This window comes from Hyaena hyaena, unplaced genomic scaffold, assembly GCF_003009895.1.
Source record: "Hyaena hyaena isolate Hyena2069 unplaced genomic scaffold, ASM300989v1 scaffold_96, whole genome shotgun sequence".
Lineage (NCBI taxonomy): Eukaryota > Metazoa > Chordata > Mammalia > Carnivora > Hyaenidae > Hyaena > Hyaena hyaena.
The window spans coordinates 2,025,304-2,088,060 of record NW_024080729.1 but is presented as its reverse complement, the minus strand read 5'-3'; the positions used below and the strand labels follow the sequence as shown (position 1 = coordinate 2,088,060).

The 62,757-nt window shown below is 44.4% G+C and overlaps 2 protein-coding genes across 5 annotated transcripts in view; both read left to right on the top strand.

Annotated features, from left to right (window-relative positions):
* Positions 1 to 12,761, top strand: part of TBC1D22B (TBC1 domain family member 22B) — a 78,170-nt gene extending 65,409 nt beyond the window's left edge. For both annotated transcript variants that reach the window (XM_039235324.1, XM_039235323.1), the window contains one exon: positions 10,793 to 12,761. In XM_039235324.1, coding sequence (XP_039091255.1) covers positions 10,793 to 10,921 — 129 coding nt within the window. In that variant the 3' untranslated portion in view covers positions 10,922 to 12,761. The remainder of the gene's footprint in view (positions 1 to 10,792) is intronic.
* Positions 12,762 to 25,917: 13,156 nt separating this feature from the next.
* RNF8 (ring finger protein 8) lies at positions 25,918 to 60,888 on the top strand. Of its 3 annotated transcripts, XM_039235295.1 has the most exons (9): positions 25,923 to 26,180; positions 33,752 to 33,880; positions 43,705 to 44,454; positions 47,094 to 47,156; positions 49,364 to 49,453; positions 51,301 to 51,408; positions 53,350 to 53,554; positions 54,858 to 55,009; positions 60,668 to 60,888. In XM_039235295.1, exons 1-9 carry the CDS (start codon positions 26,070 to 26,072, stop codon positions 60,788 to 60,790), a joined length of 1,731 nt encoding a protein of 576 aa, XP_039091226.1. In that variant the 5' UTR covers positions 25,923 to 26,069; the 3' UTR covers positions 60,791 to 60,888. The 3 variants fall into 3 exon arrangements, with proteins under 3 accessions (XP_039091227.1, XP_039091226.1, XP_039091228.1); XM_039235296.1 differs by lacking the exon at positions 47,094 to 47,156 and having other exon boundaries at positions 25,918 to 26,180; XM_039235297.1 differs by lacking the exon at positions 54,858 to 55,009 and having other exon boundaries at positions 25,930 to 26,180; positions 60,668 to 60,784.
* The last annotated feature ends 1,869 nt before the right edge of the window (positions 60,889 to 62,757 follow it).

Below are 62,757 nucleotides of genomic sequence, written 5' to 3'. Positions count from 1 at the left end.
GGTTCATGGGTTCGAGCCCCGCGTCGGGCTCTGTGCTGACTGCCAGCTCAGAGCCTGGAGCCTGTTTCAGGCTGTGACTCCCTCTCTCTCTGACCCTCCCCTGCTCACGCTGTCTCTCTCTCTCCTAGAAATAAATTTAAAAAAACATTTAAAAAAATTAAAAAAAAATAAAAGCTAAGGGGTGAGAAGATCTAAAAAAAAAAAAAAAAAAAAAAAAACCACGGCAACGCTGAAACCTCCATACTAAATAGACGGTGGACCATGTAAAAATCACCCAAAACAAAGTGGGTAAATGCGTCCTTTCTCATGTAGGAATCTTGGTATTGAGGGAGGATCTTGATGTTACTTGCATTGTGGGTGCTGGAAGGGCAAAGGGTGACTCAGGATTCACTGTAGGGGTAGTGGCCATGCTAGAGGCTGTGTGACCCGAGGACACTGGGGACGGGAGCAGTGACCTTGGCAAAGGGGAAGCTCCATGGTGATCAGAGAGAGCGAGCTCTGCCTTGGATGTGAGCACCCGAGTCAGAACCGGCGGGTCGGCAGGTCTCCCGTGTGGCTGTGCCCCTGCTGAGAGGGGGATGGGGCTTCTCTCCCCAGCTGTGAGCCTAGAGAGAGCTCTGTCTGCCCAAGGAGGCCACGTCTCTTGTGGCCACAGGCCCTTGAAGTAGGAGGTGAGCCAGGGGGACTCTCTGGGGACCTAGGCTGAGCAGGTGAGAGCTGGGAGGCCTGCTGTCCCACTGAGCCCTCCTCAGCGCCGCCCCCACCCCCCACCCCGGGCTGCACTTTGCTGGGGGCCACATCCCGGCTGTGAGGTAGGGAGAGGACATTGTTCTCGGCTGCATAAAGATCTGCCATGGAAGCCTTTTCCTGGCAGAGGAGCAGCCCTGCAGGGGTAAGAGGTTGAGGGGCCGGGGGAGGGAAGAGGCAGAGAGAAGGCAGTGTGGCTGGAGTGTCGCAGGGTGAGAGGACTGTGCCGCAAGACCTGATTGGGGAGAAATTGGGCTTGACCCTAAACCGGGGAGGAACTTTGACCCCCATTCCTTGTTGGACCAGCAGCCTCCGCCCTAAATGTCTGGGTCATCTGGGGCTTGACCTGCGCTGCTAGCTCTTTGGAGATGGAATGAGGAGGGATGCCTTGGTTCCATCCAGAAGCCTGGCAGAGTGAACTAGGGGGTCTCGGGTGTGCACGCCACTGTTACGTGACAGAAGCATAGCAGTGACGGTGGACTTTCCCGCCCTCTGGCCAAGGCTGGACCTGGAACACTAAGTGAGCCCAGAGAGGCGCAGAATGTGGTCGCTGGAACACGTGTTTATTCCTGACACCCAGTGGCAGATACGCGGTCAGGGCAGGCTGTGGGCGTCAGACTCCAGGGGAGACTTCCCAGAGCAGGCGCAGGTCACACCCAGAAGGACAGGAGACCGCTGAGTGAGTTCTGCGAGTGAGGGAACGTGTGGCCGGCCCCCTGTGGCAGGTGCACCACCACAGAATCACTGCCACAGCACAAGGAGTTGCTGCTGGGGCGAAGAAGGGGGACACCTCCAAAACCCAGAGCTGCAGTGTGCATTTGGAGGAATATGAGTTACGCTGACGTGTGGGTATTCAGGGAAGAAACATGCGCAGAACACTTGAGCAGGCCAGTGGTGGGGACAGCTCCGTGGAAAACTGGAGATGAGTAACGCGGTCTCTGAACACTCTGGGGACACCTGGTAACTATGGAGAGGACACGCAGGTTCCCAACAGCAGTGGTGTGCATGGGGCCTTTGATCCATCAGGGGTCTGGAGCAGCAGTGATACTGAAGAGCTGAATGCAGTAAAGCAAGTCCAGGTTCAGGTGAGGACCCTGAGGACACAGTGGCCGGGGGCCTTCACACCCACCCTCCATACTGCAGCACAGCCACCCTCACTGGCCTGCCCATCAAGGTCAAGCTTTTGTGATCTCTGTCCCCGCATTGCATTTCAAGGCGGGTCCTTTCAAGGCGGATCCATGCCTCAGGGCTTGCAGTGTACACACAAAAGGAACTGGGTGGCAGCTACCCGGCTACCCAGGACTTCTGGCCAGCTTCTGAGCCCAGCGGTGTGTGGCCTCCAGCCCCACCCAGGGCGAGCTCATGGCCTTGATTTCTCGAATCACTGATGATGAGAAATTTAACATTTTATATTTTGTAATAAACTTGTAATTTATATTTTAAAAAGACAAAATTTGTACCGAATAAAGTAACCCACAGGCAGCCTGGAAACTGTTCAACTCTAAATACTGTAACCAGGAAAAGTGCGTGCGCCTGAGTCAGAGAGAACAGGCTCCTGGGTGGATGAATGCCTGCCCACTCACCCCACAGCCCCAACAGGCATCTCAAGGAAAGCAGCATCTGTGAGAGCCCGAAGAGCATGGCACCCCACAAGATGTCAGGGCCGGCAAGGCCCCAGGTGGCTCAGAACTGATTTTGAGAAGCCTCATGCAGAGGACTCTGAGAACCAATAATCCAGATTCCTCTACATGAAATGGGGACCGGCAAGGGAGCCCGCGGGGCCAGCTGATGCATCTGCAGCATGGTGGGGGCTGATCTCAGAAGCCTGTGCCTCCACCCTACAGATGAACACCTCGGAGACATTCCTCTTCTGAAAGTGTCTCTCGTAGGAGGTAGGCCAGTGTCGTTCCGTTCAGTGCTAAGCCTATGAGACGTTCGCGGCCTAAAGAACAACTCAATGTGAATAAATCCGTTGAATCAGGTGGTGTCCACCCACCACGTCTGCAGGAACTCAGGGGTAGGGTTTTGGAGCACTGTCCTCTGAAGGCCCCATCTTTACAGACATCCAGGGAATTTTCGGTTTGAATCCTGCCCAGAAGAAGGGGTTCAGAGGGAGCCCTGGGAACTGGAGCTCTTTCACTCACAGCATGCTGGCGTGAGAATGGGCACGATCCCTAGACACGACACTGAAGACATTGAAAGACCCAACCCGGCCTTCTCTGATGGGAAACTTGCCAAACGCACTTTGGGAGAAAACCAGTGAATAAGCTTGACTCTCAGAAAGTTTATGTGCAAGGACATGTTTTTGAAAGTTTTTATTGTAACCAGGGGACTTGTTTTGCTACCTCACTGATTCTCAAAATGGGGGATTTGTTTTAAAGAACTGCTTATTTGACTAGGAAAATATTTTTACATGCCTGAATACACTTTACATTTGCAAAGGATGTTCCGATATTGCTAAATGATTCTACACAGTCTTATCTAATAGCGTATGTTTTATGGGGTCTTTAAGTTCTTTTGCTGTCGATTCCTACACGTCCTGTCTTTGGTTGTGCTTGACTCTTACCACTGAGTAAAATCAAGCAACTCTTCCACATTTCCTTCAAACAGCGTCTGCCATGACTTCCTTTCTTTTGCTTCCTTCTATCTTATGGCCCACTTCTCTTCTTACTCCAGGGCAAATGCTATAATGTATAGTGGTTATGAGCACAAGAACCTGATTGCCTGGGTTCAGATTCCAACCCAGTACCACTCTGTGACCCTGGGCAAATTCCTTAATCTCTGTGCCTCAATTTCCTCATCTGTAAAATGGAGGTAATACTATGTATCTCGTGGAGTTGGTGTGAAGATTAAATGACTTAGTACAGAGTACACGTAAAGCATGTAGAGCCCCATCTGGTATGTAGTAAGTGCTCAATAAATGATAGCTGTCACTGTAATTGCTATCCTTGGTGTTCTTCCTCTTCACTTCTTCCATCTATTGGACATCCTTGAAGGAGTTTCCCCTGTACCTTTTCCTTACAAGGTCTCTATGGCTATAACCTCTGTTCCTTCTCCTTTGACACCCGTGTCTAATTGTTGTTTCCCCCCTGCCCCCCATGGCACTAATTCCTTTTCTGCCATATTTCTTTTCCTTTAGGATCTATGGATTCTCAGCTGGCACCTAGGTCAGACTGTTTTCTGCTATTTTAGCCATTTCTAACTTTTCTTTGGCCCCTGCCCACTAATTTGGAATTCCTTGCTGCTGCTTGCCCTGTAAGCTGTCTTCCCGTAGCTAGTGTTTCATCTGACTGCATGTCATGCTTAGTGCTCCCATGGGCTGGCATTGTAACAAACGCCAGTTATTCCCTGCCCCAACTTTGTCTCTTCCCTGTTCTTAGATAAAAGCACCTGTGATTAACACCTTCTCCCCCAGCCATTTGGTTTCTACTTCTTTTCTACTATCCCAGATTTATCAATGCATTGGACAGGGTTTCCCACCCTTGCAGCACTGTGCGAAAGGATGCAGTTCCTAGACATGCCACTAGGTGGCAGAGTGCTCCCTCTCATCGATGCCTCACTGCCCAGCGGCATTCGGGGACATTGACTTGGCCAGTGTTAGAATTCCTTCAAGGCTTCTGGGAGGTTTCTAGCAAGGTTAGAGGAGTTGGAAATTATAGGTAGATTCTATCCCAGCAAAGAATAATACTCCCTTCTAGAGAGATTACTCTTTTGTTGTTTATCAATTGTGCCAGTGTTGTAATCATTATTTTAAGAAATTAGAAATACCGGTAAGAAAAAAGAATCAGGTACCTGAAATTGTGCCCCACAAAGGTGCTATATTTCCTTCCATACGTTTCCCCATGCAGATCTCCACAAATACCTACTGTGTGTATATAACCATTCATGCAACCATTTTGTAACTCGTTTTGTAGCCTTTTTATCACTTTACGAACTATGGTGGATATCCTATCATGTCAAAAACTGTAAATCTACATCATTCCCCCCCCCTTTTTGTATCTTTTACACGTTACATGAGTACATGCTTATACAAAAACTGAAAATATTCAAATGATGAATTGGCTACGGGGTATTTTATTTTATAGATTTATCTTAGTTTATTTAATGAAAGGTCTCTCTGTGTGTGACATCTAGCTGTTTCCTTCTTTAGGATCCCACTACGCAGCCTGCATCCCAAATATGCTTTTATTCCTGTAGAGCTTTTTGAGATCCCCCTAGGGGTAAGCCGCACCCGATTGCCCGCTGGAATCATTGGAGAAGTGCGGTTACCAGGTCCCATCCCAGGGTTTTAGAATAAAAAACTGCAGGGATGAGACTTGGGCTCAAGTTTTTCTAAGAGTCCCTACAGTCGATTCTGCTTTTGCAGCCTGGTTGGAATGGTCTGGCTGCGATGACAGGACGAACACTTGAAACGCCAAGGGTTTCATTGAGTCTCCACGTTCCCAGAGTCTTCTTGCTTATGTTCCGGATGAGGCTAAGCAAGTACCATTCCTTCAGCTCCCCTTCCATGGAAGGCAGGGGCTGGTTCTGAGGCCATGAGATGTGTCCTCAGGAAATCAGATTAACAATTTGACCTCACCCAGCAAGCTCACTGAAAATGGGACTGAAATTGTATAATGACAAAAGCAATTTGAACCCCCCCCCAAAAAAAAGAAGAAAGGAGAAGACAAGTTTTTCAATGATTAAATTAAGTTAAAATTTTAATCTTAATATTAATATGGATACTTGGGTATTAAACTTACCCTTGAAGGGAAGTATAATAAGAATTCTTGTTGGCTGTGGTGTGAATCAGGAGGAGGGCAAGCTACAAGAGCAAGCACTTTAACTTAGGGTCTAAGTTTAGAAGTCAGGGGATCCTGGGGTGCCTGGGTGTCTCAGTCAGTTAAGCATCTGACTCCTGATCTTGGCTCAGGTCACGATCTCACAGTTCACGAGTTCAAGCCCTAACATCATGCTCTGTGCTGGTGCTGTGGAGCCTGCTTGGGATTCTGTATCTCCTTCTTTCTGTCCCTCACCTATTTATGCGTGCACTCCTGCTTTCTCTCCATCTCGCAAAATAAATAAATAAAATTTAAATAAATAAGTATATAAACATAAAAGTAATATATATAAATATGTATACACACATGAATTTAAAGAAAAAGAAAAAATAAATTAGAGGATCCCTAGACATGAATGGAAAGACAATGTCAGTTGTATTTTCAGTAATCCCAAATTCAAATTTAGCATTTCCTACAGTAATGAATGTAGCCAGGAAAGCACAGTAATATTAGCAGTACACCTTCCTTTGTTACTAATTGCAGGTATTTTCATATCATACTAAGTTGTTACAGATATCTCAAAACATTATGTTTATTACTACTTTGAAATAGCGGTAGTTATTTAATCTGCCACTAGATCTTGTTACAGAATGTATTAATAAAGTACATATACAGCAGTATCATAAATTTGTTTACAAATATTTTGATAACTGTTTCAATTTAACTGGCCTCCTTTGTGATACTATGTAATTAATTTTATGTATGTAAAACCATCATTCTCAGAAGGGATCGGAAGGCTTCTCCAGGTAGTCAGAGTCTGAAGTATAGAAAAGGTGAGGACTTTTACAGTAGAGAATCTGCTGAAATTAGAATAAAAGTTGACTCCCCAAGGAGGATGCTGGCAAAAAGATGCAATACCTTTTCCAGTTTGAGAGTGGGTGGGGGCCCTTGGGGAAAGGAATAGGAAGCAGGAGACGAGAGTCAAAGGGGCCAGGGGTCAGGAGTTCGTGGGGGAGGGTATTTTATTCCAAGGGCAACATTTTTTTAAGTTTAAGTTAAAAAGGGGGGTGGGGCAGCACCTGCATGGCTCAGTCAGTTAAGCTCAGGTCATGATCCTGTGAATTTGAACCCCATGTCAGGCTCTGTGCTGGCAGCTTGGAGCCTGGAGCCTGCTTTGGATTCTGTCTCCCTCTCTGTCCCTCCCCTGTTTGTGCTCTCTTCCTCTCTCTCAAAAATAAACAAACGTTAACACACACACACACACACACACACACACACACACACACACACGGTAGACCTAGAAGAGAGGCCAAGACATCCCAGGGAAAATTATTAACCACGAGAACAGCCTACTCCAGAGACCCAGAGACATTTGGATCAGCTAACAGGGTTTTAAATTCAACATTAGCATCTGAGTCGGTTGAGTGAACATCATTTAACTGGTTGAGTTACCTGTCTGGTTGAATGAATTTCACTAACAAGGATGGGATGCTAAAGGGTGGTTCACCTACAGGGTTTGGGGAAGAGAGGAGGATGCCAGCAACCAGGATGGGGGTGGGAGAGGAGGATGGGCATATGCAGAGAAGCGTGTAGCCTGGTTCCTTTCTCATTGTGTTCTTCCTGGGGGGTCACCACCGTCTCGACTTAAGGCTTTGAGCTCTGTTCTCAGACTTGGAGATCTCAGGGAAAAGCGAACTTTGTTTAATAAGAGTACTCAGTGTTGGTGGAGATCCACAGAAATGAGCATTTTTCTGGAATGCATTCTCTGAATGAGCCTTAAGTACCTTTTAAATGTTCATGTTCCTTGACAGTAATTTCACTCCTACAAAGTCGACCCATGGAAATAATCTAAAATATGGCTCTATGCACAAGGCTATTCACCGTAATTTCATTATAGTGAAAAACCAGAAATAATTAAGTACTCAGAACAGGAAGATGTAGAATAAATTTGGTGCATCTGCACTGTGAGAAATTCTTTAGCCATGAAAATATTTACAAGGAGTTTTTAATATCAGAGGAAATGCTTATGACAAATGCTAAATAGACTCAAAATTATGCAGAGAAAATGTTTCAACTATGGAAATTGTGCACAAAAAGGAGTGGAAGGAAATATGCTAACATGCTTAAAAGTGGCTTCCTTTTGGGGCTCCTGGCTGGCTCATCCCGTGGACCATATGTCTCTTGATCCTGGGTGTTAGGAGTTCAAGCCCCAGAATGGGTGTAGAATTTACTTAAAAACTTTTTTAAGTGTATTTATTTCAAGAGAAAGAGAGAGCACAAGCAGAGGAGGGGCAAAGAGAGAGAGGGAGAGAGAGAGAATCCCAAGCAGGCTCCGCACTGTCAGTGCAGAGCCCAATGTGGGACTCGAACTCACAAACTGCGAGATCACGATCTGAGCCAAAACCAAGAGTCAGACACTTAACTGAGCCACCCAGACACCAATAGTTTAACCAAAAAAAGTGGCTTCCTCTTGGTTATGAAGTTATGGGTAATCTGTTTCCTGCTTTTTTAGTTTTTACTAAACAAAACTGCCACAGGATGCGTATTACTAAAGAGAAAAAGTTCTATCACACAAGTAATGCATAAACACTCTATGGTAAAAATCGAAAACACAGGGTCCAAAAGGCACAGAAGCGTAACAAGGAAAAAGTGGAAAAAGTCTCTCATCCCTGTTAACAGTTTACCACCTCACTTTCTAAATTTTCTATACGCCTACTGTATATATACAAATATATTGTTTTCTCATTTACCGAAGTGGGATCCTCCTGTATGTAGTTTCCTACAACTTACTTGTACTCCCAAAGCTGTCGTTCTCTTCCCCCGTGGTGCATGTAGCCCTACTTCATTTGTCCTGTGTGCTGCCATGTATTTCACCTTGTGGATGACCACGGTTTATCCAGCGCTTCCCCACTGTCCGAAGCAGCGGTGCATGCCGGGAAGATCCCCCTGCGGAACTGTGGATATTCCCCAGGACAGGATACAGGGGTGGAGTTGCTGGATCAAAGACCGTGTGCGTTTCTGATTTCGATGGCTGCAGCTTGTCTTTAAGATGATACAGACTTGTCCCCTGTAACCCAAGACCCTAGAATAGCAGTGGCTTAAAACGAGGTAGTTGTTTATTTCCCTGCAGTTCGCCATCTTCCAGTGCAAGAGTCCAGAGCCGACATCCCGGCTGTGGTGTGGCAGGGACTCAGATGTCTTCTTGCTCTGTCGTCTCCCACGCATGGCTGTAATCTTATGGTCTGAGATGCCTGCTTCCGCTCCTCCATTCACACCCACTTTCTGGGAAGTGGGGAGGAAGAGATTTAGGGCAGAACCCAGAACTTTCACTGTCCCAGAACGGGGATCTTAAGCAGTGATGTACCACAGGCAGCTTTGTGCACAGCCAAGTTTCTGTTTCTAAAGGAAGAAATTCTAAAAGTACTCCCCGCATGTGTGGGGGCTACGGGCACTCTGAACATTAGCTATTCATATTACTCACCTGTTTTTCTATTTGGTGGTTTTCTTTCTTACTAATTTGTAGGCACCCTTTTTGATTCTATATATTAACCTTTTGTCTTTTATAGGTGTTACACAGATTTTCTCATAATCAGTTTCTTATATTTTAGCTTGGGTTTTGACACCTTTTGACATTTTCAAGTTGTATGTAATCAAGTCTACCGGTCTCCTTGTGTCTTCTGGGTTTTGTCTTGCTGTTATCACTTTTATAATCAGAAAAATAAGATTACCCAGTTCACGGGGTGCCTAGGTAGCTCAGTTGATTAAATGTCCAACTCTTGATTTCAGCTCAGGTCATGATCTCACAGTTCATGAGATTGAGCCCCGCATCCGGCACTGCGCTGACAGCATGGAGCCTGCTTGGGATTCTCTCTCCCTATCTCTCTCTGCCCCTCCCGCTGTCTGTCTGTCTGTCCGTCCGTCTGTCTCTCTCTCTATCTCAAAATAAATAAAATTTAAAAAAGAAGAAGAATATCCAGTTCAGAAAGAGAAACAGGGGTGCCTGACTGGCTTGGTTGGAAGAGCATATGACTCTTGATCTCGGGGTTGTGGGTTCGAGCCCCACATTGGGTGTAGAGATTACTTAGAAATAAATAATAAACTTTAAAAAAGAGAAAGAAGAACAAAGAACATGAAGCAGCAGCAACCGCGTGGGTAAATAAATGACAGAGACAACCTCACATTCGCTTTTTATTCTGATATCCTCTTTAAACAGGATGGAACAGTTTGAGAGACCTGGGCTCTGAGAACTGAATAGGACTGAGATAGGCAGAGGGGAAAAGGGAAGGTGCTCCAAGTGAAAGGAACAACATGAATTAAACCACAGAGGTGCAGATAAATCTGGCTGAAATGGACCTAGCTGGAGGAGGCATGTATATTGGGAGAGCAGGAAATAAGCCAGACAGGTAGGTTGAGGACAGGGGTCAGATGGTCTTTGGAGAACAAGGAGAAGCTAAATACTGGATTAGGAGAAATATGTCAAGTGCAAAAAGATAGGCATTTGTGAATATGAGTAAAGGGTTTTTAATAATTTTTTTAAAAGAAGCAAATTAAGTATCTAACAAAAGATAAATGGGGTATAAATAGGGTATAGCCATATGATGGAACACTAACACTGAGGACAGTCATTTCTGAAGGCTGCTTGGAAAGACACTAAAATTCTAGTAAAAGAAGGTGATTAAAAAGCATAAAATCATAATTATGATTACAGCTATTAAAGAAATATGTGTGTGAGAAAAAGCTTGAAAAGGAGTACTTGGAAATGAAGAGAGGTATGTTTGGATGATGAGGGAGATTATTTTTCTCTTTTAAAATTTTTTTTTAATGTTTTATTTATTTCTAGGAGAGAGAGAGAGAGAGAGCGTGAGCAGGGGAGGGTCAGAGAGAGAGGGAGTCACAGACTGAAACAGGCTCCAGGCTCCGAGCTGGCAGTCAGCACAGAGCCCGACGCGGGGCTCGAACCCACGAACCGCAATATCATGACCTAAGCGAAAGTCGGACACTTAACCAACTAAGCCACCCAGGCGCCCCTATTTTTCTCTTTTAAATATCCTTACCTGTTGGTGTCGTTCCCTGTTTATAATGTTGTTAAAAGAGGCAGGTGTTAGTGGATATCGGAGAATCCACAGAGGCTTTTCAAGGCTTCCTGAAGGTGAACTGGGGGCTGGAGGAGGGAGCCCGACCCAGTGGGATGTGTGTGGTCCAGGAGGAAGGGACCCTGTCCCCAGGCCTGCCGGTCCCCTGGCCTGTAGTTGCCGGATGATAAAAACTTCTTTCTTGCATTCCAGGGTCTTCTGATGCTGCTACAAAACCTACCCACGATACACTGGGGCAATGAAGAGATCGGGCTGCTGCTGGCCGAGGCGTACAGACTAAAGTACATGTTTGCCGATGCCCCCAATCACTACCGCCGATAGGTGCTCTCTCCCCAGGGGGACCCAGACCGTCCCCACCTCTGATGGCAATCTGATCACTGTGGCCACCGTGCGAGCCGTGGACTCCGGCCAGGAACCACTCCTGCTGTAAAAAGCTCACATCAGCCGCCGCCTAGGTCTTAACTTTGCGGCGTGCCTGTCCTCCACGCCGTGTCTCTGGATGTTTCTTGGACCACTTTCAGTATTCCGTGACGCGTGGGTGGGCCCAGCTCTGGGAGAGGACAGGAAAGGAGGTACAGGGTTGTCTGCCCCTTCGAAAGAAACTGGACAAAAGAAGGGGAAGGCTCAGGGTCTCAACTCACATTGTCCCTACATGGACTGGCGGTCTCTTGCCTCCCGGCCCCGACTGATGCCGTTGCTTTTTGTGACATGGTTTGATTTGATCACAGGTCAAAAAAACGCCTTATGTTTTGAAAAGACTCCCGGCCCCTCCCTCCCTCCCCCTTTTCTAGCCCTCCCCCTTCCGCCCTCGCCCTCTTCTGAGCCAGTGAGGGGCAGCTTGAGACTGTTGCTCTCAGATGGAGGAAGCACTGATGCTTGTAACTCTGGGAAGAGGCCTACACCCAAGGGCTAGGAATTTTATTTTCCTTTTCTCACCAGATGTCTGTATGTGTCCCTCCGTTCGTGTGTGTACGTGGGCATACACACCCGTCAGTGTTTCGTTACATGTCCGAATTCATGTGTCCAGACCAGCCCCGCCACGACCAGCTGGAAGGGCCCCCGGTGACCAAGTGTACAAGCATCCCGCGAGAAGGATCAGGGCAGGGGGAGGGAGAAGGGGCTTTTTACCTCTCCAAACCCTTTTTCCATGATGACCCACTCCAAGATATTATGTGTAAATTGTGTTATTATGTATATGGGTAAAGATGTACAAATATATGTCCTCTTTGTAGCAGATATGGTTTTATATTTATAATGTGCATCAACACGTGAAAGCAATCGAGGTCACTAGCACAGATGACGTCGCCAGGCAGGCGGGTGCAGCCCTCCAGGTGGGTTTCGGGGTGCCTCCCGGGAGCGAGCGGACGGGAGCCACCAGAGCAGGCGGAGCTGGGCAGGGGGAGCTGCTCTGACAAGCGGGGGCAGCCGTCCAGGTGTCAGTGGCTCGGAGCCATTCTGTTTCCCCCACCCCGGGTCTTAGTGGAGCATCAGCCCCACTCCTTCCCCCTGTTGGGCAGACAGCACCCCCAACCCCCCTCACCCCAGCCACCTCCCAGAGAGCATGTTTTCAGCCCTTCCCTTTCCCCAGGATGCTGGGGGAGAGCTTTTGTGTTCTGTTTGAAGTCAGCATTGTGTTCAAGACAGAAGCTGTGACGGACTCATCAGTGCCAAGGAGAGGGGTTTTCTGTGTCCCCTGGGGTTTGGGGCTCTTCTTGGAGAGAAGTGTCCAGCGCCACCCTGCTGTCAGCATCGCACCCCACACCGCTCGAGATGCGTGAGGCATGTTTGATTTCCGGAGTTCCGTAGGGGAGAGGCGAGGAGGGGGGTGGCAAGTGGCTGTCGTTCTCCTGGGAAGCTGGTCAGTGTCCCCAGTGGGTGACGCCCTGAGTCTCTGCCGGTGACCACCCACCACTCTGGCCTGTTACGTTTCTCATCCGGAGCTGTTTCTCAGGCCTCCTTCCTACCCTTCTCCCGGTCCCCTTCAGTGTGCCTCAATAGTCTCCTTCACAGAAGGGAGGGCTGTGACCCTCCCTACACCGGACTAATAACAGAAAGACACTTGTGTTCCCAAGTGGTGGTTTTATTTTTTTAGTTTTTATGTTTGTATGGAAAATTGTGGATAAAGTGAAAGAATTGTAAATAAATAGTGTATTTCCTCCTCCACCGCTGATTTTTCTCCCGTGGATTTGCGTCACCTAGAACCTAAGGAGTGCCCTTTTCTCGGGTTTTTCTTGCTGGTATCAGTAAGGACGGGAAACACGTTTCCTGTGGGGCAGCAGGGGGTCAACAGAAAGTCAGAAGGCGGTCTCAGAGGATGGTGCGTCCACTCTGTGATGGATACTGTGGAAACTACAAAACTGAGTAATCCGGTGCCTAACCGCTGACATTTATAGACCACCTCGCCATATGCCAAGCACTGTGCTAAACACTCCGGTGGTTTCTTCACCCAGAACTGCTCCCTGGATTCATTTGAGAGAGTTGCTTGCTTTCAGTGATTCGGAGCTCTCTTCAGATTAAATGCAGCAACATGCTACAGAGACCAAAAAATAACGATGGCTTACACAACAAGGGAGTATACTTCTGCCTCACGTGAGAGTCCAAAAGTAGACCATCCAGGGCTAGGATGATGGCTCTGTTTCACAGAGTCTGTGAGAACCCGGACTCTTCCTCTGCGTCTTCACGGGGAAGATGGCGGCCGCCACTCCAGACACTGTATCCACTTCCCAAGCACCAGGATGGATAAGGGAGGGATGGAGAAAAAGGAATGAAAACAAGGTCTCAGCAGTATTTTAAGGAATGTTCCAGAAAGCTGCCCCATAATACCTTCTCTTGCAACTCACAGACCGGAATTTAGTCCCACAGTAGGTCACACCTAGTTGCAAGGGAGCTTGGAGGAATAGTCTGTTCCAGGCGGCCATTGCCTGGCTCAGAATCAACAACTTTTGCCCTCAATAGTTACACATATCTTAAAGAACATGAGAGGAGCCACTTAACCATTTATGTTCCTCCTTCATTCCTACACTTAATCTTAGCCAAAGGGCCAAGGATTCCTCCTTCATTCCTTAAGCTTCAACCTCCCCTCTGAAACTGATTTTGCTTCTGCCTCAGAAACTTTCTTGAGACGTTCTCTTAGTGATCCTTCATCTGAGAATGGTCTTTATTTTGTCTTCAGTCCTGACTATATTTTCTCTAGATACAATTACTCTGGCGCTTTAAAGATGTTGTTCTGCTGTCTCTTCCACAGTTTCTGATGAGCAATCCACGGTCACTGAGATCACTGGTCTATATTTAATTCCATTATTTTTCTCAGACTCTGTTTTTAAAAATTGTGGCAATACGTATAGAACATAAGTTGCCATCTTAATCATTTTTAAGTGTGCACTTCGGTAGGGATAAGTCCATTCACATTGCTGTGCGGCCATCACCACCATCTTCTCCAGGACTCATTTCATCTTAGAAAACTGGAACTCTGTCCATTAAACAACAGCTCCCCATTTCCTCCTCCTTACAGCTGCTGGCAACCACCACCCCACTTTCTCTGTCTCCAGAGAGACAGACTACTCCAGGTAACGTGTAAGTGGGACAATACAATATTTGGGGTTTCTTGATGGACTTATTTCACTTCGTGTAATGTCCTCAAGGTTCATCGATGTTGTAGCATGTATCAGAATATCCTTCCTTTTTTAAGGCTGAATAATATTCCAACGCGCGTGCGCGCGCGCACACACACACACACACACACACCATACTTTGTTTCCATCCATTTTTTGGCTTTTGAGAATGCTGCTGTGAACACAGGTGTGTAAAAATTAGAGATCTTGCCTTCAGTTCTTTGGGGATATAAACCCATAAGCAGAATTGCTGGACCATGTGGTAATTCTGTTTTTGGTATTCTGAGGAACCACCATGTTTTTTCTCAGGCTGCTTCTAACATTTTTTTTCCTTTGGGTTTCACAAATTTGATAGCGTATCTGAATGTGGATTGTTTTGGGGTTCTTTTTGTTTTTGGAATTTTGGGTGTTTTTTTGTTTGGTTTTGCTTTATTTTGTTGCATTTGTCCTGTTTGGGAATTGAGTTCCTTGAGTCTATAATTCTATGTCTTTCACCAAATTTGAGAAACCCTCACCTATTATTCTTGAAATATAAATGTATTTTTCTGCACCAATCTCACTCCTCCCTTGGGACTCTAATGATGTGAATGTTGCACCCATACTTCCTCAGATTCTGGTTTGGTTTTTTTTTCACTTTTTCTCCATTTTCTTCAGATTAAGAACTTTCTTTTTGTCTATCTTTAAGTCCCTTGACTCCTTTTCTGTCATCTCCAATCTACTATTAAGCCATACAGTAAAAAATTTTTTTAAAGTTTATTCATTTTTGAAAGAAAGCATGATTGGGGGAGGGGCAGAGAAACGGGTGGGAACAGAGAATCTAAAGCAGGCTCTGCACTGACGACAGTGAACCTGATGCAAAGCTTGAACCCATAAACTGGGAGATCATGACCTGAGCTGAAGTCAGACACTCAACCAACTGAGCCACCCAGGCGTCCCGAGCCCATACAGTAAATTTTCTTTAAAGTTTATTAATTTATTTTAAGGAGGGGGGGTGCGGAAAGGAGGGCCAGAGATAATTCCAAGCAGGCTCTGCATGATCAGCACAGATCCTGATGCAGGGCTTGAACTTACAAACTGTGAGATCATGACCTGAGCCAAAATCAGGAGTCAGACGCTTAACAGACTGAGCCACCCAGGTGCCCTGTGAATTTTTATTTCAGATATTGCGGGTTTTTGTTCTAATATTTCCATTTGATTTTTTTAATAGTTTCTGTTTCTCTCCTGAAACTTCTGTTTTTCCCCTTCATTTCAAGTGTGTTTACTTTTACCTCATGGAACACAGTTGTAATATCTGTTTTACATTTTTGTCCAGCATTTCCAACATCTATGTCATCTTGGGGTTGACATCTTTCAATTGTCTTCATAAAACTTGATCACCTTTCCCTAGTCCTTAGAATGTTGAGTAATTTTGGACCATATCCTGGACATTTTGAATATTATGTGTAAGAGTCTTGGTCTTACTAAAATCTCCTAGAGCAAGGGTCAGCAAACTATGGCCTGTGGGCCAAATCCAACCCTCTTCCTTTTTTTATAAAGAAAGTTTTATTGAAACACAGCAATACTTATGCATTACATCTTGTCTTTGGCTGCTTTGACACTGCAATAGTAGAGTTGAGTCTTTGTGATAGATTGTCTGGCCTTTTATAGAAAAAGTTTGCTGATCTCTGCTCTAGAAAGCACTGACTTCATTTTGTTTTGTTTTAGCAGGCAACCCAGTTAGGTTTAAACTGCAAGTTCTCTCTCATCTTCTGAGGGTCATTGTTCTAGTGTCATTTCAGTTTTTCATAGGCTTTGCTGTGCTGCTTTGGGTTTGTTTTGACCATGCAGGACTTGTACACAGAATTGGGTTCCCCTCTCTAGCTGGCTTCTTTCTGGGATTTCCCCTTGTGCTTTCTTGCTTACCAGTGCTCTGTTTCCTAGTCAGCCAGAATGACAGTGTTCTCTTGAATTTTCTGCTGCTCCCACTAGTGCCACATTGCTGCACAACTGAGTCCTGCCCTTGGGACAGGTCCAGATGAGAGAAAAAAGTAATTGTAATTCCCCCCACACTCTCTGGCTCACAGAGACCCCTTAACCAAGTCCTCTGGTCAGAGAGATGTGGTTTGGGATATAATAAATATATATTTGGTCTCTGCCCCCAGTCCCTGACACAGAGCTGCTAAAACCCTTGGAATTGCCTGAGTGATAGGAGCATCTTTTGTTCATGTTATATTTTGAGGTGACTCATGGTGAACTCCTGGATAGCTTCAAAATGGGGGGCTGGTCACCAGAAAGACCAAGCCATGACTGTAATCTTCCAACTTTCAGCCCCTTTGGGGAAGGGAAAGGGCCTGGAGATTGAGTTATTAATCAATATGACTACATGATGAAACCTCCTTTAAAAAGCCTTACCAAAGAGGTTCACAGAGCTTCTGGGCTGCTGAACGCATCCATGTGCCAGGAAGAGTGACATGTCCCAACTCCACAGGGACAGAAGCACCTGTGCTCAGGACCCTCCAGATCTCCCCGTACATACGTCTTCATCTGGCTGTTCCTTTGTAATAGACCAGCAAATAGTCTGGTGCTTCTCTGAGTCCTGTGAGCCATTGTGACAAATCATCAAACCTGAAGAAGGGGTTATGGGAACCCCCTCATTTGTAGCCACTTGGTAAATACACAAGTGACAACCTGAGGCATATGACTGGCACCTGAAGTAGGGACAGTCTTTTGGGATGGAGCCCTTAACCTGTGAGGTCTGTGCTAGCTCCAGGTAGTGTCAGAATTGAGTTGTAGGACATCCTGTTGGCATTCAGAGAGTTGGAGAATTGGTTGATGTGGCAAACAACAACAAAACCCCACACATTTGGTGTCAAAAGTGTGAGTAGAGTGGAAGAAACAGGAGTTGTTTTCTTTTGGGTTTCCCTCATTTTTTACTGCCAGTGCTTCCGGAAAGCCACTTAACTGGGACCTACTCTCAAGTCAAAGCTGTGAAAGTAAATATGGAAAAAAAAAATTTTTAATGTGTATTTTTAAGAGAGAGGGACAGCATGGGTGGGAGGGGCAAAGATAAAGGGAGACACAGAACCCCAAGCAGGCTTCCAGCTCTGAGCAGTCAACACAGAGCCCAACACGGGCCCGAGCTCACAAACCATGAGATCATGAGCCAAAATCAGTCACTTAACCTACTGAGCCACCCAGGTGCCCCAAGATGGAAATTTTTTGAGAAACTCACCCTCTACAGATAGCTTCTTCAAGCTTTGACTCCCTCCCTGATTTCCCTGCTTGTTTACTTTACAGAGTTCTCAGTGCTAGTTTGTCCATAATTTTTAGTCTTAATTAGCAGCAGAGAGAGACTGTAGCGGGCTTACCCCTTGTCTGTCACCAGAAATCCTCCAACTGTTTTTGACCATAACCTACAGTAAAAAACACATTTTACATTGAGCCCAGGACACAGACACAGACACATACATAAATATGAACAACAAACATTTCACAAACAGTATGTATCATTCCTATGCATGATGGTCTGTGACCTGTTTTATTCCATTTTTTAAAAATGCTAGGGGCACCTCGGTGGCTCAGTCAGTTAAGCGTCCGACTCCGGCTCAGGTCATGATGTCACGGTTCTTGAGTTTGAGTCCTATCAGGCTCTGTGCTGATAGCTCAAAGGCCGGAGCCTTCTTCAGATTCTGTGTCTCCCTCTCTCTCTGTCCCTCCTCCATTCACACTGTGTCTCTCTCTTCCTCTCTCAAAAATGAGAAAACACTGGGGTGCCTGAGTGGCTCAGTCGGTTGAGCCTCTGACTACAGCTCAGGTCATGATCTCAGGGTTCTTGGATTTGAGTCCCGCGTTGGACTCTGTGCTTACAGCTCAGAGCCTGGAGCCTGCTTTGGATTCTGTGTGTGTGTGTGTGTGTCTGTCATGTTCCCCCACTCATGTTCTACCTCTCAAAAATAAATTTTTAAAAAATTAAAATGAATAAACATTAAAAAAATTTTTAAATGCTAGTCAAGACTCATTACTGAGTGTTAACTTGAGTTGGAAAAACACAGCTCTGCGTGTTATTACTGAAATGGAAGAAATAAACCTGCTTCTGGCTGAAATAAGCACGTTTCCACAAGTCCTGAATAATAAATGCCACAGCTGATAATGCAGTGAATTTGTTAAGTCAAAAAAATGTGATGAGAATTGCATTATAACCTTGGATTATAGAACTCAAGGTTCTCCATGTGAGAAGCATTTCCACTCTCTTCCCCCTTTCCCCAACCCTAGACTAAGGTGATTTGAATTAGGGATTTTTGTTTTTTGGGTTTTTTTTTTTTTGTAGTCCAAATATAGCCAACTCAGAATGATAGGATTCACTTGTAAGTCACCCCAAGCCTATTTTATATTAGGCACCTGATACCATGTATTACTTGCAAAATAAACAGCCTGAAGCCAAGTATGTCAGGAGAAGAAAATGAGGTAGTAATTATTGATACCTGACTCCACTGCCTTCTTTCCCTGCCTCTCACCTACCTCCTCCTTTCCTCTCTCCTCCTCAGTAAAATCAGAAGGGTAATAAATATTTGAAATGGATACTGATCCTTGGCAAGTTAAAGGATGCAGATGTTTAAAGAAACAGCCAGAGCCCCAACCAGAAAAGAATGTGGTGGTTTCCCATAGTACTACTTTTAAGAACCTCTAAAACATCCACCTGAATTCCTGATTACAATACCTCCAGAATACAGTAAACTTGATGAGTCATTATAAGCACTTCCAAAATATAATAAACTTGATTAAAGGTGTCAGAAATATCTTACAGACCCTATACTTAAAACTCTATGTTTACATAAAATAGCAGTTGATACACAAGCTATCCAAAGCAGATGGTTCCTTTTTCTTTCCTCACCTACTTCTGGTTTTCTAAAACATTTCCCTTTCAAGAAAAAAAAGACATGGTTCCCTGATTCCTTCAGCATACAGTCTTACATTTGGGATGGGCAGAGAAAAAATAGTAGAATAAATGAGTAAGAGAAAAGGTAGAGTGAATGAGAATGTGGAGCCATTAGCCGCACCTCCCCATCACATACACACATGCACACACACACAAAGGATGAATCACTCCGTCTGAGATTTTACCAACCCCCCAGTCACCCTGAATTCCTCCAAGCCTAGAAAACCCATCTGTGTAGTCACTGCCTGCCCCACCCCCAAGATGACTAAATGCAGCAGTCTATTGAAAAGTTGACCTGTGATCTCAGGATTACAGAGACTGAAGGAGAAACACAGAACTTTGCTTGAGATGTACATCAAGACCCCTTTCTTCTCTGCTCAATCTTTTGAAAGCATAATAAAAAAAGTTCCACTTCACCTTTATTGAACCTCACACAGGGGAACCACGCTTTAAATCAATTGGCAGAGCTGTGCCCCCAAAATGGACCACGCTTGCTCACAGAGGGAACTATTTGCTTTAGACATTAAAAAAAAAAAAAAAACAAAAACCCTATCTTGCTTGGAGATGGGTAATAGAAGCCTAAAATTAATTGAAGGGATTTCTAACTTTATAATAAACCAATTTAAAGAGGGGAAACATCTTGTTTCCATGTCCCTTAGACAAGAGAACACGGAGAAGGCACAGGGAGATAGACTTTATACCTATAGGAGGTGGCTTCTGCAAAAGACAACACTCCATTCTTCTACAATAGTAGCTAACGATTATTGGGTACTTACTAGCACCAAGCAAAAATATCTTACAGGAATTCACCAGATTAACCCTCTAACAATCCTATAAGTTGGGTGTTATCCTCACCTTGTCTTAAAAATGGGGAAATGGAGGCTTGAAGAAGTCAAGTCACTTGCCTAAGGTCTCATATCCAGTAAGTAGCTGAACTAAGATTGGAACTTGGGCAACTTGGCTCCAAACTCCACATATCTCACTGCCATGCCACAGTAGCATCTAGGTTCCCACTGAATTAAGGGCTGAACTTTCACAAAATTCACAGAATAGACAAAACATGATCATTTATACTCCATCCTTCTATTCCACCTCTATTCCAGGGAGATAAAAAGAAAGGAAATGTGAGAGAGGAAGGAAGAGGAAGAGAAAGCTTTGTTACAATCATCATTTCAATTCATAAACCTGAGTTCTAAGGTCTGCCTTAGAGACAACTAGCTGCCCATCAAAATTCATGCTCCACTTTCCACAGAATAGAATAGTTTCTGGGAACTGGCTCATCAATCAGGGATTACATTTCCCAACCTTTCTTGGGTCTAGGTAGGGTCATGTGACCAGTTCTCTCCAATAAAATATGAGCAGAGGGAATGTAACTTTGGGGACCGGATAGTTAAGAAGCAGGTATGCCTTCTTCATTCTGTCTTTCTTCTGTTTTGCTTTGTATATGCAAACACTCCAAGCTCTTGGGAATAGAGAAGCCACAGGAAGAAGAAAGAGGTCTGAGTTCCTGAATTATTTTTTTAACTTTTTAAAAGTTTATTTCTTTTTGAGAGAGAGAGACAGAATGCAAGCAGGGGAGGTGAAGAGAGAGAGGGAGACGCAGAATCCAAAACAGACTCCAGGCTCCAAGCAGTCAGCACAGAGCCCTAGGCGGGGCTTAAACTCATGAACCGCAAAATCATGACCTGACCCGAAGTTGGACACTTAACTGACTGAGCCACCCAGGCACTCCATCCTGAATGATTTAATGAAAGGCTGTCCACAAACCAGGAATACTGTACTGAAGAATTATGTGAGCAAGAAAGAAACTTCTGTTGTGCTAAACCAATGAAACTTGGGGTTTGTATGTTACAGTAGCTAGTATTACCCTAATATAGCAACAGATAACTAATGACTGGCCAGCCGACCCTCCCACATTTCCTGTTCTAGTTCTGTATTGCGTATTGCTGTATAACAAAACTAAGTAGTTTAACACAACCATTGTGTTATGTTCACAGACTGTGGGTCAGGACTCAGGTGGGGTACAATACAATAGGAGTGACAATTCAGGGATCACTATTCCATGAAGTCTGGGGCCTCAGCTGGAAAGACCCAAAGGCTAGGGTTGACTCACTGTTGGGGACTGGTGTCATTTAGGGGTTAATTCCCATGTGTAGCAGTTGATGCTGGTTATCAGCTGGGGACCTCAATTGGAGCTATCTGCCAAAACATCTACACGTGGCCTCCTCATGTGTTTGTTCTTTCCACTTCCTTTTGGTGAGTGGTTTCCAAGAGCATCCCCAAAAAGGTCGTGTGGAAACGGTATTATCTTTTATGGCATAACATCAGTTTTGCTGGTGTCTCATGCCCATCTAGATTCCAGGGGAGGAAAGATTAATGCCATCTCCCAATGTGAGGCGTGTCAATATCACATTGTAAGAGTATGTGGGATGGGAGATGTTATAATCATCTTGGAAAACAGTCTGCCCCATTTCCATATTTCTTTCCTCCCTTTTCCTTCCTTCTTCTTGCCTTGTGCATCTTCCTCTTCTTGTTTTCCTTTCTTACTTCCCAAGCCTCTCCACTGTCAACTCCTTCTAACACTCCTCAGCTCAGTTCGATTCACCAAAATTCGGTGTATGTAATGAGACAGGTGTCAGATCCACAGATACACCCAACTTCCTTTTCTGCATCCTGCTCTTTTCTTTCCCCTCCATTTTCCCCTCTTGAGATGGGTATAATGCAAGGCTTCTCGGCCTTACCACTACTGGCATTTTGGACTGGATAATGCTTGTTGTGGACTGTCCTGTGATTTGTAGGATGTTTCGTGGCAACCCTGGCATCCCTCACTATATGCCAGTATACCCCTGCCCCTGTCATGACAATAAAAAGTGCTCCCAGATATTGTTAAATGTCCCGGGGGCTATCTTGTAGGACAGTGGTGAGGATTAAGTAAGATACTATGTGAAAAGCATCTAGTACTCATAAGTGGTACCTAATTCATTGTCGGGGTGTTTGTGATAATGGAAGACTAGAAAGAGGCAAACCATATATCATTCAAGGACTGGTTGAAGAAGCAATGGTACATCTGCACAATGGAGTGATACACAGCTGTAAAGAGAAAGGAGCAATAGAGATCTATACTGCTATGGAGCAATCAGGATATGTTGTTAAATGCAACAAACAAGGTACAGGGGTTGGGGAGGGCCAAAAAGGGGAAGCACAGGAGACTTTATAGGGTGATGAAACTATTCTCTAGGACACTATAATACATGACACTATGCATGTGCCAAAACTCATGAAACTTTATGAAAGTGGACCTCAATGTATATGAATTTTATTTTATTTTTTAAATGTGTTTATCTTTGAGATTGAGAGAGAGAGAGTGTGTGCATGAGTGAGGGAAGGGCAGAGATAGAGAAGGGGACAGAGGATCCAAAGTGGGCTCTCCACTGACAGCAGCAAGCCTGACGTGGGGCTCAGACCCACAAATCGCGAGATCAGGACCTGAGCCCAAGTTGGACGCTCAACCAACTGAGCCATGAAGGTGTCCCTCAATGTATATGAGTTTAAAAAGATCATTGTAGGAGGTCAGGGGATCCCAGATAGAATTCAGACTGTGACAAAAGAATCTAACTATGAAACAGTCTCTTTGAAGCGGGTGGGGAATAGGGTACTGATCCAAGTAACTCTGGAAATGAGTGAAATCTGTAAGACTAAAAGCCAAAGACTTCTTCATAGGTAGTGTACTCTAGTTGATAAAAGTGTTTCCCAGGGGTGTATTGGTTAACAATCCTGAAAACACTATACTGGAATACTGGAACACGTATACTGGAAATGACGTGATTAACGGAAATTAAGTAAATGGATGGCATTTTGGGAGTGGAAGGTTGCAGATAAACAAGAGTGGGGGAATGACTAGAATGACCCAGGTGCCAGGTGGTAATGCCTTAGATTTGTAAGACATTAGTATGCACACGTTTAACTTACAGACGGGGATATATGTATTACTACATACATACATACCTACATACATACAATATGAATGCATACATATAAACATTAATAGCTATGTGGATCTAGAGGAGTTATATTCATACAAATATTTACTTCCCTGTCAGCTGAGACAACCTGGAAGTAATAACATTCCAATGGCAACAAGCACACCTAGTGCCCAGATCTTGGTTTATGGCACCATTTCCCAGTAAAAGGAAGCAGGGCTCCTTGGAGAAATGGCTGATTCTAGGTCTAGAGCACCTTGTGCTAAAAAGTAAGGATGTGCTCAAAAACACAATGATGGAAGTATGTCAAAGGGACAATGTAGCCAAAGTAAGAACAATCTGAGTAACAAATAAAGTACTACTGGATTATAACACAAAGTATAAAATAGGTATGCATGAGCCCATACCAATAGGAATAAATGATTCAATAAATAAATGGAGGAGAAGAGGCAAATCTCCCATGCAGAAGAATTATAAGCATTTATGTAAGTGGAGCATAACTCCCACTCCTTTTTATTTTAGATGTTATTTTTTTATTTTAAAAAATTTTATTTATTTTTGAGAGAGAGACACACACAGAGTGTGAGTGGGGGAGGGGCAGAGAGAAGGGGAGACACAGAATCTGAAGTAGGCTCCAGGATCTGAGCTGTCAGCACAGAGTCTGACTCAGGGCTGGAACTCACGAACTGCGAGATCACAACCTGAGAGGAAGTCAGATGCTTAACCGACTGAGCCACCTAATAAAATAAATATTTATTTATTTATTTTGGGGGGGGGAGAACAAGTTGGGGGCGGGGCAGAGAGGGATGGAGACACAGATTCTGAAGCAGGCTACCCAGGTGCCCCTATTTATTTATTTTTGAGAGAGAGAGAAAGAGAGAGAGAGAGAGAGAGAGAGAGAGAGAGAACAAGTGGGAGGGGGCAGACAGAGAGGGAGACACAGATTCTGAAGCAGGCTCCAGGCTTCAAGCTATTAGCACAGAGCCTATGTAGGGCTCAAACCCACAAACTGTGAGATCAAGACCTGAGCTGAAGTTGGATGCTTAGCTAACAGGGCCACCCACTCCTTAAGTGTAGGCTGTGTATAGTGACTTCCAGAAAGCACAGTATGGAAAAAGGGGAGAGAGAATAACTTTGCAGAAGAGCGACCTGACAAACATGATCTCAGCCAGATGATCAAGATTAACACCTATAGTGATAATTCATGTTGATAGCATGTACCCTCAGGATGATGTGATGAGAATGACATTTAACTCTATGGTCTTCCTCCCTGAAGCCTATACCCCCAGTCTAGGCATGCGAAAACATCAGACAAATCTTAGTTTAGGGACATTCTACAAAATACCTGGCCAGTACTCCTCAAAAACTGTCAAGGTCATCAAAAACAAGGTAAGTCTGAGAAACTGTTACAGCCAAGAAGAGCCTAAGGAGACATGCCGACTAAATGTCAGGCTGGCCTCAGATGCACTTGCTGTTCCTGGGGCAGAATGCTAAGGTGGAATGGAGGCGCCGCAGGCATGGAATCCAGAGCTCAGGGGAGCGTCTGCACGAGTGCAGTTGTGGCTCCCACCAACTTTCCTGACTCTCTGTGACTTCACAGGCCAAATATTCTTGACAGTGCCACCCAGATAAAACTCCAGGCTGTGTTTGCAACCATGATTAAAAACGTAGGTCCTGGAAACAGAACTGAATTGGCATTCTACTCTACCGTTTGTTATTTCGAGAGGATTGCTAAGCTTCTCTGTGCCTCTTTTCTCATGAACCTTAAAATAAGAACTATAATTGTAACCACTATCATCATATTGTTTGTGAGGAATACGTAAGATAAGGTATGTAGGGTGCTTGGCTTAGTACTTGGCACTTAGTTCTCCATAAATGTTAGCCTTTACTGTTGTGCTTTGTAGGATTCATTTAGTATACATTTTTCCCTGACAGAATTTAAGAGAATTGTTGACCACGTATTGGCAAATGGAAAAGACAAAAGGGGGTGTTGGGTTATCACAGAGGTACTCATTACAGGCAAGAGTTACCACAGTATACTGGAGAATCTGGAGAAATCAAAGGAAAGAATTTGAGGGGTGTGTGTGTGTGTGTGTGGTGTTTTTTTAAAAAACATAGCTTTATTGGGGACAATTTACATACCATAAAATTCATCGATTGGAAGTGTATGTAATGCTTCTATGACGTTTCACTAAATATATACAACTGTGCAATCATCATCACAATCGTTTCTGGAACATTTCTATCACCCCTCAAATTCTCTCACGTCTCAGGTAACTAATTTCTGCCTCGTAGATTTGTTTACTGTTAAGTTTTGAAAAAATCAGTAGTAAAAGGAGGTCATGGAAAACATTCTCATTAGGAACAGACTCGACTCAATTCCTTCCTTCCTTCCCTCCCTCCCTCTCTCCCTCCTTCCTTCCTTTGTAAGTTCTTCAACCTACATGGGGCTTGAACTCACCGCGGAGATCAAGAGTCGCATACTGTACACACTGAGCCAGCCAGGTGCCACCAGACTTAACATTTTAAAATGATCACAAGTTGTTTAAAAGTTGCTTACACTTTTAGCTATCATGAAACTCGTCATAAAGCAAAATACAAATTGCAAAGTGGAGTGGGTAGGAGGCTCCGGTCACGGGCGGCTACTGCTGGGCTGGTGGTTCTGGAGCGGGTGTGGCGCCAGAAATGCAGCTCCAGGGCGACCCCGCCCCACCTGGGGCTAGACAGCCTCGCACCTGCGCCCTCCTCGCCCTCCTCGTTCCTGCGCAGGCGCAGTGACTCGAGCTTGCTGGCTGGGCGGGCGGGGCGCTGAGCCCCGGCGGGTGTTCGCATCGATCACGAGCGCGTAGCGATTGCTTCTGTCTGTTGTTTAGGTATGGCGCCGGCGACGAAGCTGAGAGGCGGCGGGAACCCGGGTGGGAGTCTCGCTCTGTGCTGACCGCGACCCCGGGGTCGAGTGGGCTATGGGGGAGCCCGGCTCGTTGGTCACAGGAGACCGCGCCGGTGGCCGGAGTTGGTGCTTGCGGCGAGTGGGCATGAACGCTGAGTGGCTGCTGCTGGAGGACGGAAGCGAGGTGAGAGGAAGGGGTCCTTGGGATAGCGAAGGAGGTTGAGGAAGGAGGGCCGGGAGGGAGCCGGGGCGTCCGGTGGGAGAGACGAATGGAAAAGAGGAGTTGGGAGCAGGCTAGAGGGGAGGGGTATGAGGAGGGGCGTCCCGAGGGAGAGGAGAAAGGGGTTGTGGCGCGGGCGGTTGAGGGGCGAGCTGCGAGGTGTTTGGGTGGAGGTAGGAATGCGCCGAAGAAAAGATGGCCCCTTCCGGGGAGGCCGGGGCCTGCGGGGCGGCCTCGGGCTGAAGTCGCTGTTGCCGGGAGGAGCCGGTGGCGGGGCTGGGCGTGAGGTGGGCGTGGAAGGATGTGTGGGCCGACTGGGGGGGCCGGTTCAAGGGGGAAGGAGGTGGCTGGGTTTGGGGAGGGGACTGGGACCGCCCCCGTGTGGATTGCACGGAGCCGTGTCCGGGGAGGCGGGGGGCGGGAGGGTGTGGGCAGCGAGTAAAGCATGAACTTTGTCAAGTTTATGTTGAAAGCGGCCGAGTTATGGGCCACGTCCCTTAAAATGCTTAAACTTTGATGTAACAACGCCTTCCTTTCCATCTCTTGAGGTGAATTGACCCTGTGGGAGGGTCTACAATTATCCTGTGAGTCCCTGTGCTGCGAGTGGTACCCCCTCAGATGGTGGGTGGGTAGGGATTCAGACATCGAAGAGCTGTCCCCTCAGGAGGCCGCTTGTAATGTTTTCTAGTGCGCTCATAAGTGCAAAAAAAGAAAAACAGAAAAGATGAGGCACGCTTCCACGTGGGGGCTTTTGGGGTGCGGTGGTAGAAGAGGGGGCGGAGAGAGTTAGGGTTCCGTCAGCTTGGGCAGGAGAGCTGGATCGGGACCCGCCCGTGATGACAGAATAATTTGTATGAAAGATAAGTCTTCTGACTCTTATGTGTGCTCATTAGTTTTTTTTTTCTATAAGCTATATAGCCTCAGTTCAGTCTCCCAGATATTTATTAGTTATGGGTTTTCGTGTATTATGAGAGGGACAAATAATAGCGACTTTTACCTTAGAGAGTTTATTGCTTGAACGGGGGAACACAGTTTTAAGTCTGTGAAGCGGTCTGAGGACATCCTCCCAGGCTGTCCAATCAACTACCAAGACATGGATTATTTAGTACTCTCCTAGAACCGAGGTTCCTCCAGGCGGAGGAGGGGTTCTGGACCAGCCTTCACTGGCTAGATTAGGAGGTTTTAAAGGGTTACGTGCGTGCTGTGATTTCAGGAACACCAGAAAGACACTTCTGCCCTCAAATCTTTTTCTATCCTGGTATCAGTGCCTAAAGTCCATGTGAGGCATATATTCTTTTAGCTTGAGCGTTGACCTTCCTTCCCCTGCAGGGCTTTTCCTCAAAAGCACTTACCGTTGGGAAGGTTAACAAATGAAGATGTCAACCTGAATAATCGTAGCTACACCTTATTTTGTATTGGGTTTGGGCTTTTACATGTGTTACTTAATGTGAGCCCTGCAAGTGTATCACACTCAGGCACAGCCTTATAAAGCTAGTTAAATGTTAATATTCTTTCTGATTCAGTTTCTGAGGATTAATTCCTTGGTTCTCAATAGCTTGGTAGCACTGGGAATGGGAGTAGGAGCTGGGGGCAGAAATAATTAAAGCTGCTGCAGCAAAAGCAAGAGGAATTGTAAAGTGCACCTACACGTATTTTAAACTACTGGTTAGTTTTCTGTTGGGCCACTTCTTTGGGAAGAGACCCATACAAACCATAGTGGAACGTAAAGGCACAGTGGGAAGACCAGCTTGCTCTAGGGGCGTGCCAGAGACCAGCCATGCCTGGCTGTCTGCAAGGCAGGTGTTAGGAAGTAGTTGGAGCATAGCCTACAGTGTGTGTGAAGAGAAGTCTGAATCTAGGCAAGAGATGAAGTCTGATTTACTGTAGTGGCCCCCAAACCACAGCACAAAGTGGTGTGTGGCATGCACAAGATTTAAGTGTGCTGATAGCATTTCGTTATAACAGAGGTAGTTTCCTGCCTTACCAGTTCCTCCTGACATCTTCGATATCCCAGAAAAAACAATAAAACAAGATTCCTCTTATTTCACTGAATGGAACACAGTAGTAAATTATCTGACTGGGTGTCCTTAAACTTCTTTTTTTTTTAAAGAGGCCTTTTGTTTGCTTTTGTTTTTTAATGTTTATTTACTTATTTTGAGAGAGAGAGAGAGAGAGAGAGAGAGAGAATCCTAAGCAGGCTCTGAGCTGTCAGTGCAGAGCCAGGTGCAGGGGGTGATCTCACGAACCAGGAGATCATGACCTGAGCAGAAATCAAAAGAGTCAGAAGCTTGTAATTATCAAGACAGTATGGTATTGGCACAAAAACAGACACATAGACCAATGGAATGGAATAGAGAACTCAGATTTGGACCCAAAAATGTACAACCAACTAATCTTTGACAAAGCAGGAAAGAGTATCCAATGGGAAAAAGACAGCCTCTTTAACAGATGGTGCTGGGAGAGCTAGACAGCAACATGCAGAAGAATGAAACTAGATCATTTTCTCACACCATACACAATAATAAACTCAAAATGGATAAAGGACCTGAATGTGAGACAGGAAACCGTCAAAACCCTAGAGGAGAAAGCAGGAAACAACCTCCTTGACCTCATCTGCAGCAATTTCTTACTTGACACATCCCCAAAGACAAGGGAATCAAGAGCAAAAATGAACTATTGGGACCTTATCAAGATTAAAAGCTTCTGCACGGCGAAGGAAACAATCAATAAAACTAATAGGCAACCGACAGAATGGGAAAAGATAGTTGCAAATGACATATCAGATAAAGGGCTAGTATCCAAAATCTATAAGGAACTCACCAAACTCCACAGCTGAAAAGCAAACAATCCAGTGAAGAAATGGGCAGAAGATATGAACAGACACTTCTCCAAAGAGGACATCCAGATGGCCAACAGACACAGGAAATGATGCTCAGCGTCCCTCCTCATCAGGGAAATACAAATCAAAACCACACTGAGATACCACCTCACACTGGTCAGAGTGGCTAAAATGAGCAAATCAGAGGACTCTAGATGCTGGTGAGGATGTGGAAAAATGGGCGCCCTCCTACACTGTTGGTGGGAATGTAAACTGGTTCAGCCCCCCTGGAAAAGAGTGTGGAAATTCCTCAAAAAATTAATAGTAGGACTCCCCTATGACCCAGCAATAGCACTGCTAGGAATTTACCCAAGGGATACAAGAGTGCTGATGCATAGGGGCACATGTACCCCAATGTTCATAGCAGCACTCTCAACAATAGCCAAAATATGTCCATCAACTGTTGAATAGATCAAGAAGATGTGGTTTATCTATACCATGGAATACTACATGGCAATGAGAAAGAATGAAATCTGGCCATGTGTAGCAACATGGATGGACCTTGAGGGTGTTATGCTGAGCGAAATAAGTCAGGCAGAGAAGGACATATACCATATGTTTGCACGTATAGGAGGATTAGGAGGAACTTAACAGAGGACCATGGGGAGAAGAATGGGAAAAATACTGGGGGAGAGGGAGGGAGGCAAACCATGAGAGACTCTTTAATGCCAAGAACAAACTGAGGGCAGAATGGGGTGGGGAAGGGGGGTGATGGGCATGGAGGAGGGCCCTTGTGGGGATGAGCACTAGCTGTTATATGGAAACCAACTTGACAATAAACTATTAAAAAAAAAAAGTCGGAAGCTTAACTGACTGAGCCACCCAGGTGCCCCTGTTTTTGTTTTTTAAAGCAATCTCTGTACCTAACATGGGGCTCAAACTCAGGACCCCGAGATCAAGAGTTGCATGTTCCACCAACTGATCTAGCCAAGCACTGTCCTTAAACTTCCTAAATCAATCCAGAGAGTTTGGTGGAAAAACAAATTAGGTTTTCAGGAAGCTTTTTGGGTTAAGGGGGTTGAACTAAGGGAAAGGATGGTTCTACAGTATTTGCTGGCCATTTGGGAAACAATAGGAGCCATGCCCAGGAGGAATGGGATAGCCTTGAAAGTGGGTAAGGATTGCAAAATTATTGTAAATAGAAACAACCCCAGCATATGTACCAGTGGTTTATTGGCACTCAGTTCCCACGAGAAGTTTACTTTCATCTGCAAATGGTGCTGGAATATCCCTCACACAGACTGTTTTTTTTTTTTTTTTAACTTTTTACATTTATTTATTTTTGAGAGACTACTGTAAGACATATTGTGAGCGGAGGAGGGGCAGAGAGAGAAAGAGACACAGAATCCGAAACAGGCTCCAGGCTCTGAGCTAGCTGTCAGCACAGAGCCTGATGCGGGGCTTGAACCCACGAACCCTGAGATCATGACCTGAGCTGAAGTTGGATGCTCAACCGACTGAGCCCCTCAGGCGCCCCCACACAGTCTCTTTAACAGTGGTGTACAAGGTAAATTCTAGGACCATACAGTAAAGGGAAGGATAAAAAAGAGTGGTTCCTTACGTTCCTGGATTCAGAGTCTGTAGGAGGCTATTTCAAAAAAGTAGCCAGTCACCTCCCTTTTCTGTAATGCTTTACCCAGGCAGTTGTCAATGACAGTCTGGCTGTTCTCCACAAGTATTAAAATGGGCTATGGAATACTTCCTTTATTAGAAATAAAGCTACCTACATGGAAATTCTTACTGAATATGGATAACAGATAAACCTTTAAACGTTTCATTTTTAGAACATTTTTAATTAATGAATTTTTCAAAATAAGCTCCACACCCAGCATGGGGCTTGAACTCATAACCCCGAGATCAAGAGTCACGTGCTCTACTGATTGAGCGGTGCCTAGGTGGCTCAGTTAGTTATGAGTCCGACTCTTGATTTTGGGTCAGGTCATGATCTCATGGTTTGATTGTGAAATCGAGCCCCATGCCTGGATCTGTGTGGTCACCAAGCCTGCTTGGGATTTTCTCTCCCTCTCCCTCTGCCCCTCCCCTACTAACATGTGCTCGTTTTTTATTTGTTTGTTTTTGTTTTTGTTTTCTCTCTCTAAATAAATAAACTTAAAAAAAAAAAAAGTCACATGCTCTACTGATTGAGCCAGCCAGGTGCCCCTAAACATTCCATTTTTGAAGGACATATATGTTAATTCTGAGGAACTCGGATAACAAATGGAATTTATGGCAAAGTGTTCAAAGAACTAAAGAATTTAAGTCAGATTGTAAGAGTTCCTGGCTGCTGCTTCATAGTTTTCAGAGGTAATAACCGAGTTTCCAACTTCTGAGCTAAAAAATGGTCATCCTAGACTCTGGGAGGATGCATAGCTCTTTATTCGTCCAGTCACACTTACTAAGCACTGTCCCAAGTACAGAAACACAGTGGTACACAAGACAGATAAGGTCCCTGCTCATGAAATTTATATTCTAGTAAGGGGGGGGGGGTGGGGAATAAACGGGTAAAGCAAACAAGATAATTTTGGATTGTGACACGTGCATGCTAACACCATGAAAGAATGCAGTGGTCAGGGAGCAGGCAACAACTTTAGGGTAATTGGGGTAGGCCCTTGAGGAGCTGAAACTTGGAAGACAGAAGGAGCCCGTGCAGATGTCTCAGAGAAGAAGTGTTCCAAGTAGAGGGGACTGGTGAAAAGACCCTCAGGCAGTGGTGAGTGTTTCTGTCTGGTATGAGGTAAGACTAAAGAGGTGGAGGGGTTAGGATATTCAGGCCTTATAGGCTATGGAAGGGAGTATGGATCATGAATGTCGATTGAAAAGAAGGGAGATGATCTGGTTTAAGTTTTTACATGACCACTCCAGCTGCTGTGTGAAGAAGGAAGTTGGTCTGAGTCAGGGAGTGCAGGGCAAGAACAAGAACAGCATTAACTGGTGGAGGCCAGGTTGTTTGGACAAAGGTATTGGGCATAGAGATAGAGCAAAATGAACAGATTTAGAATATATTTGAATTACAACCAGTAGAATTTGCTGATGATTTTAGTGTCAGGATGAGGGACAGAGAAGAATCAAAGATAGCTCCTCAGTTTGCAGATAAGTAGTTGCTCAGATAGTAGTGTCAGTTACTGAGATGAGAGTTTGAGGGGAAGGGTAGATTGGGGCACGGAGAGTTCTGGTGGTCTTTGCAGGACTGAGGAGGACAGGCATGATTCTGAAAGATTTTAAAAAGGAGCAAAGTGAGTAGCTTATACCAAACCACAAACCATTTGGCTTAATGTTCTCAGCTATGGTTGTGGTACAGGTCATTAAAGAGGTGGCTTGTGCACCAAGAAGAATCAGCAGGGGATTCTAAGATCTAAATCTCAGAAGAATTTAATTTGCTTCCTTGACAGGGTTATTATAAACTAGACTAGTCTATCAGAAAAGTGTGATAGATGGGAATTGAGGCTTCTTTGCAACCTTTTCGAGAGGCTCTCATGATGTCCTCTCATGGATAAGATATATCGAAAATATGGACTTGATGCAAAGACTTGGTTGAATTACAACTGGCTAAAGGTATAGCCAGAGTGTGTGGTGTAATGTTTACTAGGCTTTCCTGGGAGCTTTACCTTTGTGGCTACATCCTGTTTCAGTATTTTTATCTGTGCCTTAAATGAATGTAGAGAGGGTCTCATGTCAGTTTGGTGGATGAGTCAAAGCTGGAAGGGATATTGAGTATGTCTGATGGCAGATTAAAAATTCAGAAAGGTCTTGACAAGCTCATGTGATAGGTTGAACTAACAAGATGAAATTTAATAGGAATCAATGTAAGGTCCTGCACTCGAATCCAAATTTACCAACTAGTCAAGTATAGGATAGAAGAGACATGACTTGGCATAGCAATTCTTGGGGGAGGGTTAGGCCAAGAAATTTAATCATTCCTAAGCCTGAGGATACATTGGCAGTGTGGTAGATTGGCTGTGGAAGCTAATGCAATTTATATGCCCCAGTGATAATATCTAGAACTGGGAAACTGATGGCTTGCATTTGACTGTGTTACAAAAACTATTTTTTTAATATGGCATCCAGGAATAAAAATAAACCAGGAGTCTCTTCACAGATCTATTAGGATAGCAAAGAGACTCAGTCGTATGCCATGGGAGTTAGGTTGAAGTAACTGGGAACATGGGGCCAGGAAAAGAGTAGGTAGGTTCTTTATGGCTGTCAAGTGGAAGGAGGATGGGAAATTTTTTTCGTGGCGCTCAGGGCAGAGCCAGGGCCAAAGGATGGAATTTATAGGGAGAAAGTTGCCGAGTCAGGGCTATTAAAAAACTGGAGCAGCTGTCTTGTATAGATGCTGTAGTTCTTGGCAGTGTTTAAAAGTAATTGATGAGAGTGTGTGGAAAGGTTTCCCCCCATCTCATGACCTTTCAGGGTCCTCCCAACCCTGACATTCCATGATTAACTTCATTCAGCTATCTCTTCTTGTCAGAACTTCTTGCTTTTTTTCTACCTGGAAGCTCCCATGGTAACTGAAGGAGACAGCTGATGGGGTTTGGGTTTCACGAGAATCTAGTTTCATAAGTCAGGACACGTGCACATTGCTGGTTGACAAGATTGTAAAGGACCTCCCTGTTCAGCAGAGTGACTCATTATGTCTCTTACATTGTTGTCTTCCTAGGTGACTATAGGGCGAGGATTTGGTGTCACGTACCAACTGGTATCAAAAATCTGCCCTCTGATGATTTCCCGAAACCACTGTGTTTTGAAGCAGAATGTCGAGGGCCAGTGGACAATTATGGACAACAAGGTACAGGAATCTATAGATGCCTAATGACTTACTGAATTTGTGTTTATTTTTAAATTCCTTTTTTTAATTTTTTTTTTTTTTTGCATAAGTAATACATGATACAAAGTTAAAAGGTTCATTCAAAAGTAATATCTTCTCCCCAGCCATGCAGGTGTCTTCCCTAGATACAGTTGTTTCTGTATGCTGCCAGAGGTTAGATTATACCCAAATAATTTCTAAGACTTGAATGAAAGTATGTTACTTTGAAGGGAACACCTGAATTGGGACGGTAGCTCCTGCTCTGGAAACTAGACTAAGTTACTGAGGGAATTGGCCTTTGTGGGTCATAGGCCCAGAGAATATTGGGCCTATGGAAATCTGATGAATATTCTGAAGTACACCTACGGTTCAGAGCACTGGGAGGAGGAGGGAGTTGAGCTGACTGGATTTAGCTCCTTCCCTTCCCTATTCCTTTCAATCACAGCAAACACCTCCCATCCCTTTTTTAATCTGTTTTACATACTGCGTTTTGAGGAAGATCTCCTCTGAATAAATTTGAAAATCATTGGTATGGTGGGAATACTAAGGGAGGTAAAATAGTGTGTAAAGCCCAGCAATTTGGAAGCGCCTAAAGTGCAGATATACAAGCACCCAGAGATACGGTGAAACTAGAGATTGTGCCGTGAGAGAAATTCTAATGTTGATAGCTAAGGAATTAGGAAGTATGAAATGTCTTCAGATGCCATCTTACATTGCTCTGGTTGAAAGGATTGTAAAAACACCTGTTAGAAAGAAGGGTATTCAATGGTCCTGAGACCAATTCTGAGGTGTGTGCATAGTTACCCTCATACTAACAAGCAGTGCTTGGGACACCAGCTTGGCATCCTACTTCCTACTCAACTCAGTTCTGATAGCATCAGATTGCATAGGTTAACCCCTATGCTCCTGACCAACAGCTATAGATTGGAGGCTCCAAGGACCCCTTCCTTGGACTCCAGATGCCAGTCACAAATCCAGGTTGTTTACTTGTACTTCTTACCAGCTGGAACCAATGACTTCCTTCCCCTTTGGATTTGATTAGTTAGCTAGAGTGGGTCATAGAACTCAGGGAAACATTTACTTAAGTTTAGCATTTTATTAAGAAAGGATATGCTAAGGGATTCAGATAAACACCCAGGCAGAAGAGATGTGCAGCGCAAGGTATGCGGGAAAGGGCACAAAGCTTTCATGTCTTATGTGGGTGTTCCAATCCCTCAATACCTCCGTATAGTCCCCAACCCAGAAGCTCTCTGAACCCATCCTTTTGAGTTTTTTGTGGAGGCTCTATTACATGATTGGTTAAATCATTCACCATTGGTGATCAATTCATCGTCCAGTCCTTCTCTATTCCTAGGAAGTTGAAGAGTGGACTGAAAATTTCAACCCTCCAGTTCCTGGGTTGGTTCCCCTAGCCAATTAGACCCCATCCTTAGGTGACCTGGGGCGTCCCAAAGTTCCCTCGTTGCCATAACAAAAGACAACTTTCCGTCTCACCGCTTAGGAAATTCCAAGGGTTTTTAGGAGCTCTGTGCTAGAAACAGGGATAAAGGCCAAATATATATTTCTTATTATAATTCACAGGCTCACAGATATCCTGCAGGCCTACCTCATTTTGCATGCTTAAAACTGCTGGGTTTAAGCTGTTGAGAAAGTACCTCCCTGACTAGGATTAAGTTGAGTTGGCACTGTATTGAAGGAGAGGGTATAAGTGCTAAGTAAATTGGTTTGGCACTCTTGGCCAGGCATTATGAGCAGAATAGAAATTGGCACTGAAAAGGGGGCCTTAGAGATGATCAAGTTTAATCTCTTCTGGGAACAGATGAATCTGAGGCCCAGGGAGATAAATTGACTTGCCTGGGGGCCTTCTAACTGACTGACTGAGGGAGTGAAAGAGCCAGGGCTCGAACTCAAATGAGTCTCTACTGTGTCCTATTGTCAAACACCAGGGAGGTACACAGTGATTTGCTATACATGAATGTCCCCCTTTTGAAAAGTTCACATCATCTATCCTACACTTTGCTTTTACAAGAGACCTACATTGGTACCTGTATTTGCTAACTAAAAGAAATCGGAAGAGGATTTTCACTTTTACAAAAAAAAAAAAAGGCAAAAATAGCGTTAGCATTTGTTTTGCAGAGACCTATCCTAGAGGGCGCCCGCACCAGAGCATTGAGAGTGGCACTGGGAGCTTGTTCCCAGGGAGCTACACTCAGCATCTCAGCTTTAAGATCCTGTAGTTGTGTTTTTTGGTTTTGTTTCGGTTGTGGGTTTTTTTGGTTTTTTTTTTTTTTTTTAGTTTATTTTGAGAGAGAACTTGTGCATGAACGGAGGAGGGGCAGAGAGAGAGAGAATCCCAGGCAGACTGTGCTGTCAGCGCAGAGGCCGATACAGGGCTCATTCCCACAAACCTCGACATCCTGACCTGAGCTGAAACCAAGAGTCAGGCACTTAACCGACTGAGCCACCCAGACGCCCAGGGTTCCATAGTTTTGAACTGTGTCTGTGAGTATCGATGCTTTCATCTTGATTTATTTTGTGTATCCGTTAGTAGGTGATGTCCTAAGGTATCAGAAAAGCCTAAAAGAGGCTGTATTTTGGGTCTGAGAACAATAAAAATATTTTTCCATATAAGTTAATGGTAGTTGCAGCTTTGCACCATTAACTTATGAAGAAAAGCTTCATGGAACACTCTCCTTTTGGATGGCAGGGGAAACCTGTATTGGATGCATGATTTAAAAAATTAATTATGCATATCTAAGTCATAGGTGTAAGGTTTTAAAGCCCCTGCAATAGCTTATACCAAACCACCATAGGGAAAGACGTTTTCCTTGTGAGAGTTGGCTATCTGAGAAATGGGATTACAGTATTAAGAGGTGAGTTCTTTAGTGCTTCTCTCCTTGATGATGTGCGGTATGGATATACTCCATTTATGGGATAGCAAATTTTGAAAGGTTAGGAAGCTACCAGCTGACTGATTTTAGTGTTCCTTGAACATCAGCCTCAGGGTCAGAGGCGGCCGTGCCAGTAACAGGTCATGACTGTGCTTCTGGGACGCTCTCCGGTGTTTGCTGTGTACGCTTTCTTCTAGGGCTATTGTTACCATGAGATTCCTCTCTGAGGTCTCAGACAGAGGATACAGAGGAAAGGTAGGCTCCTGGTTCTTTCACGTCTTTTCTGGTTTAAGCCTCTTAGCTTTGATTCCATTTGTGAGGTAACGGATTTTTAAGAGAAGTTGTGTGAGTCAAGTGTTTTTTGATGGAGCAACTACTCTTACAGGTAGAAAGCACTCCCCCCACCTTTTTTTCCTTAACCAGATGCTCCTTTTCTTTGTGGCTTTTTTCTGGCACGATGCCTTGGCAGTCTTCTTCTTCCGATGAAGGATTTGAATTTTGCGTGCAGTATATTATTGTTATGGTCATATTTGAAGTCATTTGCCAAGTCTTTTCAAGAGGTAGATACTTCTAAGAATTCAAAACTCAGAACTATATTCTCTCTTCATTAAATGGTCCCTCTTATATGCTGGAATGGCTGGACAGTGAAAGCTTAAGTACAGATACAAAAATTGCAACAAATGCAATTTTAGTTTAAATTGGCTTAAAAAAGAAAAACCTTGAAGGACTGCTGACTGTGCACACAAAATGTTGTAGTTGTGTGCATTTCAGTTGAAAAGCTCTTCAGATGGCTCACTGTAGGTATTCATATCCAGCTCTTTCAGAAAATTGGTTGTTTGAGGGTCGGTCTGAAATGCCTTGGTGGGTTTGCTTGCCTTCAGTCCTAGAGACGTGGGCGTGGAGTTTGAACCTTTCTCCTCCTATGTTGTTATGCATCTGCTCCCTGGTGAGTCCCACCTTTATGCTTCTGTAGACTGTAGACTCTGGCATTTGATGTCTCTGGTGAATTATACTGTCTGTGAACATACCTTGTTGCTCGGGACAGTTCAGCTTCTGGTCTTCTAGCAGCTAGAGCAGTGATTGTCAACCCCATTTCCACCTGGGGTGCTTTTTAAAAATACTGGTAGTATCACATTAAAATTGAGAATTTCTATTCATCAAAAGACATCATTAAGAAAGTGAAAGGCAACTCAGAGTGGAAGATATTTACTGCACATAACAAATGAAGGACTTTATATTTGAATATATACAGAACTTCAAATCAATAAGAAAAAGAAAGATAACCCAGTTTTAAAAATGGGCAAGAAAATCATGGAAGGAGCCTAAGTATCCATCAACTGATGAATGGATCAAGAAGATGTGGTTTATCTCTACATTGGAATACTACATGGCAATGAGAAAGAATGAAATCTGGCCATGTGTAGCAACGTGGATGGAACAGAGGACCATGGGGAGAAGAACGGGAAAAATAGTGGGGGAGAGGGAGGGAGGCAAACCATGAGAGACTCTTTAATGCCGAGAACAAACTGAGGGCAGAATGGGGTGGGGAAGGGGGTGATGGGCATGGAGGGGGGCACTTTGTGGGGATGAGCACTGGGTGTTATATGGAAACCAACTTGACAATAAACTATAAAAATAAATAAATAAAAATGGGCAAGAGTCAGACACTTCACAAAAGATTATATCTAACTGTTCAGTGTCCATGAGAAGTTATTCAGCTTCATTAATGATCAGGGAAATGCAAATTAAAAACACAGTGGAAATACCACTACATACCCACCAGAGTAGCTAAAATTAAGTACTGATGATGCCAGGTATTGGTAAGTAGTCAAGTAGTCTTTTGGTAGAAGTATAGATCGGCACAACCAATTTGGAAAATTATTTGGTATTATTTATTAAAGTTGCACATATATATATATATACACACCTCATGACAATATTTTAATTCCCAAGGAAACAATCCAAATGTTCATCAACAGTAGAATCTTAAAATGAAACCCTGTATCCAGCAGCATGGGTAAATCTCACAAACAATATTGAGCGAAAGAAGACAGACACAAAAGAATACATATTATATGATGCCATTTATATAATTGTCAAAACCAGTCAAAACTAATATGTGATGTTAAGCCAGGCTTACAGTCCCCTTATGGAGGGGGAGGGGTTAGTGACTAGAAGGAAGCCCAGGGGATCTTCGGATGCCGAGAATGTATAATTTTTTTTTAACCTTGTGGTAGTTACACCGAGATGTTCACTTTGTGATTATTCATCTTGTTATACATTTATGACTTGTGCACTTTTATGTTTGTATGTTATATTTTAATAAAGAATTTCTAATGCCAAGCGCTGGTGAGGATGCAGAGTAACTGAAACTCTTAACCATTGCAAGTGAGAACACAGAATGATTCCACCACCTTGAAAAACAGTTTGGCAGCTTCTTCCAGTTAAACAGGCGCTTATCCAACATTCCTGTCCCTGTCCCAATTTAATGAAAACTTATGTTCTTACAGAATCTTGTATGTGAATGTTCTGGTGGCTTTATTCATAGTCACCAGAAACTGGGAGAAACACCTAGGGACTGGGTAAGCAAACTGATAAATCCATGACCTAGGATATTATTCAGTTATAAAAATACCAAACTACTGTTAATGAAACAAAGTAGATAAATCTTTTTTTAAATGTTTTATTTATTTCTGAGAGAGAGAGAGAGAGAGAGAGCACGAGCAGGGGAAGGTCAGAGAGAGAGGGAGACACAGAATATGAAGCAGGCTCCAGGCTCTGAGCTAGGTATCAGCATAGACCTGACGCGGGGCTCAAACCCATGAACTGCAAGATCATGACCTGAGCCGAAGTCGGACGCTCAACCGACTGAGCCACCCAGGCGCCCCACAAAGTAGATAAATCTTAAAGTCATCATGCTAGATGAAAGAAGCCACACTCAAAAGGTTACATACTGGTGTGATTCCATTTATACAACATTCTGGAAAAGGCAAACCCATGGAGGGCAGAGAATAGATGAGTAGTTGCCTGGAAATGAGGGAAGGGTCGACTGCAAAGGGGCACTGTGTCTTGATACAAATTGCATACTCTGTGTTTGTATATAAAGTTGATTTTAAAAATCCTGATGCCTAGTCCTCATCTTAGACCATTTAAGCCAGTCACTATTTCTTTTAAACATTTCCAGGTGATTTCACTATACATCAGGGTTGAGAACCACTGGGCTACATAAATCATTTGATGAACTGCATGAAAGCATTGCCTGTTGGCTTTGGGTTTCCACTCAAATGCATTAAAAGTGCTGGACAGATGGGGCGCCTGGGTGGCTCAGTCAGTTGAGCTGACTGCTCAGAGCCTGGAGCTTGCTTCGGATTCTGTGTCTCCCTCTATCTCTGCCCCTCCCCTCCTTGCACTCTGTCTCTCAAAAATAAAAAATAAACATAAAAAAAATTTTTTTTAAGTGCTGGACAGAGATTGAGCATCAGGTGAAGTAATTGATGTTTAAGAGGGTGCAGGTGATCCCACCTTTGATGGCTAAGAGTCATTGGGCAGGCTTTTCTTTGGTTATCACTTTGTGCTGCTGACAGTGCTCAAACTGGTGATTGTGAAAACTATGTAGAAAGGCTTGGGGGTGCCTGGGTGGTTCGGTTGGTTAAGTGTTCAACTTTGGCTCAGATCATGATTTCACTGTTTATGGGCTCGAGCCCCACATTGGGCTCTGTGCTGACAGATGAGAGTCTGGAGCCTGCTTCAGATTCAGTGTCTCCTCTCTCTGCTTCTCCTCTTTTCGTGCTCTGTCACTCTCAAAAATAAATAAACATTTCTTTAAAAACAAGAAAGAAAGGCGTAAACACATTTTGATATATATATATATCTCAAATACATATTTTATCAAAAATAAATAAACATTTCTTTAAAAACAAGAAAGAAAGGCGTAAACACATTTTGATATATATATATATCTCAAATACATATTTTATCAAAAATAAATAAACATTTCTTTAAAAACAAGAAAGAAAGGCGTAAACACATTTTGATATATATATATATATCAAATACATATATATATATATGTATTTAATGTTTGTTCTTAAGAGAGGGGTAGAGTGCGAGTGGAGGAGGGGCAGAGAGAGAGGGAGACAGAGTCTGAAGCAGACTCCAGGCTCTGAGCTGTCAGCACAGAGCCCGATGTGGGGCTTGAACTCACAAACCAGGAGATCATGACCTGAGCTGAAGTTGGATGCTCAACCGACAGCTACCCAAGCGCCCCCAGTTTGACTTACTTAAACCGTTACATTTGAGATCATATCCTGGGCAGTACTTGATTGTTCTTATACAGTCATGGTATTTTCATCCTTTTCTACAGTCACCCTGTGAACAGACCTGACTTGGGTCTGTGTTCCAAAGTATACCACTAGATGTCACCAAGGAGTGATGAATGGATATACAGAGGGATCCAGGGATAAAAAGTGATGGGAAAATTTTGAGAGTTTATTTTCCAGATCTAAAGGGCTCTGAAGGAAGCAGGTTACTGCAGAGGTTCCAGTGGAGGGTTGCAATATGTCTTGAAAGTTTGCCCTAGCTTTTTAGGGTTTTGTTCATTCTAGTCTTAGGCTGCTTCTGTAACCTTCTTTATTTATTTAACCTTCTCTTTGTCTTTGAGATTCTTCTTAAATGTCTATACCTTGGCAGTAGGTGGCCTCCTATGTCATATTACTTTCCCTGAAACCTTTTTCCTATGTATAATCTATAATTAACTATTCTGCTACAGTACTATTCTCAAATACATTCTTTTAGCCTCCCTCCCCATCCTTTTTATTCTTGCATAAGTTGTTTCAGAAATCAGCAGAACTGATCACTCTCCATAATTTCTCAGGTTGAATATGAGTAGAAAAGTTGGGAGAAGGTTGGTCAGATCAGCCAGGTTAGGGCCAAGACAGTGAGTTAAGGCCAGTCTTTCTGTATGTATCTATGCTCATCTTTCTCTCCCTCTCCCCAGTCTGGCCAGAAACAGGGGCCTAAAACCAACCTAGAGCTGAGATCCAATCTCTGTTCTTCATCTTCTGTGCCTTGTGGTCAAGCCCCTCATGCTTCATATATGGGTTGACCAAGGTTATTTTTTCTAGCTGTGAGGAGGTAGCTGTAGTTATAAACACGAACATAGTCTTAGTCCCAGTTCAGATCTGACCTTCATCTCTGGCCTGTATCCCAAAGGTGAGTTTTTAATATGGGTTAAATTTTCCACTTGTCCCTTTCCTTCTCTTCCCTCCCTTTCTCTCCCTTTCTCTTTCCTCCTTCCTTCCTTCCTTCCTTCCTTCCTTCCTTCCTAATATGAGTTAAAACGTCTACTTGTCTCTTTTCTTTTCCTTCCTTCCTCCATCCCTCCCTCCCTCCCAGTTCATTTATTTAAGTGATCTCAACCCCCCAGTGTAGGGCTTGAACTCATGGCCCCGAGATCAAGAGTCGAATGCTCTTCTGACCAAGCCAGCTAGGCACACTCCCACTTGTCTCTTTAAACTTTAAATCCTACATTTGTTTCAAGTCTGTTTTAGAATGCATCATCCCTGTTTAGCATCTCTTCTCTAGCCCGGCTCTATATGATACTCCTTTGCATTTATAGGCTGTGCGGTGTAATCCCACATTTACTTATGTGTGCCCTCGTATTTTCCTTTCCATAGTCAGCTGCTGAAAGTTGTTCTCATATCTTCTGCTTTTGTGCTCAGTATATTTACCTTGCAAGATACTGAGCATAGAATTGAAATAACTGTTGATAAGTCCATTGAGCCAGAACATAATAATAGTAGTGAACACTTATATAATACTTGCCATGTGCCAGGCACTTTTCTAAGTACATTACATATGTCATCTCATTAAATCCACACAGACTCCATGAGGGAGAGACTATTATTATCCTCCATTTTATAGATGTGTAACTGCAGCATGGAGAGGTTAAGAAAGTTACCCAAAGTTACACAGCTATTAAGTGATGGAGACAGATTATAAATCCAGACAGTCTGACTCCAGACTCCAGGTCCATGCTCTTAACCCCTGCACTATGGCCTAATTTAAATCATTAAAGTAAATATTTCTTGAGCAATATATTGAGTGTTATATTTATAACACTGTGCTTAGTGTTTTACATGTATTATTTCATTCTTGGCAGAACAGTGAAGGAGTCAGGAACTGTACTATTCCTATTTTACAGACAAAACTGAGACATAGAGGTTAGGTAAATCACTGAAGGCCATGCAACTAATAAACCCAAGGTGGTGGGTGCATTGGGGCTATGAACTCAAGTCTGTCTGAGCCAAAGCTCCAGCTCTTAACCACTCTGACGTATTACCCAGTGGACCTTTGGTGCTGTTAATTGGGTCAGATCCCACTTGCAGGTTGACCCCAGTACAAGGTATCGATACACTCTTTTTAGGTTTATGTGTGTGTGCTGGGAAGTGCTTTGCTCATTCACCAATGTGTTCAGGGGCCACATTCAGAGACAGTGCTTGTGTGACTTTCCTGGCTAAGCCTATCTTTTGAACCTCATCATGAGATACTGCTTCCTTCGCTAATAGCCGTTTTTCCAGTCTTGGGCCACTGCCCCCAGTTTAGGTCAATAGGAGCTATTCAGTTGCAGTTTCTTTTAATGCTGCTGCATTTATTTGAGTAATTCATCTGCCAGTAATAAGGTAATTCCTGCCCGTTACACAGACAGTTCTCTGTGGAGGCATGAATGTGAAATAGGTAAAAAGCCAAAGCTATTTGAAGAATGCTGTTTCTAAGGGTGGTGGTTTATCAGCCTTTTCTCTGTTCTCAGGGGTTTTCCTTCTGAAATGGCAGAAGGTTTTGTAGCAGCAAGAGAAATGTTCCATTAAGAGGAGGAAAATCATGGAGCTTATTTTGTCTTTCTTTCCCTTTCTTCAGAGTCTCAATGGCGTTTGGCTGAACAGACAACGCCTGGAGCCTTTTAAGTTCTGTTCTATCCATAAGGGAGACCACATTCAGCTTGGGGTACCTCTGGAAAATAAGGAGAATGCAGAGTATGAATATGAAGTTACTGAAGAAGACTGGGAGAGGATGTATCCTTGTCTTGCTCCAAAGAACGACCAGATGATAGGAAAACATAAGGGATTGAGAACTAAAAGGAAATTGAGTTTGGAAGAATTAGAGGGTCCTGGAGCTGAAGGCCCCTCAAATTTGAAATCCAAAATAAGTAAAGTATCTTGTGAATCTGGTCAACCAGTGAAGTCTCATGGGAAAGATGAAGTGGCCATTCAACCCAGTCAACTCTCTGAACATTTGGATCCCAAGTTGACTTCTCTTGAGCCAAGTGAGAAGGCCACAGAGGCTCTTGTTTACCCTGGCTCCACAAAAGTCATAGAACTTCATCATAAGAAGCAGAAAGCCTCAAGCCCTTTAGCATCTCATAGCAGCTTAGAACTGTTCAAGGTGACTATGTCCAGGATTCTGAAGCTGAAAACACAAATGCAGGAAAAACAGGTAGCTGTACTGAAGGTGAAAAAACAGACCCAGAAAGGGAACTCAAAGAAAATCGTGAAGATGGAGCAGGAGCTGCAGGACTTACAGTCCCAGCTGTGTGCAGAGCAGGCCCAGCAACAGGCCAGAGTGGAGCAGCTAGAGAAGACTTTCCAGGAAGAGGAACAGCATCTCCAGGTACCACACAGGAGGGAAGGATACCAGAGCTTCTCAGGGGTGGGTAGGCCTCTGGTGAGCCTCTGGCCACACTCTCTGTTTCTGGGTCAGGGACCACATGCTGAGTGCCAGGGACGGGAGATTGAATGGGAGCAGACTTTGAAATGGGAGAAGGGAGTTGAGTATAGGGTTAAGGCTTCAGCATGATGATCAGGAGCCAGAGTTTGGGTGCTGTGTTGGCTGAAGGTGCCTGGGAGAGCCAGCCAGGATGTGACTGATCTCAGGATATAAAGCTGAGGCACCTGAGAACTGAGGCAGATTCAGAGAGGGGTTGGAAGAAGGTCAGGATGCCACAGAACCGTACACTCTAATTAGACCAGTAGTTGTCCTTATGAATGATCTTTCTTTGGTGTGTCAAAGCCAAACCAGTTAGACTCAAGGCAGCTATGAGTCAGGTGGTTACTCTGCCCTTGTTGTACCTGGCAACTTACTAGCTCTGATGGTTAGTTAATTCTGTAGCTGCCTAGGAAGTGGGAGCCTAGAAAGGCATAAAATGGTTTTGTTTCTATCCTGAACAACTCGCATCACAAGTATACTGTGACTCGATTGTTGGGTTGCGTGGTAAGCCACCTTCCACAGTGCCTTTTAGGGGGAGGCAGATTCTTGACTGTCTTCTCAACAATAGCTAAAACATGGAAAGAGCCTAAGTGTCCATCAACGGACAAATGGATCAAGAAGATGTGGTTTATCTATGCCATGGAATACTACATGGCAATTAGAAAGATTGAAGTCTGGCCATGTGTAGCAACATGGATGGACCTTGAGGGTGTTATGCTGAGCGAAATAAGTCAGGCAGAGAAGGACAAATATCATATGTTTGCACGTATAGGAGGATTAGGAGGAACTTAACTGAGGAACAAGGGGGAGAAGAAGGGGAAATGGTAGGGGAAAGGGAGAGAGGCAAACCATGAGAGACTTGAATGCTGACAAAAACTGAGGACTGATGGATATGGGGGGGCGGGGGGGATGGGCATGGAGGAGGGCACTTGTGGGGATGAGCACTGGGTGTTATGTGGAAACTAATTTGACAATAAACTATTTGTAAAAAAAAAAAAAAAAGTGTCTTAGCTGTGTCAGGGTAAGATCAAATGTGTCCCCATCCCTGAGTCATTTGCTTAGGTGACAAGCTCTTGCACAAAGCTTCTCGGCTAGAGCTGATTCTGGTCCTGCTCAAAATGTCAGTTCCCAACTGGCAAGAACGTATATTTTACTCCCATCTACTTGCTCAGGTAATATTGAATGTCAAGAATTCCCCATTGTTGACTTAGAAATAAAAAGGACCAATCAGGATTGAAGTAAATACGCTCTTCTGTTTTGTTTACTTTGCTCAGGGCGAGGAACAACCAGTAATGTTGGCTTACTTTGGAACAGTTTAAAAATTTCATTCTAATCTCTGCTGTCTGCTTGAACTGGTGGCATTGGCAAAGACCATGGATTAAATAGGTCTTTCTAAGGATAATCATTGCTTGTTTATGTGTACCTTTTTGCTTCCCTTATCCAGCCTGGACTAGTTCTTGAAGCTAATAGAGGGAGGTTTATCTCTACATATTTAGTGTATGACACCTTCATCAGAGCAGAAGCCTCTCTAAAGGCTAATGTGTTCAAGAACAAGAGTTATTAATTAATATTCGTGGCTGCTCTAGGCATGCTTCAGGATATAGTTATAAAATCTTTTTCTGTATCAGTATGGTAGAGAAAGGCAAAAAGGACTGGCTTAGAGAATTTCTTTGTGTATTAGAGGGTTATATATAAATGGCTCATGGTGAAATGTATGTATCTAGTCCTTTGTTTATTAGCTACATTTCCCTTTGCCACCAATCCCTAGGGATTTACTCTACTACTTCACACAGACTTTTTTTTAGCACTTACAGTGTCAGTATACTTAGAGTTCAGGTGGTTATGAAGATGTTTAATAAATGGTTCTTGCCATTAGGAAATATAATAATCAAAACAGTTTTAAGTCAATATATTTCAATGAGAGAACAATTTCCAGTTGACATATTAAATGCATAGGCAAGTCTTAAAGAGGGAAAAGCCCAGAGGTTCTTATAGAAGGTGCTGAATGTAGAGCACTGATGATGTGGAAGGCATCCACATCACGGGGCTGATGGAGAAAACAGCATAAGCTCAAGCAAAGAGGAGAAGCAGTTTATGGTCTAGAAGTTAGAGAGACTCACACTAAGAGACAGGGTGGCCAGAACTGAGGGAAGAAACGTGGAACTTGTGAGTGTCAACCTGGGGAATTATATCCTGAGTTTAGCTATTTGGTGGCTTAGAATCTCTCAGTTTACATCTTTCTGGGAGTCATGACATTAGCCAGTGAAGGAGGCTTGGAGTATTACCTCAGGGTTTCTCTCCAGAACAACCTGAGTGGCAGCTTGAAAGTGACAGCCCTGAGGTGCGCAGTGCTTGAGCAGTTAACTCTGCTCAGATCCCTTACTGCCAACAGCCTGAAGTAAAACGGGAGGTTTTCCACCTGCTCCCTGCCCCCTGTTGTTTCCAGATGCTCTCACGAGCCAGTCTGCTCTGCTTGTTGCTAGATTTTGTTTCTTCCCTCCCTCCCTGCAGGGAAACCTTCCATTTTGTTTTTGGCTTTACAGGGTTTGGAGAAGGAACAAGGAGAAGAGGACCTGAAGCAACAGCTGGCCCAGGCTCTACAGGAGGTAATTTACCTCTCTCCACTGTACCGAGATTATAGTGGGCTGGGGAGTGCGGGGCAGCCAGACTTCACATGGCCACTGGCTGCCTCTTCTGCTTAGCACACGCCTCTGTGGCATCTCCAGTCTGTAGACAGCAGCTGCTCACACCATCAGGTTGGAGATTTGGCCTCACAGACGTGCCAGACCTCAGCATGAAAACGTACGTCTTCATCTGAGCAGAAGTTGCTCTAGTGAAGATGGAACTGAGCCTGTAGCAATTAGGAGGCTCTCTAGGGAAGTGACTGCACTTCCAGAAAAGTGAGGGCAGCAGAGGGGAGTTTCAAGCTATGACTTGGCCACCAGGTCCTACAAGGGCCTTTATTACCTCACCGTTCCTGAGCTGAAGCCATCCAGAAACCAATCAAGAATGTTCCAATTAAGCGTTTTAGGTCAGGTTGAGAATGCAGTTTAACAGTCAGCAGAACATATCGATTTACTGAAAGGGCAAGGCTCACAGGAATAAAATTCCCCCGAAAGATGGCCTGTAATTCATTTCATGTAACTTGACTATCATCTGATTATTTTTTTACAAGCTCTTTTGCGTCTTTTAAACCCACTTTATCTTCTAAACTTTATGTGTTTATGATTAGTAGTTTAATGCAAGTTTCGTCGGGAGGTTAGTGGGATGGTTCAAATTTCCTTGAGCAATTGCATTAGAATTTGTTTAGGAGAATTTATCCTTATGTTCTTTTATTGCATATCTACTTCACAACCATCTTAGAGTGCTAATAGTCCTGTATCATTGTGATCTTTGTGAGGATGTCTGCCTTGATTTCCTTGAGGGGTGCACAAACAACCTTGAAAAGAATTAGGTGAAAATTTATTCAGTCTTTTTGAATTTTATTTTCTAAGCTTGTTTATTTTCTAGGGTGGGAAGGTAGGCATATTCCCTATTTAGAGCTTTATTAAATTGTATTGAGATAGCGTTTTAAAATTGGCTGGAAAAGAGTAAGGTTCTGCTACTTGGAAATCTCCAAGCAATCATTGAGTACCTTGTATACAACTCCTCACCTTTCCCGAGAGACAGGAAAACACTTAGCATGAGGTACTTGGCCAGTCTCCATTCATTAGCCTAAAATGGGAAACTTTTAGGTCATGGTTTATAACAACATGCCTGGGGACATAGCACTTTCTCAACTATAACAAACAGTGGTTGTTTCTTGGTCCACCTTGATGGTCCCTCTGTAGCAATTCTTTTTTACTTACTAGGCAATTTAAAAACATTTTCTGAATGCTTGCTTATCTGTTATTTTCTTATCAATACTGATGTAGGAGGGGGCACCTCTTTTCCCATTTTATAGATGAGAAAGTTAGGCACATACATCTAATCAGTGGTCAGGATGAATACCCAGGCCATCTGATATAACTGCTTGTTTTGGAAGACCACGCATTTTAAAATTTGTTTCTTGAGTAATATCTTTTCAGAAACTCTTACCTTTATTTCACCTTCTTTAAAAAAGGATTTGACGTGAGATTTAAAGTGTAAGCTATACTTAAGCGTGAGGGTGCTCAGGAATTTTCATAGATGTGGAATCTTTTGACATTGAGTGTAGGCAGTAAGTCACAATAAATAGACTATTCGTTCCTGGGTGTGCCAGCTTCCACAAGACACAGGGTTCAGGCAGCACTGCCTCACAGGTGTGAGGTATGTGATTTGTGGAATAAATAAGTTAAGATCTTTTTTATTTCAATGAAAATGATCTAGAAATCCCATTTCTCCCTGATTATTAAAAGCCACTCCCAGTGCTGGGTAGCCTCAGATGTACTTACCCGTTCTTGAGTTTTGAGTTCCCAGAATCACTTGGGTAGCTTAAAAANAAAAAAAAAAAAAAAAAAAAGCACGTTCCTGGGCCCCCAGTCTAACATATAGAATCTAGAAGGCAGTGTAAGTTCTTCAGTTGATTTGGATAGCCATTGAGATTGAGTTATTTCCAGAGGGGTTAATGGATTTGAATACCTTCCTCCGTACCTGCCCCCTTCTCTAAAAAAAAAAAAACAAAAAACAGCAGCAGGTAAGTGGGATGTCCTGAAGGAACAAAGGCATTCTTAAAATTGCCAATCCATTGATCCCTTGAACCAAAGCTACTGACGGAGGGAGGAGACTCCTGTGTGGCTAAAAGGAAAGATTCAGTATAGCCCATTTTGAATACATATCTCCTATGTTTCTGCAGCATCGGGCTCTAATGGAAGAGCTAAACCGCAGCAAGAAGGACTTTGAAGCAATCATTCAAGCTAAGAACAAAGAATTGGAACAGACCAAGGTACTAGAAAGAAGGTGAAGGTTTAGAATTTGGTTAGTACACACAACTCAGCATTTCCAACAGGGCAAGGGTTGCTGTGGTGAATTAAGAGTGATTATGGCTATTCCCTGCTTTAGGGGAAATAATCTGTAAATTGATTCAGGCCTGTGGAAGGGTCTGCGTGTAGGACAATATTTTTTTCCTTTCCTCATTCAGAAGCGAAATGCTGGGAATCAGACTCCTGTCCTACAGTCTAGTCCATTGGCTGTGGTAGATGCTCCTTCAGTGTTTCACTGACACAGGCTAAGGGGTAGTGTAGTGAAAACACAGTTAATCCTGATGCATTTAGGTCATTATTTCTCACATCAAATCAGTGGAATGCTTAAATTAAGGGTTATAAACTCAGGTGCCCAGCAGGGTCAGAGTGGTAATAGAAGCGAGTGAAGTGGCTTGGGTTCAAGATCGCAGTAGGGAGCTGCAAGGACAGAGGACACCGGAAAGGGGCGCTCGCCACCCCTCTCCCACCCCCAAGAGGCAGCCCTTCTCTGCTGCTCCCGGTTGTTGCCGCCCAGAAACACAAGCCCAGTGTTGTCAGATCTGATTTTTCCGCAAAAGATGGAAATCTAGATGTTTATGTGAACTATCCCAATTTTCAAATATTAGCAACAAGTTCAGTTTTACTCTGTTTTGTTTTTTAATACCCTGAGGGCCAAACTAAACAAATCTGCCAGGCAGATCTAGTCCACAGGCCACCAGTTTGGAATCTCTGACCTGAAATTGATGCCCAAGACTGTCTGTATCTCTCAGCCCACCCTTCCCCCAGACAGACCCAGAGCGGAATACAGAAAGGAGGAGACTCCGTTTTCATTTGGCTTACTACCCTTATCCTCTGTTTAAATCGTGTAGTACCTTTCTTAACTTCCAAAAAGCCATCATATCTTTTTAAACCTAGCAATTTTTAGGTTTTCAGGGAACTTTAGTGAAAATGGTACATGCTCTCTACGCTGCCCTAAGCAGTGTGATACTTATTGCTTTGATTAGAAGAAACAATAAAAGATGAAAACTTAGTCTGCCATTCAAATATACCTAAGTGGCTGGGTTTTTTTCCCCCTCAGGGGCTCCTGACACTTTCAGTTTGGGAATGAGGGCTAGTTTAAATAAATGTTTGCTTCAAGAGAGCACACCTAGGGTCCTCCCCAAAGGGTATGTCTGTAGTCAGTCTGACATCTTGGGGAAAGCACAGCGAAACTGGACTGCAGACCTCTGCAGGAGTAGGAGGTGGCAGGCATCATAGAGTTTGGATCCTGAAAGTCCTTGAAGAGACCATCTCTCAGCCTCTCACCTCCAGGGAGTAGAAGTATTATCCTTATTTTATAGAAGAGGCAGCTGCAAGGAACACAGGGGTCCTTAGAAACGAATTCAGGCTTCCTGCCCCTATGGACTGTTCTTCATGTCTTCTTTCATGTCCAATGAGTTCTTGGTTGCTTGTGATGATTTTATAGCCCCTCTAAACTGCTGTTAGTTATAGGATTCTTAATGCCTCGTTCTGGTCTTGGGTGGCTGCTGGGGTCAGTATGCTGCCTTCAGTTTTCCTCATCTGGTTAGCTCTGGGAAAGGAGACAGAAGCTACAGTGCAAATACAGCAGAAGTGGAGAGAGGAAAGAAAGGAAGACCATGCCCTATATTAGAACGCCGTTCTGAGAAACATTAACGCTTAGGGAAAGGTTTTTATTCTCAAGACACTGTGCCAGGGTGAAGTTTTAATTTAGATTCCTGAATCCTAATCTAGACAATTAACCCTGCTCCCTGTCCTGTTTTCCATTCTCGTTGGTTCATCCAAATGACAGGTGGGGTGTGTTTCTTTGCAGGAGGAGAAAGAGAAGGTGCAAGCACAGAAGGAGGAAGTTCTAAGCCACGTGAATGATGTGCTGGAGAATGAGCTCCAGTGTATCATTTGCTCTGAATACTTCATTGAGGTAATTATCAGCAGTGGCGTATGTCTTCTTGCTCTCTCAACCCTGAATGGAACCTTGGCTACACCAGTTCTGCTATAGGGAAATGTTCTGAAGAGGTTTTTATTCTAGGAATCTATTGAAGTTATTTGACTTCATCATGACCTCTAGAGATGGCCATGTCTCATTTGTTTTTGTAGTCGTCTTTACCTTCACTGATCCTTTTTCTTATTTTTAAGTGGTGTGGAGTGTTTATTCAGTACACTCACTATTTTTAGCGACAGTGAAGCCTTTATTTCTTTGTCGTTGGGAGAAAACAGGGCCACATGGCATCAGATTTTTGAAGTATCAGTAAAGCTGCTCACTAAAGCTTCTCTTTCTTTACTCTGAATGGATGCAGTTCTGAGAGTGGGCGTCTAGTGCAGCCTTTAACAGGGTGGTAAGTGTCACTGATGTGTGGTCACTTTGGGAATTCAGCAGCCAAGTGGAACATATTTCAGGGACTCTAAGGCTCCCTATAAGACGAAACATCTCCTAAGTTACCATTTGTTATCCTGTCATATTTTTTGCGTAGACTTTATTTTTCACAAATTCTACCATTTGTGACTAGTTCATCTTACACTCGTCTTAAACTCAAGTTTTATTAAATGACCGTGCTTTTCAGATTTCTTTAAAAAGGAAAATATATGCACACACTCGCTCCTTCTTTCAGGTAGTCTTTTGGGAGGTTGAGTCTATTAGCCTCCCAAGAAATCCCTCTCAGGCAGATTTGTTTCTTTTGCTCTGGATCCAATTTGACTTCAGGTCTTAATTTCCCTCCATAGTTTCTAGTCCTTTGATTCCCTAGTTTGGAGAAGCTCCGTGTTGCTTTGACAGGGCTCGGCTAGAGGAAGGCAAGGGAAGGGGGATTGGGATTGGGGAGAGTTAGCCAATGCGGGGCGTCCGCACAGACATCTCAGAGACAAAGCACCTGACCTGTGCTGTGTTTACAGCACGCTGCCTGACCCTTTCTACGGTCACCTCAAAGTCAGCATGGGAAAGAGGTTTTGTTTTAATCAGACAGGGTTTTAGTCCTGTTTGTGAGACTTTATCTCGTACAGTTAACAAAATATCTCTTAGTTGGCTTTCTGCGCTCAACTTGGCATTTGAAAAATGCATTGTTTCTGTTATTTTCCACTGCTATCCTAAAAGCAAGAATGAAGGCTTTTGAGCCTCAGAAAAACTTGTATCATAGGAGATGTACATAAACAAGAGTATTAAAGAGAATGGTTTATATTTTGAGAAGTGAAAAGGACCTTAGAAGAAATCTGACCATTGGAATTACTCCTTTTGCTTTCCCTCTTCTGACAGGTTTATTTACCAAAGGGTTCAGTCACTGTCAGTGAACCCATTACATTTTTCCCATTATCTTGATTCCTTTTCCCCCAGGCTTTTTAGTCATCGTTTACGTATATTTTACTTTCTTAAGCTTCTTTTGAGTAGAAATGCTGCCTCCTACCATTCTATATACTGATTACTCAGACTGTACTCTCCTTCATATATTAAAACTGAAGTTCTGACTCACCATTAGCAGGATATACACTTATTTTTCCATGAGGGAATTAATGATATATTTGTACCAAACATTCACATGCTTCCTGGTCCTACTTGTGTCCAGTGACATTTGTCTGCAGGGTAGCTAATCTGCGTTGACAGTGTCATCTGAGTTGGTGGAACCAGATAGGCAAATCAGCCTATGTCTACGAACTTAACCTTTGAGAAAGAAAATTAATCGTCTGACTTAAACCTTAAAATTTCTTATCCCCAGAAACGATTCTGATACCCTCTGTAAGCCCTCTAGATGGGATTATTGTTAAATTTCCACTTGGCCCTGGAAATAAACTCCTCTACTAGCTTTGAGATCACAGCTGCCCTGGGAAAGTAAGCATGACGGTTCTGATGTGTGTGTTCACATTCCCATTTTAGGCTGTCACCTTGAACTGTGCCCACAGTTTCTGCTCCTACTGTATCAATGAATGGATGAAGCGAAAGGCAGAATGCCCCATTTGTCGGAAGGACATCAAGTCCAAATCCCACTCCCTGGTTCTGGACAATTGCATTAATAAGATGGTAGATAATCTGAGCTCAGAAGTGAAAGAACGACGAATTGTCCTCATTAGGGAACGAAAAGGTGAGTCGGTATGAACAAGAAGGTGAGGCCCCTCAACAAAAGACTTAGAAACTTAAGCAGATATTTTTGGCTGGGGAAGAGAGTGAGATAAATGATTCTTAGGCCAAAGAAGAGGAGGGAGAGATGGGGAAAAATAGAGAGTAAAAGGTAATGAACATGTGATTAAATTTTTTTTTAATGTTTTTTATTTATTTCTGAGAGAGAGAATCAGCGTGAGCAGGGGAGGGTCAGAGAGAGAGGGAGACACAGAATCCAAAGCAGGGCCAGGCTCTGCGCTGGCTGTCAGCACAGAGCCCAATGTGGGGCTCAAACCCACGAACCGTGAGATCATGACCTGAGCCGAAGTCGGACGCTTAACTCACTGAGCCACCCAGGCGCCCCAGTGAACATGTGATTAGGAGTTGAGGGAGAATGGACTCATATATGAGCATTGGGGGAGGGGGAGGCTTAAGTGTATGGATGTGGGTAGAAAACACAAGGTCAGATGGTTTGTTGTGCTGATAACTAGATGGTGCTGTTGTTCAAGACAGTTCAGTTGCTGTCCAGGTGTTGCAAAAACCTTGGGTTGGGTACACCATCAGTTATAAATCGGAGGTGAACAAATCAGAGATTCACAAATTGGAGAATACTTGAAGAAAACACATACAGGTTTTATAATAAGTCACAGCTTAATTACACAAATTGGATATAATGTTAAACTAGAGAGATAAATTTAATCTTTGGGGATCCTAATACGTTTACCAACTAGTTTCCTAGTTGGAGAGAATTGGGAGGAAGAGAAGGGCTGGGTGAGTTCCCCTAATGAACCATGTTTCCTTGGTGAATATCCGTTCATTCAACAAGTGATCCTATCACACTTGGAGCTTGCTGTGTTGAGGGTACCAGAGCCCCTCCGCTTGAGACCCAACTGTCCTTGTGACAAAAGATGTGTCTTGGGGCCGGGCACAGGGAAGCTAATGGATAGGAGGAAGGATTGGTTATTGGCCAGGCACGAGAGTGCGTAGAAGCAGGGTGGATCTGATTTTCATGTTCAGTCCCTCTAAGAATCCAGCACAGCACTACCCTCTGGGAAGGCACCAGAGCCAAAGTGCTGTGATGTCAGCTGGCCGCACAAAAAGGCCATGCAGAGAAGACAGCCCACAAGCTCACTGCCTTTACAGGTGCTTCCCACCACCCGGCCGTTGATAACTCATATTCACATGTGTCTTTGATACACCTTTCTCTAAGCGCAGAGAGATGGCAGGCCTGCCAGCCACACTGCTAAGAGTGGGATCTTCTGTCCACTGCTTCCTTTTTTTTCTAGCTCTTCAAGAGATGTCAGCCACTGTGAGTAGAGCCAGGAATCTGACACGGATGTGCAGGCAGCTGTGGTGTGAAACTGGGCCTCAGCTGGTCAGCCCGAATGGAGGCAGCAAGCCTGTTGCAGAGCCGGGCAAAGCCGGTGCTGAGCAGGAAGTATGCTTGAGCCTTTTCTGCCCAAGGAAGGCGTTGTCCCCGTGGGAGAGTGGGACAGCCCTCAGGTGGTTCTTTGGAACCAGGATGTCTTCCACTTTCCTGACAGCTGTGTGCTAATAGGTTCTGTGGCCAGTCTGAGCTCTCACAGATCTTTTACCTCCCAGGGGCCACTTGATTCTGGCATAATCCTATCCTTCTTCTCACTCCCATCAGCTTTTACAGGAACAGTCCCCTCCATTCTGGGATAAAGAGATCTATAAGGCATCGTCTCAGTTCTCGCAGCACTCAGTCTATGGAGGGGGTAGGAAGGCAAGTCGGTGGTGTGACAAGTTCCCCACCAGGGCGCTGGGACACTGCAGAGGAGCAGACAGTTTGGCCTGGGCTGGTAGAGGTACGGTAGAAAGCTGCATGGGAGAAGTGTCATTTGAACGGAGTCTTAGAGATTCTCAGGGGTGTAGCTTTCCAAGCAGAGGCTTCAGCACAAGCGGAGCACAGAGGCATGAGGAGCAGTGACAGTTCATAGCAGTGCCCCCCTGGTGGCGCGTACATGACAGAATATCTACATGGTGCTGGAGCAGCAGGAGGACAGCCAAGGCCTAGGAGGTGTCTGCCGAGGCCTGGAAAGGGAAGGAAGAGCCGCGTGTCTTAAGTTCACCTCTGGCTCCCCTCACGAAGAGTTAATTCTGCACATTACATTATATCACACCCCCCTTTTCTCTCCAAAGGCTGACGAGGGTGCCCCTTTGCCTTTTTGGTAACCATAGGAGCCCGCACAGTAAGCTGAAGCAGCCCCCCATGGCACTCGCTGGCACCAGGCTCCGTTTCCGCAAGGAGTGCAGCTTTGAGGTTTTCTCCAGAGACTGACAGAAGGCTCTGAGTCCCAGTTTAGGGAAACAGGTGCCAGAGCCATCAGCAGGTCCCCTGGTCTGGAAGGGGGGGGTTAGAGAAGATTGTCAGTTCTAATACCAGCCTTCCTTATCAATTGGAAACTGCTTTAATCCCCAGCGCATGGGAATTTTTAAAGGGACCAAACTTAGGACCCGGGAACCAGGATTGGCCAGCCTGTGGTCGTCAGAGCTCTGATGCTGTGGTAGGGCGCTTTTTCTCCTGGGCAGAGGTTGCTCTTGTCACCAGTTCAGGGAGGGAAACGTGCCTGTCTTGTGGCAGCGTAGGGTGCTGATTCCACCAGGGGCAGCCCCACCGCAGGCCTCCTGGCTGGCTCTTGTCTTCTAGTTCCGTGTCCCTGTGGGAGGAGTGGTGCCTCATGGCTGAGGAGCCATTGATCCCTTGCAAACGCCGTGAGGCCAGATCATACAGAGAACAGGAGGAGAGTGGTAGGGTACTAGCCCCTGTGTTAGAGAAAGGGTGCTCCGGGGCTGGGGCAGGGAACAAACAGCTAGTAAGTGTTTGTCACGTGAGTAGCTGTGCCTCTCTGGGATATTGACATGAGATTTTCTGAAAAGAAGGCATTTTTTTTTGACATTCCCTGTAGAGGATCTCCCTCTGGAGCTGATGAGGAGCCAGAGCGCAGTCTTCTGTCAGCGACTCCCTTTCCTCCCTTTGTTCCATTCTTATTAAATGTTGGTTGACAGAGTGTTAACATTCTCACTTTTAGCTTTCCCTTGCAGTTTCTTTGGGTTGTGCTCAGAAAAGAAGAAAGCAAATTATCTAGAAATAAAATCTTGTTGGTCTTTTAGAATAGTGCTTTTCAGTCTAGGGGCTTTTTGAAAGTACAGTCCGCTGACTCCCTTGATGCCGTTATATTGAACCAAGGCTACTGGTGGGAGTGCACCGTGGCCTTTAGGTATGTTGAGGTGGGGAGAAAGATTCAGAAAGCTTTCCTGAATCTGTGAGACAGAGGCCCCTCCAGAGGTTAAGGGTCTCTAGGGAGATAGACTCAGGTCAAACCACATGGCCTGTGACTCTTGCCGGTTTCCCGTAGGCTGTGAGGAGGGTGATCCCAACACAGGACAGGAGAAACTGGCAGCCACTTAAGAGAGTAGCTGCCTACCCATCTGGAAGGCTTTCCTTGACATTGTCCATCACCCCTTTGCTGAACTTGTACAAGAGTATGTGGAAATGGCAGCAGTAGCAGGGTCTGGCAGGTTGACCTCATCCAGAGAGAGTACTTGTTAGCAAGTACTTTTAATCTGCCCACCCCTGCCACTAGAGAATTGTGTGCATGTAGCGAGTATGCCTGGCTGGCTTTACAGCAATCCGTCTAGGGGAAAATGGCTCTCAACAAGGTTGGCATGGAGTGGGGGATCCACATGCATTCATTCAAATAGTATGTAACACTAAACTCTTAAAATTTTTGACTTTGAAAAATTCTCTCTTTGCAAAATTGTCATGGGATACAAAATTAGAATTGTTAGTAGAAGCTTTTATCTTATTTCTCCCATCATCACCCCCCCCCATTTTTTCCCCTTATTTTTCTTTTCCTTATTTTCTTTTGTCTGTTGTCCTTCCTTTCTTTGTCTCTTGATGGGTATCTCCGCCATCACCCTTACTGGCATCTCAGAATGAACAGTTGGAAATGACAAGGACAGCACAGAAAGTGTCCACCCAGTGGGGGAAGGGATTGTGATCTTAGTAGAAGTCAGCTATAGGATTAATTGGAATATGTGAATAGCAGCCCACGAAGTCCTAGAACCTCAGATTTTTTTGCTGACTATAGTCCTTTAGACTTCTGAGCGTCTTTCCATCTAGAGGTCAAAAGCCTGTTGCTGACTTTAGTGCTCTGTGGTGGAGTGTCTTCTCCCCTTCACCAGAAGCACCTTACCGTAGGCTTAGGAGAGTGGCCTTCCTGGTTGTGATTAAAGATCCTTCACTGTACCCCAAATGTACAGACGACTGGATTTGAGGGAACCAAATGTGCCATACCAGAGTGAAGAGATCCAGGGCTGACCTTGACTACTTGCCCACTGAGTCAGGAGCTCTGGTGAGCCCCCACCATGCTTACTGGCCAAGGCCTGTTCCCTGGGGAAAAGGAGAAGACCATGAGCACACACTAGAGCTTCAAAAGAAGTACTGAGCAGCTCTGGCCTTCTCTAGGGGGGTAGCAGGGGATACCTTAGATCATTCATGCTGTTTTCCTCAGCAGAAGTTGCTCCTGGCCTTTTTTATCTTCTTAATGAAAAAATAGAGTTATTTTGGTTTTCTAAAAAATGGATCTTCCCTCCCTATGAACATGTAACTTTATGATTTGCTTTATAGACATACTTTCAGGAACTTCTTATTATAGAAGACCACCTGTGTAAATACAGAGTAGTGTCATTAACCAAAACAGATTTTCCGTTAGCGTTTCTTGGTTCTTAAACTTAACTCTAGATGAACAGAGAGTGTCTTGGTTGGTTGGTTGGTTGGTTGGTTGGTTGGTTTTTAAGTAGCCTTCACACCCAGCGCAGAGCCCAGCATGAGGCTTCAACTCATGACCCTGAGATCAAGACCTGAGATGAGATCAAAAGTCAGTCGCCCAACTGACTGAGCTACTCAGGAGCCCCAAACACAAAAGCATGTTTAGATTTCCTTGAACTGATCTTGGAGACTGACTGGGGTCACTGAATATGCCTCTTCTTCCCACCTCCATAGAATATAATGGACTCAGATATATCACCATTGAGGCTTCTCTGCACCAGCTGGATATATATGCTGCCCAATTGCCTACTTCTGCATTCTTAAGAAATCTAATAAGAGTGGGGGTGCCTGGGTGGCTCAGCTGGTTAAGCATCTGACTTTGACTCAGGCTATGATCTTATGATTCTTGAGTTCAAGCCCCACATCAGGCTGTCTGCTGTCAGCACAGATAGAACCTGCTTCCAATCCTCTGCCCCCACCTAATCCCTTCCTCCCACTCTTTCTCTCAAAAATAATAAACATTAAAAAGAAGAATCTAATAAGACCAGACATGTCCCTGTTCCTGGCTAGGGCTTCTGCTTTGATTGCTTTCTGTTTTCCTACTCTTGTCCCATGAAACCTGAACTAGAAGCAACCCCCAGAAAACATCTCTTCCTTGCTGCTTTTCTTCTGGGCCTTTCCTACTTAGTTCCTACTAAGTGCCAGGTGCGAGGGCTAAATGTGAGCAGGCATAAGGATGAAAAATTGCCCTTTGGATGTAGCAGGACTGTGGGACCTTGATGACTTTATTTAGTACAAGTTTGGGGGACTGGTGGGGTCAGAAGCTAGTTTACAGTGAATCGGAGAGTGAATGTGAGATTAGGGAGTAGAGAAAACAGAAAAGTAAGATAGCCCAGGTCTTCTAAGAAATTTGGCTACAACTAAGACCATAGGGACAGCATGAAAAGAAGGCTGTAGATGGAGAAGGAAGTTTTTGTTTTGTCTTGTTTTTTTTTTTTTTTTTTTAAAGACATGATCAGAGTTCTGTGTGGTGTTCAGTTGCTGAGCCTGTGAAGGAGAAGCTGGGAGGCTGGAGTAGTGGGTAGGGCCAGATTCTGTGGAAGGCAGGGCAGGGAATGCAGAGCGTGGATGGTGGGAATTAGTCCTTAAAGGTGGGGGAGGGGGCGCCTGCATGGCTCAGTTGGTTGAGCGTCCGACTTCTGCTCAGGTCATGATCTCACGGTTCGTGGGTTCGAGCCCGCGTTGGTCTCTGTGCTGACAGCTCAGAGCCTGGAGCCTCCCTCCCTCGGCCCCTCCCCCACTCTCACTCTGTCTTTCTCTGTCTCCGAAAAATAAATAAAACGTTAAAAAAAATGTTTTTTAAGTGGGAGGGTACATCCTGTTTTCTGGAGAGAAGGGGCTTAATGTGGAGGGTGGGCAAGGAAATTTGCTTGAGAGAATTTCTTTTTTGTGGCTTCTCTGTTTTTCTGTGAACTACAAGGTGAGGGAGCCTTGCTTGGCTCTCTCAGCTCTCTAAGGCTGCCCACAAGTGGAGAAAAGTAACATTTACAATCCTTTCAGTCCTCCTACTAAGCCTGCAGGACCTCGGTCCCAGGGAAGGGGACCGTCTCCTTGGTGGCTTTATTGTGTCCTTAGGCCAGGATCCCTGCTTCCCCTAACTGAGGAAGTAGAAACAGTAAATAGCAATAAATTGTCCCTGCCACCTTTCCCTCCCCACCTGTCCTTGCCTAGTGTTGTGATGCTTCAGCACATGTTCATTGAGGGCCAGCTTTGTGCCAGGCCTGCTCTAGGTTACAGAAATAGAAAGAGAAGTGAAAATCTAATAAGTTTGATGTGATTAGTGCTATGGAGAAAAACAAAGCAAGGGATCAGGGAGTGACGGGAAGAGCATTGCCATTTTTCACAAGGTAGTCGAGGAAGGCGTCACCAAGAAGGCGGCACTGGAGTAAAGCCCTGAAGGCAGCAGCCCTGTTGCCATGTGGGGAAGGGTATCGTGTGGGGAGCGAACTTGGGAGGTGGAGGGGCAACGAGGCTGCCGGTGTGGCTGGAATGGAGTGTGCGATGGGGGAGGAGTAGGAGGTGGGACAGCACAGATTGTGTAGGACCTCAGGGCCCTTTAGAAGGAGTGGGACTTGAACCCTTACTCTGGATGAATGAGGAGCAGGCTCTGAACAGAGTGATGTGCTCCGATGTCTGTGTTCTTGGTTCACTGTGTGGGGAAGAGATGGAGTGTGGCAGCAGGGAGGCCAGGCCAAGGAAATGCAGCCTCCTCCTTTACGTCTCTTTTCTTTCTCTTCAAAGCAAAGAGACTGTCCTGAAGACCATGCTCCAGGGGCATCGGAAGGACTGCCAGGCAAGGGGAGCTTGGAGCTTGGGATGGTCTGGAGGATTCTCTGCGGACAGGTCTTGCTTGGGCCGCTCTGAGATAGAGCATGGGATGGAGCCACGTGGGACAGAGACTGAGTTAGGAAGTCCTCATGAGCCTCCATGTCGGCCAGCCTTACTGCCACCATTGTCTGAAGCGCCACCGGTCCTCACCGCACTGACCGCTTCAGGGGACGCGAGAGACTCGGCTTCACTGCGTGTTGAATGGGTTATGTATTTCTGTTCTGCCTTTTAAATGTATTGTTGTTACTGTTTTGGTACCTCAGAAACACCTCTGTTGACCTTTGTTTTGGACAGGTTGGGTGTACCCCTGTGGCTGCCCCTTAAAAGCTAAGGCAGTTTCTCTTGGAGAAGATGGCATACCTCTTTGTGAAAACAAGATGTCATTTCCTGGAAATAAAATGTAAAGCCTATCAGTTGTGCAGCTGGGCTTTGGTGTATTTATCTTCTTCTCTTCCAGCTCCCACACAGTCTCACAAGTAAACACTGGCAGCTCATAAATTGCAACCAAGAAAGTGACTGTGTCAGATGATAGACTCAAGTGAATGTCAGCATAAGAAGCCAAGCCCAGGATCATGACTGTTGCAGGTGGGCACTTTTAAGGCCCTGACTTGTTTTTCCTTTTCATTCCAGAGGTGGGTCCCTGCTTACCTGGGTTTGAGACAGGGTGCATTCCCTTCTTTCAGCCGGGGGTTAGAAGTGGTTTCTAAACTATTTTATTTATTAATTATTATTATTATTATTATTTTTATTAAGTAAACCCTACACCCAACATGGGGCTCAGACTTACCACCCTGAGTTCACGAGTCACGTGCTCCGCCCACTGAGCCAGCTGGGCGCCTCCCAAATCTGTTTTATCCGGTGTGAAAACAAGGGCAATGGTTTGATGAGAATGTGGTATTTATTTGTTTATTTATTTATTTTTAATGAAAAGTCATTTCTCTTTTACTGCTTCTCCTTTTTAAACAGAGAGAAAACTAGTTTGGTGTTTGGGAGAGAGAAGCTTAGGAAAACATCCTTGGTTATCAGTGAGGAGGATGAGGGAAGGTGCAGGAAGCTGAAGGGTAGTCACTTGAAATGAGGAGCCCTCTCTAGTAGGATTGTGAAACTGTGCATTTTGTCGTTCAGCAATATGCTTCCAGATGGAAAGGTATTTCCTCCCCCTTTTTACTGTCTATCTGGAGAACCATACCTTGTAGTGCTTTATTTATACCCCTGTGTTTTCATTACGGATGGGCAACTGTTGACTCACCAACTCTTCAGGAATGGTAGATTTGCAACACTGAATTTCCCCTGTACACGTGTTCCGTTTGCATGATTGCGTGAGCACGTATAAATTCTTGTATATTGTTTTCTTAAGCTCATGCGTCATAATTCACTTTTAGAAGAGTGCAGATACACATTTTTTGAATAGGTAATACGGTCACGTGCCTTAAAAGCAGAAGGCACCAAAGGACCTAAAGTGAAAAGCCTGTCACCCTTGCTCCCCAGTGACCACTTCCCTGCCCCGAGGTGACGAGTGTTACTAGTTCTTTGGGTGCCCTTCCAGACATCTCTGACTGTACAAGCAAAAATACTCATAGTCTTCTCCCTTCTTTTGTATAAATTATGACAGACTCTACACTCTCTGTACCTTGCTTCTTTCAAGATATATCTTGGTGATCGTTCCATATCAGAACATGAGGAACTTGCTCTTTCTTTGCTGTCGCTGCCTCTTATTCCATTGTGTGTTTGCACCATAATTTGTCCAGTCTGTTTTTGATCTAAGTTGCTTTAAACCTTTTACTTCCTTTTTTTCATACAGCTCTCCAAGTCCTGCTAAGTGAATCTTGGAATATATACTCTAAAACAACAAAGCAAAAATAACAAAAAATTACATAGCACCCATAAAATGTTATGCAAAGAAGGAATAATGGCAAGGTTGGAAATCCACATACTGGGAGTTCTCTTTTAAAATCAAAGAGGGTAGGGGCACCTGGGTGGCTCAGTCGGTTCAGCATCTGACT

What these genes read in the sequence shown, in the direction of transcription:
- RNF8 (XM_039235295.1), top strand. Translation starts at nt 26,070, where the DNA reads ATGGGGGAGCCCGGCTCGTTGGTCACAGGAGACCGCGCCGGTGGCCGG. An exon ending in AAGAGGAACAGCATCTCCAG is followed by an intron (nt 44,455 to 47,093) that starts GTACCACACAGG and finishes TTGGCTTTACAG; the next exon opens with GGTTTGGAGAAGGAACAAGG. An exon ending in AAGCCGGTGCTGAGCAGGAA is followed by an intron (nt 55,010 to 60,667) that starts GTATGCTTGAGC and finishes TTCTCTTCAAAG; the next exon opens with CAAAGAGACTGTCCTGAAGA.